This window comes from Cajanus cajan, chromosome 4 (genome assembly GCF_000230855.2).
Source record: "Cajanus cajan strain Asha chromosome 4, NIPB_CcT2T_4, whole genome shotgun sequence".
Taxonomy (NCBI): Eukaryota; Viridiplantae; Streptophyta; class Magnoliopsida; order Fabales; family Fabaceae; genus Cajanus; species Cajanus cajan.
In genome coordinates this window covers 2,872,909-2,936,941 of record NC_138520.1, presented here as the reverse complement: position 1 = coordinate 2,936,941, position 64,033 = coordinate 2,872,909, and the positions used below count along the sequence as shown (strand labels likewise).

Below are 64,033 nucleotides of genomic sequence, written 5' to 3'. Positions count from 1 at the left end.
CTTCAGGTTAGGGAAGCTTCATGCATTGTTTTCCTTGAAATGGTTGAGTTTTTTGGTGCGGATTGAGTTAAAATGTTGGGTTTTGTTATTTGAAAGAAAAAAAAAGATGATTGATTTAAATTAGTGGTTGCATGTAGTTGTTCTTGTGTTTCAGAAGTTGTTTATAACGTGGTTAAGTTGCTAAGTTGCTTGATGAAGATGAGTTGAGTAGTTGTTGGCTTAAGTTGTTTATATGTTGTGTATTTGATGAAACTAAGTTTTTTGGATGTTGTCTATCGTTGAATTATTAATAATTCGAGATGTATAAGTTGAAGTAGATTATTGTTGTAAAGTTGTTTACAGTTGTTAAGTTGCATTAAGTTGATTTAAAGTATCAAGATGACTATTGTTGTCAAGTTGAATGAAGGATGTTTATAGTTGTGAAGTTGTAAAGTTGATATTGTGTTGACTATAGTTGCTCAAGTTGTTTATTCAAGTTGATATAAAAATGTCTATTGTTGTGAAGTTGTATAAAGTTGCCTATTGCTGTAAAGTTGTAAAGTTTCCTATTACTGTAAAGTTATAAAGTTGTCTATTGTTGTAAAGTTATAAAGTTGTTTATTGTTGTAAAGTTGTAAAGTTGCTTAATGTTGTAAAGTTATAAAGCTGCCTATTATTGTAAAGTTGAAAAGTTGGGGACATATGGTGAAGATATATGTCCTATGTTGAGATATATAGTACTAAGGTGATAAGTTGAAAGTTGTTTTAAAGTTGAATCCCTGAGTACTGTATGGATGATGTGGAAGTAGTCGATCCATGTCATGATTGAATGACCAAATTGAGTAAGGTATCTAGTTAGAGATGTAGTCTTTGACTAGGTACTGGAGGGTGCGTGGTACTTGGAGGGCAGTGGGTGGACTAACCCCATATGTCGATTGGTTATGCAGACCAAGGTTGTGGTAGGTTCACACCCAAACCCTTCTGTCCTGATAGTAGTACTGGACCTCCGAGTCTAAGTGGCACACTTAAGCAATCGCCTATTGTTGTATATACCTGGTTCTCTTCGGAGTTCCTAACGATGCCCTATACCTAACTTGGTTGAGATAGGTCAAACGTTGGATTCGGTGGGGTTTATGCCACCTAGACTGCTCAACCTCAATTGTTGGAGATTTCCTAGTTGTATATGCGTGATGACGCATTAGTTGATGTTGCATGGGTTGTTGCATTCAAGTTGTATATAATGTTGTATGAATGAATTGATAGTTGAGCTATTGTGATAAATACTATGTGATTGTGTTGTGATGAGTTGTTGATCACTAGGACTAGAGGAGAAATTTTCAAAGTTGCTCATCCCATTTTATATATAATTTATTATAAATTTTAGTATCATCGGGACTTGTAAAAGTAATACTAGTGCTTCAGTTCAATTAATGATTATAACATACCCTAAAAAGAAATGTTCGATATGGTTCCCTTATCCATTTTTAGGTACAGGGTACCCTTTATTTAATTGAATGGAAGAAATTAAATATAAATATTTTATTTTTTAATTTTAGTTTTGATCAAATAAAAACACTTCATTTTTTTTTCTTTTTCTTTATCCAGACATAGTTATGAGCATTTATCAGGCGAGGCCTTCAAACTCCCATAAGTGAAATGAAACACAACATGAAAAAGGTAATTAAAAAGTAAAAACAAGTAGAAAGATAGAAAAAATTAAGAAAACAGAAGAATCGGATTATACATAATTTTAATTGAAAAACACTAAAATTATTGTTTTAGTTTTACAAAATTTTATCTAATTAATTATCTTAAGATTTTTATACATATTTCAAACTTTTTTTTTTTTCAAAAAATAGCGAAACAAATGCACCCAATGCCACATGCAATTATGCAAAGTGAGGTGTGAGGGGACCAGGGCATTGGATGTATCGGTTTCAACAATCACAAGTGACAAGTGAACTTTAATCAAGTAATAAAAGATCGAATTAGGTTCTGCAGTACATTACTACATTCATCAGCAAAGTAGTAGTCATACTCATAGGATAATGTTTCAGCGGAGATGTAAATTTTTCCCATAACCAATTACTTTTGTGATATTTTTCTTTTTTTATCACCATGCAGTAGTTAAACGAAACCAAGTGCTCTAAACACAATTACGAAGAACATTATCAGATTCATGGAATCAACACCCTATTATGTCTTGCAATTTTGCGTCATCATCAGAAGATTGGTTAGAAGGAAAACATGATTGATAATAACGTGGTGAATGAAAAGGACCATGTCCTGAATCCTGACCGTAGATAGAAGAGTCTCACCAACCTTTCTTCTCTATAATTATCCACTCTTTCTTTTCAGGTGAATCCATCGTATTTTTCTTTTTTTAATTTCTTTTTCCCTTGTATTGTGTATTTTACAACTGATAATAACAAAATATTTTCTTTCACATCAACAAAAAAAAAAAACTTTCAAAATTTAAAGATTATTATTAACATTAATTTTTTTCCCTACATTCCTTTGTAGCAAGTAAAAGATGATGACAGAAATTTACCTAACTAGCAAGTTTCTTGTGTAACATGCATTATACATGCGGATAAATTTAAATAAAACTGTAAATACACGAGAGGTATTTTTATTGAGTAAGTCATCATTTTAATTACTGTACCTGCCTGAGGGTACACTCGTAATCTTCAGGGGAATATGAGGACCGAACGAGAGCTTTAGGTGGATTCTTCGGAGGGGGAGGTACCTGCAAAAGATACTCCGATGCTTAAGTCAGTGTGGGCACGATTTTCTAGGGTAATGAATGAACAGTGACATACCTTGTTACGTGTGACCTATTTATAGCATCTAACATGGGCCTGAGCGTGATGGGCCCTCTCAGATATTTACCAAATTAGGTAATACGGTACTAATTGGTCGTTTAGGCTTTAATCATGTACTTACCTTTCTTGATTGTGATTACTTGTTATGACTTGCTTAACCCTTCGGCAAGAGGCCGAGCCGGCTAATCGATACTAGTCGGAACGGCAAATGACCGAACCGTCTAGTCCGTATACGGCAGCCTGTATACTTCCGGTATGTTCTATGTCGGAACGGTACCTGACCGAGCCGACACGATGAATGATGGTGGTCCATATTTGCATTAACCGGACTGATGTCGGTTCTCGGCCTCATGCCGAGCCGACGTCGATGGTGATGCTTGTACGTGGCTATGCATGGGTGTCTGACGAAATGGCACGTGTTGGCCCACGTGACCGATACGGTCTCTCCGGTACACAAGCCCCCCAGCCTTTGAGGAGCGAAGCGACGCGAAAGGTTAAAGAAATAAAAAGAGGATTGTAACCGTTGGGTATGAGGGGTTGTAACCGTTGGGTATGAAGGGTTGTAACCGTTGGTCAATAATGACGCATGCAAAGTTGCGGCGGGAGGCGAAGGGTTGTGTCCGTTGGGCATTAATGACGCATGCGAAGAGTCGCGTATCCTGAACCGTTGGATCTAGATGATCCAACGGTATGCACGAGGGGGTGTCGTTTCAGGTGCTCATTAGAGACGCCTATAAATAAGGGTGGGGAGGTGAGGGTTCTTTCGTGCGAATTCATTAGCTGCTCCGAGCCGAAGTTGTTTGGAAGCGTTTTGAGTATTATCAACGATAGGTCAAGCTCAACCATCAGGTACGTAATGGCTAATTTGGGTGTTGTTAACATTGACTCTTCTGGGGACGAAGGGGAATCTAGGTTAAGGGCGACGCCGAACCGGGATGCGCCATCGGCTTCGGCATCTAATGGGGACAATGCCGTGGAGTCGGCTTCTGGGTCCGGTCGTTCTCAAAGTGGGAGTGATTCGGCATCAGCTGTAGGTTCCGATGAGCAACCTAGTCGGGGTGGAGAATCATCAAGAGTGTTCCCTCCGATATCAACTCCAGGATATTCATGGGTGCATGGTGAGGTCGGTAGTGTATACTCTCGGTATACAAGTAAAAAATCTTTGGTGGATTTTGTATCGGCCGTGAAGTTTTTGGACTTTCCTGAAGATGAGGAGCCTTCTGCCATCTTCTTTCAACCATGCCGAGGCGACGGGGTGTCAAATCCGGATTTTGTTTATTTGAGTCAGGGGACCTCTAAATACCCCTTTTTCTATGTGTATGACTATATGTTCCGGGATTTGAAGATATCTCTCCCCTTTGACAACTACTTCATGGGTATACTTCGGCTGTTGAATGTGGCGCCGAGTCAACTTCACCCGAACACCTGGGCCGCTATGCAAGGGTTCAGGCATTTGTGTCTGGGTCTCGGTCTTTCTCCTACTCCACATCTATTTTTGCATTTCTATACGTCTCGGCCGACGAGGAAGGCCAAGTGGCTGTCTTTGATTCGCCACAGTGATTGTCTACTACAACCTTTCACCACCTCCTACAAAAAATTTAAAGTGGGATTTATGAAGGTGATGATTCGGCCGGAACCAGGGAACAAGTATTTCTTTGACGCTGAGGGAAATCCGCTATTTCCTTTCTACTGGACCCGGAAGCCGCGCAAGTATGACACGGTTTCCAAGTCACGCATGTCCCCAGAGGAGAGAGGAAGTCTTGATTTTTTAAACAAGTTGCATCGGCCCTTACCATGCCGTCCGCTTGTCCGATTGTTTGATTCGGCCGATGTGGTCGAAGAATTAATTGGTATGGTATTTTTCCTACTCGTTTGAATTCAAGTGTTATCATTGATTTTGACTAATGATGTGCAGGTATAATGGCGGCTCAAGATGATTTGGATATCCGCAACTTGCTTCGGAACCAACTTGCATCGAATACCGCGAATAGGCCTGCGCCCGCCGCGCGCGTGAATCAACCAGCTGGTCAAGGTAGCGGGGTCGGACCCACGTCTCGGCCGAAGAAGACCACCCGGCCCCAACCTGAAAAAAGAAGGCCTGACTCTAGGGCCGAGGAGGAGAGTCGCCGGGCAAAACAGCGCCGAGTGGCCAGCCCCCCTGTTCCCGAAAGCTTGTCGGCACCAAGTTTCTTGGCTGGCAATGTTAACGCTCAGGATTTCCTGAGTCAAGACCTGACCTCCGAGGTAGGCCAGGGGCTGCTGAGTCGAATGAGTTCGGCGCAGAAATGGAGCTTCTTTTGTGAGTTCCAAGTGCGCGCTCTGGCCATGGCACAGAGTATTGTCATGCAGCCGAACGGTGAGGCTGACGAGTTGCGCAAACAGCTAGCTGAGCAGGAGAAGTCTCTTCAAGAGACACTGGCTGCTTTGACCGACGCCCAGACGGCTAGTAGCAAGTACCAGGCCGAGATGGATCGCCGAGGAAGAACCGCTGATGATGGCCTTAAAGGTACAGCGTCTCGAACTTGCTCTGAAGGGCGAGACTGATAAGGTGACAGCTCTGAGCAAGGAGCTGGATGCTGAAAAGGCTGCCTTTGGTGCTTATCAGGAAAAGGCGCGCGCCAAGGTTCTCAGTCAGCATCAGGCCGGTTTTGCTCAAGCTGCTCGGCAGGCTTGCTATTTTGGCGACTTTCCTCCTGACTTCCACCTGGACATGACAAAAGATTTTTTCCAAGGGAAGTTGGTGGATATGACCTCCATTCCACCTGACCAGGAAGCCGACGAGGAGGCTCCGGCTCGGCCAGCTGGGCCGAACGAGGAGGAGACTCTGAACGAGGAGGCTGCGCCTGAGGATGGTCCAGTTCAGGGGGAGGCAGAAGTAGTGTCTTAAATGTGTTTTTTTTTTTTTTTTTGTATCCTGGGGCCGATAGCGCCCATTGATAATGTACCCTTCGATTTTAATGAAATTTCTCTGTTCTTTATGTTATAATTGACGTGATCTTTTGTGGTGATTAACAACTTAACTTGCGTGAGCCGTCTCCTTGGCCGAGAGACATCTCGGGAGGGAAAACTTGAATAATTTAATTAAAGTCACATCCTTGGCCGAGAGACATCTCGGGAGGGAAGACTTGAATAATTTAATTAAAGCCACATCCTTGGCCGAGAGACATCTCGGGAGGGAAGACTTGAATAATTTAATTAAAGCCACATCCTTGGCCGAGAGACATCTCGGGAGGGAAGACTTGAATAATTTAATTGAAGCATGAGTGATTGAATCGTGTTGTTATTGATAAATGGATGCCTCGTTAAAAACCTTGCCGGCCAAAACCTCTTTTCACTATTTTTTAAGAGGGAAAAAGACCGGTCAAGGAAAAGAGTGCACCGCGATACAATTACAGTTCGAGTATTACAAATTCGAATTTAACTGTAGTATGTCTTTAGGTGGGTAGAATTCCAGGTTCTTGGAATAACCTTGCCGGACAGCTCTTCTAGCTTGTACGCCCCATTGTGGAGTGCATGTCGTATCCGGAATGGTCCATCCCAATTGGCAGAGAGCTTTCCTTCAGAAGAGTTACGCCTGGCTACCCCCGTTGCTCGCCACACAAGGTCGCCCTCGTGAAAAGTTCTCGGCTTTAGATTGGAATTAAAGCGCCGAGTCATTCGCTGTTTGCATGCCTCGGCCACCACCTGTGCCTTGTCCCGCACTTACTCGAGGACATCGAGTTCGGCTCGGAGTGCGTCGTCGTTAGATTCCTCCTGAAAGCTTTGTCGCCGGAAAGATGGTTCTCCAACCTCAACCGGGATCATCGCATCAGTGCCGTATGTGAGGCGGAAGGGTGTTTCTCTATTAGTGGATTGTGGTGTACACCGGTACGCCCAGAGAACCTCTGGCAATTCATCGGCCCACACTCCTTTTGCTGAGCCGAGTCTTCTTTTTAATTCGGTCAGGATAACCTTGTTGGCTGCTTCGGCTTGGCCGTTTGACTGAGGGTGCTCCACAGATGTGAATCTATGCCGAATGCCAAGGTTTTCGAGGAATGAGTTGAACTTTTTGTCTGTAAATTGTAAGCCGTTATCCGAGATGATGGCATATGGGATGCCAAAACGGGTGATGATGTTCTTCCATACAAACTTTTGGACGTTAGCCGCAGAGATGCAGGCGAGCGGCTCGGCCTCAATCCACTTTGTGAAGTAATCTACTGCCACGAGGAGGAACTTGACCTGTCCCTTTGCCACGGGGAACGGGCCAAGTACGTCAATGCCCCATAAAGCAAACGACCATGGTGAGCTGATACTGTGCAGCTCGGCGGCGGAGGCATGGATAAGGTTTCCATGTCGCTGACATTGTATGCAACGTTTGACGAACTCAGCGCAATCCCCCTTCAGAGTTGGCCAATAATAACCGGCTCGTGATACTTTTGCAGCTAGGGTACGGCCTCCGGAATGGGACCCACATATACCTTCATGAACTTCCCGCATCACATAATCCGCCTGCGAGTTATCAATGCATTTAAGCAACGGAGTGGAGAATCCTCGCCTGTAGAGGTCGTTAGCCACTATGGAGTACCGAGCGGCCTGAGTGCGAAGCTTTTTTGCCTCCTTCGGATCGGTGGGCAACTCTTGTCGAAGGATGTAGTTCCGAATAGGAGTCATCCAGTTCGGTGTGTCAGTATCGGCCGCCATGCATTCAATCGCCACACTTGGGGCAGGGACTTCCAGGTGAATGGTTGTTCTCAGTTGTCCTGGTTTTCGACTACTAGCAAGCCGAGCCAACTGATCGGCTCGTTCGTTGGTGCTCCTGGGAACGTGTCGGATTTGTAAGTCAGTGAAATCCTCTTTGAGCTTCTGGAAGAGGTGGTAGTACTGCAACAAATTAGCATCCTTAATTTGAAAATTGTCGTTGACTTGTTCGGCCACGATCTTTGAATTGGTACAGCATATGACCTTTGTCACACCCATCTCAGCTGCTAGTCTCATACCGGCCAGCAGTGCTTCGTACTCGGCTTGGTTATTAGATGCCCGAAAACCGAACCGGAGTGACTGTTCGATCGTGATGCCCGATGGGCTGGCTAGAATTATTCCCGCCCCGCTTCCCTGTGCACAGGATGAGCCGTCGACATGCATTGTCCACGGCTCGTCGTGAAAACTACCTGCTGGAGTAAGCTCATTGACGAAATCGGCCAAATGCTGTGATTTGATGGGTCCTCTCGGCTCGAACGATATGTCAAACTCTGATAGTTCGACCGACCAGGCCATCATCCTGCCAGCGACTTCCGGTTTACGAAGAACTTTCGCAATCGGACAGTCGGTTCGGACAACCACCCTATGACTCTAGAAGTATTGCCTGAGCCTGCGAGCCGTGTAGACGAGCGCTAGAGTTACCTTTTCGATTAACTGGTAACGCTTCTCGGCTTCTTGCAGTGTTCGACTGGTGAAGTATATCGGCCTTTGATCCCTCTGTTCCTGTATTAAGACAGCGCTGACCGAATGCCCTGACACGGCAAGGTAAATGACCATGTCGGAGCCGGCAGTAGGTGTGGACAGTATGGGAGGTGAACTAAGACGATGCTTAAACTGTTGGAACGCTTCTTCACATTCAAGAGTCCATGTAAACTGCTTTGCTTTCTTCAGCAGGGCGAGGATAGGTTGAGATATCTCGGCAAGCCGGGGAAGAAACCGTGAAAGCGAAGTCAGCCGCCCTGCCAACTTTTGTACATCTTTGAGAGTGGTGGGACTCTTCATCTCCAGTATGGCTTGGCACTTGTCTGGGTTTGCCTCGATGCCCCGGCTGGACAACATGAATCCCAAAAATTTTCCACCCGATACGCCGAACACACATTTTTCGGGGTTCAGCCTCATTTGGTGTTGTCTGAGTGCTTGGAATACCTCGGCCAGGTGGCGTACATGGGCAGAAACTTCATCAGATTTGACGACCATGTCATCAACATAAACTTCGAGGCACTGACCAATCTGACTATGGAAAATTTAATTCATCAGGCGCTGGTATGTGGCACCGGCGTTCTTCAGACCGAACGGCATTACACGGTAGCAAAAGTTGGCTGTCTCGGTGATGAATGCTGTTTTGTCTTCGTCGTGAGGGTGCATGCGAATTTGGTTATACCCCGAATACGCGTCTAAGAAAGATAGGAACCGGTGGCCAGACGCCCCATCTACGAGACGATCAATATTGGGCAACGGGTAGGCGTCTTTCGGGCAAGCTTTATTCAAGTTCGTGTAATCGGTACACATACGCCATTTCCCGTTCGGCTTTCGGACCATGACCACATTAGCTAGCCACGTCGTGTAGTGGATCTCCCGTATAAACTGTGCTTCTAATAACTTGGCTACCTCAGCATCGATTGCCGCCTTCTTCTCTTCTCCGGTCTTCCGACGCCGCTGGGCGATCGGCCTTGCCTCCCTACTAATTGAGAGCTTATGGCACAAAAACTCTGGATCGATACCCGGCATATCGGAGGGGTGCCATGCAAATAGATCTCGGTTATCAAGTATTATCTGTCCGATGGCTGCTTTCTCTTGTTCCGTCAGAACAGTTCCCAAATAAGTCAGTTGGGTATCAAGGGTTCCAACTTGGAGTGGTTGCCTTTCTTCAATAGGCTCGACCCTTTCGTCATGCCCGATTCGGGGGTCGAGGTCTATGGAGGACTGTTGGGTTACCGAGTGGACTTTCTGTGGCTCTTTGATCGTTTCGTCTTGCACTTTCGGTAGCCGCAAGCTGGCAAAGTAGCATTCGCGTGCAGTTTTTTGGTCGGCGTGCACCGTGATAACCCGTCCTGACTGTGCCGGAAACTTCATAGCTAAATGAGGAGTAGACACGATTGCTCCGAGCCGATTCAAGGATGGCCGACCGAGCAGAATGTTATAGGAGGTGCTCGCATGAACGACCACGTATTTAACCGAGATGTCTCGGTATTCCGCCCCTTCGAACCCAAATCGTGTTGATAACTTGATATATCCTTTTGTTTTGACTCGTTCACCAGAGAATCCCACCAAAGGTTCATCGTAAGGGACCAGTTCGGACTCTGGAATTCCCAACTGCTTGAACGTATTCCAATATAGTATGTCCGCTGAACTTCCTTGATCAACCAATGTCTTACGGACGATGCAATTGTGAATTTCAACGCTGATCACCATCGGATCGTCCTGATCTGGGTCGATTCCCTTGAAGTCGGCCTCTGTGAAGGTAATGGTTGGCAAACGGCAACGGTTTGTTTCCACGGCGTGGACGTGTCGGACAGCTCGCAGGTGTCTTCGTTGTGCCGACGAAGATGAGCCCCCGCCAGCAAATCCGCCAGCAATGGTGTTAATAACTCGCCGTGGCTGTGTTGCTTGTTGTTCTTCATGCCTATCCCGTGACCGACTGCGCTCTCTATACGAGCGCGTTTCTGCTCTGCGGTGTTCGGAATGGTCACGTCTCTGTGATTGTTCGCCATGTCGGGGCCGGTCGGGACGGTTCACAAATCCTTGCAACTGTCCTTGCTTGATCAAATCTTCAATTTTGTCTTTCAAGGCTGAACATTCGTCAGTTGAATGCCCACGATTGCGGTGAAATCTGCAGGATTTGGTTGTGTCGGCCCGGGGAGGGGTCGATGCTCTCTTCGGGATAGTCAGCACTTCTGAAGCCAATGCTTGTTCCAGTACTGCTGACCGGCTGGTGTTCAACGGTGTGTACTGTGTATACTTCGGACCACGGGGTGGCCGCTCGCGGGGTACGAGTTCTTTTGGACGTCCGCGAAAATTGTTTTCTATTGGCTTTTCTGTCTTGCTCACCACTTCTGCTCTGGCCTGGTTGCGAAACTCGGCTAGTTCTTCCATCTGCATATACTTGTCGGCCCTGCGCCGAAGGTTATCCATGTTTGCCGGTGGCTTTTTACAAATACTGTTGGCGAAGGGACCTGGCTTCAACGCGGTGGTTAGATGGTGTAAGGCGACGGCTGGGTTGAGGTCCCTGATCTCTAATGCCGCTTTGTTGAATCGGCTCATGAACGCCCGGAGAGACTCATTTTTCTCCTGGCGGATGCTAACTAGTGATAGAGAAGTCAACTGGTGTGGTCGGCTTGTAGCGAACTGGATGGTAAACTGAGAAGCTAAGGTGCCGAATGAGTCGATCGAGTTGGCCGGGAGCCGAGTGAACCAGCTCAACGCTCGTCCTTTTAGCGACGTCGGGAAAATTCGGCACAGGGTGGCGTCATCGGTGGTGCTTAATGTGACCTGAGTCAAGAACATGTCAACATGTTCATCTGGATCGGTGGTTCCATCGTACTTGTCGAGAGACAAAGACTTCCAATTGTCAAGGAGGGCGGACTGCATGATATTGGGTGTAAAGGGATGTCGGTGTGACCCTGCCGGCATGGGCTGTATTGGTCGGCTGGCCGAGGCGTGGGCAGCAGGGGCAACAGAAGTATAAGGGACCGAGGTGTGCTGGCCATGCGAATGGAACGACCCCTGAGTGTGGTTTGTCTCGGAGGGCTTCCATGTAGGATCGTGGTATTGGTTCTTGAGGGCGGCATTTTCCGCCCGCAGCGCAGCCATTTCGGCCGCATCTCTCTCCCGCTGTTGCTTCATAGCGGCCATCTCCTCCTTCATCTGTCGCATCATACTGTTCAAGTTTGTCTCTTCCGTCGTCTCGGCTCCTGAATGATGCTCGTCCTCGGACTGGTGTTCTTCAACGTTATTCTTTCTCGTCTTCACCATTCTTTCAATAATAATCTCGGAATAGCTCTCGGTTCGGCCCCACGGTGGGCGCCAAAATGTACCTGCCTGAGGGTACACTCGTAATCTTCAGGGGAATATGAGGACCGAACGAGAGCTTTAGGTGGATTCTTCGGAGGGGGAGGTACCTGCAAAAGATACTCCGATGCTTAAGTCAGTGTGGGCACGATTTTCTAGGGTAATGAATGAACAGTGACATACCTTGTTACGTGTGACCTATTTATAGCATCTGACATGGGCCTGAGCGTGATGGGCCCTCTCAGATATTTACCAAATTAGGTAATACGGTACTAATTGGTCGTTTAGGCTTTAATCATGTACTTACCTTTCTTGATTGTGATTACTTGTTATGACTTGCTTAACCCTTCGGCAAGAGGCCGAGCCGGCTAATCGATACTAGTCGGAACGGCAAATGACCGAACCGTCTAGTCCGTATACGGCAGCCTGTATACTTCCGGTATGTTCTATGTCGGAACGGTACCTGACTGAGCCGACACGATGAATGATGGTGGTCCATATTTGCATTAACCGGACTGATGTCGGTTCTCGGCCTCATGCCGAGCCGACGTCGATGGTGATGCTTGTACGTGGCTATGCATGGGTGTCTGACGAAATGGCACGTGTTGGCCCACGTGACCGATACGGTCTCTCCGGTACAATTACTAAATGAAGCTTTCTCGTTTTAAATCTTGAAACTATAAATTTTCAAATAAATTTCTGCAAATACTTCATCAAATATATTAGTTTAAAATTTAAAAATTTGTGTGACTTAAATAATATTAATATATATTTAAAGACTAAAATAATATATAATAAGTGATTAATTTTAAGGATTTAGATAAAATAATTAGAAACTTTAAAAATTTATTTGCAATTTTCTTAATTTTAAGAACTAATAAGAGAACCTGTTAAATTTTCAATTAACTGAATTTAAGAAATAATATTTAAAAAATAAAAATGAAAATACATAAAAAATAAATAAAATAAAATGAGTTATTCAATTTGGGGAGAGAAAATATATCTTAAAAATCCTTCACAATGAAGTTTATTTTCTAACACAAATTATATCGACTTGTCAATGGTCTCTACACTTAACGTCATAATTACTAAAAGTGAAAATAAAATAGACAATCACCTAATGATAATATTTATTAATGAATACTCTACAATTAATACAAAAAGACATATCTACAATTGAATTGAAACAATATATATATATATATATATATATATATATGTGTGTGTGTGTGTGTGTGTGTGTGTGTGTGTGTGTGTGTGTGTGTGTGTGTGTGTGTGTGTGTGTGTGTGTGTGTGTGTGTGTGTGTGTGTGTGTGTGTGTGTGTGTGTGTGTGTGTGTGTGTGTGTGTGTGTGTGTGTGTGTGTGTGTGTGTGTGTGTGTGTGTGTGTGTGTGTGTGTGTGTGTGTGTGTGTGTGTGTGTGTGTGTGTGTGTGTGTGTGTGTGTGTGTGTGTGTGAAAATATATAATAATCCATATAATTGAAAATGCAAGCCTAGATATTTGTCAAACACAGTTATACGAAAGCTACATAGCAATAGCATCAAAGGATAACACTTCATCATCCGCCAAATAGGTCTAGTATGATCATCATAATCTAACTACATGAAAACACATAAGGATAAGCTAAAGTTCAAAGAAATTACTATATACAACAAAAGAAATATGGGCAATAAGATACATCATCACATTTCATATTTAAACAACATCAACACCACAATACATTCAACACTATCATCATAAACAACTCAACCTACTGCAAGACAATGTCAACTAGACAACACAATATCAACAACTCAACTTACAACACAATCTACACATTTCATCTCAAGTGAGTACCACATTTGAACAACTTAATTTAATCCACATCATATGCACTACACTACAACTATATGCATCGTCACACATTTCAACCAAAAGATCTCCTATAACACATGTGAGTAGTTTAAATGACCTGATCATACCGAACCAACAATGCAATGTGATCTTTTTGGGTTTGCTATATCAATAACAAATTTGGATAGATGTCACCACAACACAGTTTGGTTTCTTAGATGTTATACCACTAAATTAGGAAGTATAATATTTCTATCAAGGTAGAACAATTTAGGTATGAATCTACCATGACATTAGCTAGCTTAATTAAGTTTCTTATGAGATTAACTACCAAATACCCTTCAAATACTACACCCCTTAGATACTCAGTTAGGAACTAAGTCTCTGACTTCGTACTTTACTCAAATTGGTCACTTGTAATCAGTAGAACTCAACTTGGGCCCTATCATTATTGCTTTATACATGCATGTCTCGACCTTGCCCACATATAGTACCAACTAAAGTCCTAAAAGAGACTCAACTATCCTTTTTAAAGGTTAACTTTCCGAGAAGAGTTTTTCTAACAAATTGAGCTCTCAAAGCACCACAACATAATATTCCCACAATGAAATATGCAACTTTTAAAACATCTTCTCTAGTCCTAGATTAATCAACATAACTTTCAACGCCTTGCCTAAATGTCTAAAGAATTATCAACATTCATCATCTCAACAACACAGCAACAACATGCATAAAGCATATTAAACACAACTACACAACTATACAACATACACTCATATCAACTTTCAACCATTAATACTCTCTAGATATCATCATATATCAATGTATATAAAATAAACAACACATAACAATTTAAAACATGCAATAGGTTAATCTATTATACTTAGTTTCACAAACTGTGAAATTAAATAGCTAGTTTTCATCAAGCAGCTAGCGCCATCGAGGCAAGAAACTCTTTGTCTCACCCATACTCAGTGTTACATAACTCATGTTTGACGTGGATAAGGTAGAGACCCCTAGGACCTCATGTCTAACATGGCAAAGTCCCACATCATTTCAAGTAAAGAGTTTTTACTTGACTAACATCCAACGTCACCATACTAACGCCCAACGTCGTTTAGGCAGAGAGTTTTGGCTTAGCCACGCAGGACGCCACTTAACTAGGGATCTGGCATCACCAAATCATAGACCTTCTAGTGCTCTTACACACGACACAATTCAAACCATGCTCGGTGACATTTCAACACAAGACAAGTCTTTCTCCTCATGTCCAACACCACTATTTTTATGCCCAACGTGAAACAAGACATAGGCTTTTGGTTGGAATTGCACCTAACACTATAAAGGTGCGCTAAGTGTGACCCAAGTTCTACACTATTGGCTGTTGGTTCTCAACAATATATTAGATATTTGATGTGTAGAATAGTTCCTCTATTCTTAAGTATATAAGGCATTGGTGCAGCCTCTGTTTTGTAATGCTGACAGAGAGAACAAATTTGTTATCAATTTCTTAAGAGAAATTTAATCCCAGTGGCTGCCCCGTGGATTTAGACTGATTGAGTGCATTGCTCTAAGTCGAACCACGTATATTGTTGTGTGTTCTTCTTTCCTAATCTTTCTCTCTTAATTTTTCTTGTTTGTTTCTTGTTTTAAAAGAATTTAACAGGGAGTGAATCTCGTGTGTGTTTATCATCTCATTCTTGGCGTAACAAGTGGTGCGGTGAGCGTGGAACGTCTAGCTATGGGTTCAGCCAAATATGAGGTGGAAAAATTCACTGGTCAAAACGACTTTGGTCTATGGCGATTAAAGATGAGAGCCCTTCTTGTTCATCAAGGGTTGGTTGATGCTCTTGCTGGTGAAGCCAAGGCCGAAAATGCTACGGTTGATGAGGAAAGGAAGAAAATGCAAGAAAAGGCCCACAGTGCTATTATCCTGAGTCTTGGTGATAAAGTCCTTAGGCAAGTCTCTAAGGAAAAGACTGCTGCAGGGATTTGGTCTAAACTCGAAAGTTTGTATATGACCAAATCTTTAGTAAATAGACTTTATTTGAAGCAATCTTTGTATTCTTTTAAGATGAATGAGGATAAACCAGTGGGTGAACAATTAGACCACTTTAATAAGTTGATTTTGGATCTTGAGAATATTGATGTCACCATAGACGATGAGGATCAAGCTTTGTTATTGTTGTGTTCCTTACCTAGGGCCTATTCCCACTTCAAAGAAACCATGTTATTTGGAAGAGACTCGGTATCAATTGATGAGGTTCAAGCTGCCATTAACTCAAAGGAGTTGAATGAAAGGAAGGAGAAAAAGCCCACAGTAAATGGTGAAGGATTGACAGCTAAGGGCAAGACCTCCAAGAAATATAGTAAACTTGATAAGAAGAAACCAAAGTCAGAAAAACAGAAAGATGGTGGAGAATCCACCTTCACAATCAGGTGTTATCATTGCAAGAAAGAGGGTCACACAAGGAAGGTATGTCCTGAAAGGCTTGTTAATGGTGGAAACAAAGAAAGAGGAAAATATTCTGCAAATGCTGTTACTGTACAAGATGAGGGTTATGAATCAGCTGAAGCTCTGGTTGTGTCTAAAGATATTTCAGAATTAGAGTGGATAATGGATTCAGGGTGTTCATGGCATATGACACCACATAGATCATGGTTTGAGAATTTTTCTGATCAAGCAGATGGTCTAGTTCTCTTGGGAAACAATAAGCCCTGCAAAATTAAGGGAATTGGATCCATTAGATTCAGGTTTCATGATGGAATTGAAAGGGTCCTCACTGATGTTCGATATGTTCCTGACCTTAAGAGAAATTTAATCTCTCTTGGTGAATTTGATAAAAAGGGGTATGTGTTCCAAGGCCAAGAGGGGATTCTTAATGTTGTAAAAAATTCTGTTGTTGTTATGAGGGGAATCATGAAGAATGGTTTGTATTCTGTTGATGGTGAAGTTATCACTGGATCAGCTGCTACTGCATCTAGAAAGCTCCTGTCAAAGACGGAATTATGGCATAAGAGATTGGGGCATGTAAGTGAGAAAGGATTAATTGAACTAGCCAAACAGGACCTGCTGTGTGGAGACAAAGTAGAGAAGTTGAAGTTTGTGAACACTGTGTGTATGGGAAATCCTGTAGGACAAAATTCAGTACTGGACAGAAAAATACAAAAGGTATTTTGGATTATGTTCATGCGGATTTATGGGGACCAACAAAAACCGCTTCTCATTCTGGTGCTAGATACTTCTTGAGCATTGTTGATGATTACTCAAGGAAGCTTTGGATAATCATCCAGAAAACCAAGGATGAAGCTCTTGAAAACTTTAAGAGCTGGAAGATTCTGGTTGAAAATCAAACTGGCAGAAAAATCAAATGTCTTAGAACTGACAATGGTCTTGAGTTTTGCTCAAATTCTTTTAATCAATTTTGTAAAGAAAATGGAATTGCGAGGCACAAAACAGTTGCTGGTACGCCGCAACAAAATGGATTGGCAGAAAGATTCAATAGAACCATATTGGAGAGAGTAAGGTGTATGTTGCTTAGTGCAAGCCTGCCAAAGGTGTTCTGGGCAGAGGCAGCCATGACTGCTGCATATCTCATAAATAGGTGCCCCTCAACAGCCCTGAATCTAAAAACACCTGAACAAGTCTGGTCTGGTCACACACCAAGTCTTAAACACTTAAAAGTGTTTGGCTGTGTTGCCTATGCTCACATTAAGCAAGACAAGTTGGAGCCTAGAGCTGTTAAATGCATTTTTATAGGCTATCCTGAAGGAGTTAAAGGCTATAGGCTATGGTGTTTGGAAGCTGGATTTAGAAAATGCATTGTGAGTCGTGATGTCATTTTCAATGAAGAGGAAATGGCTTACAAACTAAATCAAGGCGCTGATATGGAAAATACTAACCTGGATAAAGTCATTGATCATGAAAATCTTGATTTTGAGGTGGAGCCTGAGATGAAAACTCTTAAAGCCCAAGAAATTGCTACGTCATTAGAAGGGGATGAATCTGAATTTGAGCATGGAGAAGATCAAAGCTATCAACTAGCTAGAGATAGAACCAGGAGGCAAATCAAGCCACCCGAAAGGTACGGCTATGCAGATTTGATTGCATTTGCTTTAATAACTGCCAGTGAGGTTTTGGAGGGAGACCCTATGGATCTAGAATCTGTCCTTGTTAGTAAGGAGAAACAGAGTTGGCTGAATGCCATGAAAGAAGAGATGAAATCTCTGCATGACAACCATACATGGAAGCTGATTAAGAAGCCAATTGGTTCTAGAGTGGTCAGTTGTAAGTGGTTGTTCAATAAGAAAGAAGGCATCCAAGGTGTTGAACCAGCCAGATACAAGGCCAGGCTTGTAGCTCGTGGATTCACTCAAAAGGAGGGAGTTGACTTCAATGAAGTGTTCTCACCTGTTGTGAAACATAGGTCCATAAGGATCCTATTGTCTATGGTGGCAACTCTAGACCTTGAGCTAGAACAGATGGATGTTAAAACAGCCTTCCTATATGGGAAACTAGATGAAGAAATCCTAATGCAGCAACCTGAAGGTTTTGTAGAAAAAGGAAAAGAGGATCATGTTTGTAAATTGAATAAATCACTCTATGGATTAAAGCAATCCCCCAGGCAGTGGAATAGGAGGTTTGATGAATTTATGACCAAGATTAGCTTCAATAGAAGTCAATATGATAATTGTGTCTACTTTAAATTCCCTGATAATGCAGTGCTGATTATTCTTTTGCTTTACGTTAATGATATCCTAATAGCAAGCAACAAGAAGGATGAATTAATCAAAGTAAAATTTGACCTGTGCAAGGAATTTGAAATGAAAGATTTGGGGCCTGCTAAGAAGATTCTAGGGATTGAAATCAAAAGAGACAGAAGGAAGAATCTATTGCATCTGTCTCAAGAAACTTATCTCAAAAGGGTTCTAGAGAAGTTTGGAATGTCTAACTCTAAACCTGTAATCACCCCTATGTCACATCAATTCAAACTCAGCTCAAACCAATCACCAAAGACTCATGAAGAGGTTGTTTACATGAAGAACATTCCATATGCAAGTGTGGTAGGATCTCTCATGTATGCTATGGTATGTACTAGGCCTGATATAGCATATGCAATAAGCATTGTGAGTAGATTTATGGCAAATCCAGGCAAGTCTCACTGGCAGGCAGTCAAATGGATATTGAGGTACATAAAGGGTTCAATTGGAAGGGCTCTTGTCTATGGTGGAACTAACAATGACACAAAGGCAGTGGCTATTGAAGGTTTTGTAGACTCTGATTATGCTGGCTGTCTTGATTCCAGAAAGTCCCTCACAGGTTTTGTATTTACAATTTTTGGTACTGCAATAAGCTAGAAAGCTACACTTCAAAAGGTAGTAGCTTTATCAACCACAGAGGCTGAGTACATAGCTCTTGCAGAGGCAGTAAAGGAATCTATATGGCTTGAAGGCATTGCAAGAGAATTGAGGCTACAAGACAAGGTGATCACAGTTCACTGTGACAGTCAGAGTGCCATTCATTTGTCCAAGAATTCTCTGCACCATGAGAGGACAAAACACATTGACATCAAGCTGCACTTTGTCAGAGAAGTCATTGATAGGGGGGCTGTGATAGTGAAGAAGATATCAACAGATCATAATCCTGCTGATATGATTACAAAAACGGTTCCCAGCACAAAGTTTTATCACTGTCTAAACTTGATTAAGCTGCATGGTGATTGAATGTTTGAAGCTGTTCTGCTACTGTTTGTTCTCTGTTGCTGTTTTTGAACCAAGGTGGAGATTGTTGGCTGTTGGTTCTCAACAATATATTAGATATTTGATGTGTAGAATAGTTCCTCTATTCTTAAGTATATAAGGCATTGGTGCAGCCTCTGTTTTGTAATGCTGACAAAGAGAACAAATTTGTTATCAATTTCTTAAGAGAAATTTAATCCCAGTGGCTGCCCCGTGGATGTAGACTGATTGAGTGCATTGCTCTAAGTCGAACCACGTATATTGTTGTGTGTTCTTCTTTCCTAATCTTTCTCTCTTAATTTTTCTTGTTTGTTTCTTGTTTTAAAAGAATTTAACAGGGAGTGAATCTCGTGTGTGTTTATCATCTCATTCTTGGCGTAACATACACTAATGTAGGACACGTATCAACCTCTCCTTCACTTGAAATTCAATAAAACCAATATGCAATGCAATATTCCACATACATTCACTATGAGTCAACACATTTACAACATAATTTTAACATGCAACTCCAATTGATCGATAAGAATCATCAAATTCTCAAACCACACATGCTTCACAAATAACCAACTTGATTTCACTCATTCAATCCCAACCTAAACAACATATTATGATTAAGTGAAAATTAAATCAACATGTAACTCATTTGAATTCAACAAAAGGATTGTTCCAAGCTTCCCTTACCTTATAATCGAAGTGAAACGGGAAAGAAAGGAAGAAGAACTCTAAAACACTTGCATGAATCCACAACAATGCGATTCAAAGGGAAGGATTATCCTTATAAGAGGAGAGTTAGAGATGAAGAAAACTTACGATTTCAGGACTTATCTCTCTAAGTTTCTGAAGCCTCGAACTTATGAAGCTTAATTTTAAACAAAAGTATTAACTTTCTTCAAGGTTAAACTGGACATCTACATAAAAAAAAATTCTAAACTACTAAAACTCATAAAAAGCTTTGAATTCTAGAGTTTTCCAGCACTATACAACAGTTTAACACAATAATATATAATTAATTAAATAATAACAATACTTGAAGATCCACGGTGCTACATAAATACTTTTGTTGATCGTATAAATTGAAGTATTTAATTTATATTTAGATTCACAAAATCACGAAGTGATAAATTATTTTACTTATAATTTAAATCAAAATGTGTTATAAAGTATAAACTTATAACCATTTTTGGTGATAAGTGATTTAATTGATAAATATTTTCTTTCTCGACCGCTTCTTGACTCTTAATTCAATTTTAATCAATATATGATTACACACGCTGGAATAAAGTGTGTGGAGATTTTTTTTTTCCTTCACTTTTGTGGAGTCTTTGGCAGTATAACAATGGTTGTTTAAATTAATTTACATAAACCTTGTGAATTTCTTAAGTTTTATTTTTTTACATGTATCTCTAAATTTTTTTTTCAAACTAACACCACTTTAACCTTGTTGCTAATATATGTTCAGGGTTTAATTCCTAGTTCATATGTACGAAGAAAAACATTTGTTGAAAAATATAAAAATCTTAAATAGATTTTAGTATCTTAAAAAATCAGTCTTTAATTTTTAAGTTATAAATACCTTATTTAAAAAACAACTAGCTCCTCTTTAAACATCAACAACATGTTGTCAAATAAAAATAACACCAACATTATTACTTTTTTTTGTTGGTAAATACATTATTACTTGAAAATAGTCACAATCATATTATAATAATAACACGATTACTTTCAAACTTTGAAAGGGTCAGGGCATCTGCTAGACAACGTAACAAATATAAAATAAAACTTTAAAAATTGACCCACGACTCAGATTGTTAAAAAACCAATCAGAACATTAATCCGATACTTTAATATACCCAATAGTAACTGTCAGAAAAAAAAAACACTAGCTTATATATGATCCAAGTTTTAATGTTTTATGTTTTTTAGTCAACTTCTTCCCATTTCTCTAATTAAATACAAGATTCTATCGGTAGATTAGCCATTGAAAACAATTTATTATTATTTCTATTAAACTGTCGTCTTCATTCTGACTTTTGAGGGACGAAAAAAGAAATCCAGTTCATATTACATATATATGCTGTGATTTATTATTATTTTTCATCAAGTTTGTCAACTTGCACTAATATTTGTTTATTAACTTACTTAATTCGATTAAACATATCATTCATGGTGGTGAACATAAGGTATTTTTGAAAAGGAAACCTCTTACACTAAGCCTATATAGGCTTTATATGTTTGGATATGTGTTCGTTACTTCGTTTAGAACATAGGCACTCCAACGTAATTTCTTTGTAACTTTTGCTATGAATGTACTTTAGAAGTGGCTGGACGGATTCCCAAACAATCTATAAAGGGTTTAGCAAAATTATATATTATGATGTTAAAGTATAATTTGTCTATATCCACAACATGCTCAACCGAGAATTTCAGATACAATGATACACATCACTTAAAGCAACAAGGTAGCTAACCAGCTGCCAAATTTTTCTTTAGCTATTTTTTTTTTTTTAAATGAGAAGCATAATCTAATGATTTTTTTACAACGAAAAAAATATAATTTTACTGAAAATGATAAGTCCAATTTTTTTGATAAAGATTAATTTTCGATAACAAAATTATAGATACTTCATATTAATAATATCATTAAAAAATAATTTTTTAAAATAATATATTGACAAATAAAAATACATTCTTCAATGAAAAATAATAATTTCAAAAGTCATCCATCTTCTTCTACTAATGTGACCACAAGAGCATGGTGCTCAACTACTAAACAAATATTCTTTCAAGTTTTGATATTTCCCCCAACTGCCAAGTACAAACAGCCTATTCCACCTTTGCATCACTTATATCATATGCTTTTCTTGCGTCCAGCTGATCAAAATATTAGAAATAGAAGAATGTTAATTAGTAACATATTTTTAATATATTTTTATTAAAAATTCTAAAATTTTATGTTTTTTATATTTTATTTAATGATTTTTCTTATAAATTTTGCATAATAATGTATTTGAAAGAACTAGAGACAGATTAAATCTGCAATACAAAAGTAAATAGCCAAAAAACATATTTCAATTTTTTTTCTTACTAAGTAAGAACAAAAATGTTCAATTAAACAAATTGGGCGTGTCAAAAAAAAAAAAAAAAGGCGAGAAGCGTAAACCTCAAGATAAGCAAGTAGATTACATTATTTGTTTCTTTCCCAACCTAACATTCCAGAGTTTACCAACCATACTTGAAGTTTACACATAATTATTTTTTTAACTTGATAATTAGGCCAAACACTCATTACGAAGTGACTCGATGTATGAGGGTCCAACGGGATAAGTAACATATGTATTTCATCAGTTATGCTAGCTTGTGATTAATTAGGAATAGAAACAGGAATTTGATGAAGTTAATTTTATAAAGATTGAACTTTACTTAATTCCCCATATTAAAGTTATAAATTGATTTGTTTACATAATGTAAAACACTTTTTAGAATAAGATCTAGATTCGGCGGAACTATTCGTGATAACTGTATGTTAATGGATTTTAGGATATTTTGGCAGTTGTGGTAGACTAACTTCAACGCAAACCTTTATGATATTTATCATGATATAACGTTGGCATGGAAAAAAGTTTCAGACTTATCATTTGAGTCTAACTCCCAAACAAAATTATCTTTGATCTCAAAATGTGTCGAGAAAACTCATCTTTATGCAGCTATCATCGATAAGGTTCATCCTTTCAATACCATGGATTGGAGTATTATCTTTCATCTCATCAATAAAAAAAAATAAGAAATCTAAAATCTAAAAGCGTGTGGTTCAGCGACAAAAGTTAATCCACATTTAAGTAAGGTCAGAGGTTTAAATCCTACCTTGTATATACAGCTGTATTAAATTTTGGGGCCAGCTATTACACCTTTTGAAATATCTCCAACATAACGAAGAGATTAATCACTGCTATCAGCGGTGGATACTACATGGACGAACAAAAAATAATAATAATAATAATAATAATAATAATAATAATAATTTGTCTGGATTTTCTGGTTAAAGAAGGTGCTATAGCAATAGCCTTGACTTTTGGAACACTTTTTGTTTTTTATTTTTATTTTTAAAATCCCATTCGAACCTTGTTTAGCAACTACCGCTACATAGACGTTTTCAGCATTTTTAAATTGATGTTGTTCACGTCAATATTAAAAAGAAATATTTTAACACCATTATTATATAACTAATGTAAAAGTACGTGTTTTTCTTAAAAAAATCTTGTTCTTTTTTAACAATCTCAAACCTGTAAACAAAACTCAAACAAACAATCTCATCGGTAGCAGAAAAATAAAATGAAAGTTAAACAAATTTGTAGAAATAAATGAAAATGAAAATTAAACAATATGAAATAAAAACGAAAAATGAAACCAACAATGGTAGAAATGGGTTAATTGTAAGGGCAAGACAAAATGAAAAATAAAAATAAGGGAAGAATGAAATTGAAAATGACACACTTAGAGTTGTTTATAAGCAACTCCCATTGGAGATGCTCTTAATGATTGTCGTCTGAGATCATAAATATCGTTGAAAGTCTTAAATGATGACAAAATTATAAGAAAAAATTGTCTAACATGCTTATGACACTGTCGACGTTGTTAAAAAAGATTCACACTAAATTTTGAAGAGAAAAATGAGAGGATGAGAGAGCTAAAATGAATTTTGGAAATGATTTTAAAAATTACTTTTTTATTTCGATTATCGATTGAACTGCATCGATTAAACATATATATGATATTCTATATTTGTTCCAAAGGAACTGATGAAAAATGTTTTCAAAAATTTTAATTATGCTATCGTGATTGTTATTATTTCAGTTTTTTTTTGTTCGTTCCTGGAATATTCACGGCCGATAGCAGTAACTAATCTCCTCACTATGTTGGAGGCACCAATCCCAAAAAGTGAGATAACTGGCCCCAAGATTTAACACGGCTGCATACACAAGGCAGAATTCGAACTCCTGACCTTGGCACCATGTATTAGTGTTAGTGATGCTTTGGCACCATGTATTTACAAAAAATGTAGATTTTTTTTATGTACCTTCACGGAAATACAAGAGTAATTTTATTCTTATTCCTAAAGTTTATAACTTGCATCTTTCAAGTCTTCGGTTATAAGTGGTTGGCTTATTCGATATACTTTTTAAATGAAAAATAAATGTTTTTTTAAGGTTAGATTAAACTCTTATTTAAAATTTTATTTTGCAATGATATACATTTTTTAAAAAATGTATATATATTTTTAAATAAACTAACTAACTAAAGTTATATGTAAGTTATTTGATTTGAATTCTCTAAAACTTGTAAGATTGTTAACAAGAAAATCACCAATTTATATTCTAATAAATATATGATTAGTTTAATTATGTTCTTAATTTTTAAATACTGTAATTATGATATTTAATTTCATAAAATTTTAATTAAGCAATTTTAGTTTCTCAAGAATTACAATTGTTTAATTTTAATTTCTTAATTTTTAATTTAGTAATTTTAGTCTTTAAGTATTATAATTATATGTAGAAATGATAGCAAGATGAAGTAAATACTAGCTACTAGCTTCCCATTACCTACCCTCATTAAGCGCGAGTTAGTGGGTATTCATAATTTTTTTTAATATATTTATGGCTATCCACAAATACCAGTAAATATTTGAGAAAATGTAAAATTTTAAATAAAAGAGTAAGAAATAAAATAAAAGTTAAATTAAATAATTTTAAAACATATATTTATATTAAAAAAATTGTAACATATATTTGTACTAAATAAATTAATAATTATGACACATACATTTAGTGTAAAATTAAATTTAACTAAACAACTTTATATATAATTAAGAATATTTATAATTTTTTAAAGTGTAGATACTTGCAAATATAAGTACCTTATAATTCATCCTTGTTCCATTATTAAATGAGTATTTATTTAATTATCCATTTAAAATTTATTTTATCTATAAATATCTAATTAATTTTTTTTTTCATTTCTAATAATATAATTTTAATTCATCAAGTATCACAATTATACAATTTTGGACCAATTTAAATTACGTATACTATTATTTTCATATATATATATATATATATAATCTAATATATATATATAATATTATTACTAAAATCAATAATATATGTAATTTTTACTTGAATAACTAAAATTATACAATTACAATATTAGAAAGATTAAAGTTATTCAATTAGAATTTAAAAGACTAAAATTGATAACTACAATACTTAAAAAAAAATAAAATTAGTTAATTAAAATTTGAGAGATAAAATTTACACAATACTTAAAAAAAATATTTAACCTTGCAAAATTATGTAAACACATATATCAACGGTTAATTCTTTTAAAGTGAATTACTTTAAACTCAGTTTATTCATAACCATAAAACTAAAATATACATAAGTTTATTTATAATTATGTTAACCAATCTATAAATATAACCATTAGGGTGGGTGGGTGGGTGGGTGGGGAAGGGTTGGGGCAGTTAGAAGCATGAAGACCTAGGTTCAATTCTCATTGCGATCATCTTTGTAATCTTTTTTATCTTTACAAAAAAAAAAAAACAATCTATAAATATTATAAAGGAATACATTTTAGTAACCACCCTTTTGGTCTTTACTTTTTAGTAGACCTTTATACCATGTAAATTTTTTTTTTTATATATCTTTTATAATTTCTAATATTTATCTGTATATAATTATAAAATGTACAAAGTGTCTCCATCATGTAGTATTTAATGTAATATTTAATAAGGGAGATTTCAACATGAAGCCAAACACGTGAAAAAACTCCGTCATCCATAATTATTGATATTTTGCATACATAAACGGGGAAGCCCTATTTGAAGGAAGAGGCCGGCAATGCTTGATGGGCTTTGTTAAATAGTGCTCCGCTAAAAACCCATAATAATGCTACAAATGGCCGAGTCTGGCCCAAAACACGGCTACAGAAAAAAAAAAAAAAAACAGGAAGCTGCACTAAAGTCATTTCCGGGTTCAACTGTGCTCTCTCTGTAAAGTGTGTGAGCAACTCTTCATTGAGGTAGCGCACGGTGTAGTAATAGTTTCCGCGTCCAAGAAATAGCAATGCAAGCTGCATCTTCAGGCATCGGATACGGTCTAAAATATCAGGTCCAAGTCCAACCCACAAAACCCTCACAATTTTTCTTCATCGATCTAATTAGTAATTATTCCCTTTCTTATACTCTCTAATGTTATAGGCTAGATGCATATCGGATGTGAAGGCAGACACGGATCACACTAGCTTCCTCGCTGGCACTCTCAGCCTCAAAGAGGAAAATGAGGTACATAACTCGCTTTCTCGCGCTCCAATTATCGTTTGATCCTTATAGAGTGTGAATCGTTCCATCATAGGTGCATCTGATTCGGCTTTCCTCGAGTGGAACCGAATTGTTCTGCGAGGGATTGTTCTCTCACCCAAACGAGATCTGGGACCTTGTCTCTTGTCCGTTTGATCAACGGATCTTTTCAACCGTCTACTCTAACGGTAATCAACCACTTCTTTTAGCTTTTTACATGCCTATGTTCAACCGTATTTGAGAAATTTTCACACTGTATACTGAGATAGTTTGTGCTTCTTGTGCATCATTTTAACACTTCTGATTGCCTTTATGTTCTTAAAGGTGAAACGTATGGGGCAGCAATATGGCAGATCCCCGAGTTATATGGCGAGTTGAATTCACCTCAGCTAGAGAGAATCACCTCGCTTGACACTGATTCTGGGAAGATTAAATGGTGAGTTTGCAATTCCTTATGCAGACTTTTTGCTTTGGACTCTGGAACAATGTTTCGGATGTACTATGTCATTGTCTGGATTTTTAGATGATTATCCGAAGATGTGAAACTATTTATGTGGGGAACATAGTCAAATGCTGATATTAAGCAAGGTGTAATGTTTCTAGTTTAAACTGCTGGACTACCCTTTTGGCTATATCCTGCAAATTTGCTTGTATTATTTAGGCATAATTGTAGTTTTGGTTCCTCTATTATGATCAACGTGTGTGATTGACTGATTGCTCCCCATGATTTTTGGAAGCAATCAATCTCTATTTTCCTAATTAAAGAAATCAGATCCTTGTACTGGCATGTCGTTCAATTACTAATAGAAGTTAATGACGTGACCAATAATTTACATTTGACATATTAATGAACTCATCGGTGATTTTAGCTTAATTAAATCCTCAATGTAAATAAAATATTCAGTGATACATCTATAAGTATAGAAAAACGATATATATTTAAATAGACTAAGGCTACCAGTGGGTCCATTAAGGTGCTTTACTCAGTAAAATGTCAAGTCATGTACGTAAATCGTTGGTCATGTCACTAACTTTTATAAGCAACTGGATACTAGATTGACAAGGAACTTGAAATTTCAATTAGAAAATTTGGGAGATTTGATTGCTGTAAAAATAGTTGGGTCCCAAAATTGGAATATAGAATGTAATTAAGCCTATTCTTTAATCTTTAATAATCTCCCTGTTTACTATATGTTTATTAAACACTTTGAATTTGATACATTGATTTGTATTCCTTGCTAAATATTCACCACAAAACAGTATTCTTTGGTGGCCATCTGGAAGGCATGATAAATTGATCAGCATTAACGAGGAAAACCTGTACTTGTGGAATTTAGATGTTTCAAAGAAAACTGCACAGGTATGAAGTTCATGGCATGGTATACCTTTTGTGACACGAGCACATTGAAAAAAAATGCATATGTACATACTACACACATGAAGCCCATTTCCGTAGAAAATAACATGTAGTCATTATTCAAGTTACCATAATTTGTTATAATAAACAAATAAATGAACCTTAAATAGGAAGAGGAAGAAAACATGACTATATGGGAATGTAAACAAGGAATGATCATTTGGTTTCGTGCGTCCAAGAAGCACATAGTTTCTCTCTGGTCTCTTGGTGTTTATAATTCAAAAGTAATTGCAAAAATATTTTAGAATTTACATTTCTTTATTTGTTATATGTGAACAATTAGTCAGTTCATTTTTGTTATTGAATCTTATAAAGTTACTTGAATGAGAGGCATTATAGAAAATGAATGGTTGATGATGAGTGAAGATATAGGTCAATGGACTTCCCAAAACAAATTTGTGTTGCTCAAGTTGATGATAAAAGTGATTCAGAAGACCATACATATCATCCCTAATGGATCTAATTTTGTCCCCTTATAAGGGTTTGGAAAATCCGATATTAATATTACTTTCCAATTTCATTGCAAGTCAAACACCACAAAATTTTCTGGGAAGTTGGTGTTAAATAATATCATATGTAACTGTGGTTCAGAAATTTAGGACTCAAGATCTAGTTGGGGCTTTAATAATCATCTTAGAATGTGAGTTTGGACCTAACTCAACTCTATAGAATCCGCTTGTGAGGTGAGAGTTGTCCCCCTACTTATAAACTATTTATTTACCTTATCTCTAGTTGATATGGAATTTGGCTTCTTCCCAATAATCATAGACTGGTGTGATTATGGTCTCTACTATTTGTAAATGCCTGGAATTTTCGATGATTTTGACTTAGTTCATCCACTGCCCCAATATATGCAAACAAACCCAGGTACAATCACAAGATTCAGCTGGTATGCTGCACAAGTTATCTGGAGGGGCATGGGATCCACATGATGTGAGTTCCGTTGCTGCAACTTGTGAATCATATCTCCAATTTTGGGATGTCAGAACAATGAAGTATGTAATGTTCATATAACATCATTCAGTTTTTACTGGTTTATTATAGTTGATGCATGATAATATTCCATCACATTGAGCAAAATTGTGATATTATGGTTGCATTTGTTCCTTTCTTCCCCAAATAAAGGAGTTGGTTTAGTTTTGTTTGAACTTCGAATTATGCAGTAATATGATCTTAGGCATCCTGAAAAATTATTCAATAATTTTTAGAAGTTAATGTATTTGCAACTGTTTTCCCTTTTGGTTAAGCAAATACTTGTTTCATGTGGAGTTCAGGATTGGGGGTGCTCGGAGAGGAATATACATCCCCTGAAACCAATAGTTTTTTTGTCTGAATTGGTACTCCCAGGAATTTCATGTCTACTGATAGGATTCTTTGAATCACAGGAAGACTATGTCAGTCGAGTGTTCCCATGTATGCAGTGTTGATTATCATCCCCAAAAGCAGCACATACTTGTAAGAGTTGAACTTTGTTATCCTCATTATAATGATATATGTTTATACCTTCCCTTAATTCTGGTTTTTATAATATCTTTTGGGATAATATGTGTTCTTAAACATTTTTTGAAATTCACCAATTATTTAACTATTTTTGCTTTTGTCTTTGAAATATTAAAATACTTTGATTTGCATTGCATGATTTTTCTCACTTCTATTACTCATCGAGTTTACAGAAACAACTGTCTTTTGAGATGGTAGTATTCTTCCACCTTTTGTTCATGTTGACAAAATTGAATTGCTGTTTCATTGTTTTGTACAGGTTACTGCAGAACATGAGTCTGGGATACACATTTGGGATCTAAGAAAACCTAAAGTTCCCATCCAAGAGCTTCCAGGACATACTCATTGGTACCTACCATGTATAGTTGCAAAGCTGATTTTTGTATTTTAGCCATATTCCTAGTGCCATGTCCCAATTTTCTATCAATATCTAGTGAATAAATGAAAGAAAAGAAAACCAAAAAAAAAAAAAAAGCAGAGAGGGAAACAACTGCTCTATTTTCAAGGATTTCCATATGTACAACCATACCTTTAAAGCACAAGTAAATATTTTTTTTCGTTAAAAACTGTCTAAAATGAAAATATATTACTCCCTTCAAGAAAGAGATGCTTAAATTATTTGGACTGAAATATAAGTAAATTTCAACCTATTCAACTTTATTTAACACTCTTATTCCAAAAATAACCCCAAGAAAATAAATGAGAATACTATTTACAATAAATGTGATTAAGAATATTTTAGAAAATGTAATGTATGTTTTATATGAAAACATGAAAACTAAATGAATTTAACTAACTTCCTTAATTTGGTAAAATTATATTTGTTTTGCTTATCTGATTTAGGGGGAGTATTTGATATTATTCTTTTAGACATCTGATTGGCAGTCTGTATTACTTATATTGCCAGGACATGGACTGTCAAGTGTAACCCAGAGTATGATGGAATGATCTTGGTTCGCCCTCTCCTCTCTCTGTGTCTCTGTCTCTCCTTTTGACACACATATACAGGGATATAGTTCCTTTGACGTAACCTTGTTTCTAAAGTGAAGGACCAAGGGTGTATCTATCCTTGTTTTATTTTAAAAGTGGATGGTGATCTTAAACAATGAAAATTTGACAGTGGATACACCCTTAGTTGCTAGATATAAACTTGCTATAGAGAAGTTTTTTCCTTCACTCGCATGTGCATGCATACAAGCACATGCATTTTTAACGGCTTCTAAATATCTTGCTGGTGTCCATTTGTTGGTGAAAGTTAGTTTGTGTACTAAATTATCATGTTAAGGGGATATTTAGTTATTTGTCGTGGAATGTTGATGTTACAGAGTGCTGGTACAGATTCAACTGTCAACTTGTGGCTCGCCTCAACAAATCATGATGAGTTCACAACTGAAAGGTCGTCTTATTATCTTAAGTTATTCATATTACATTTTATTTTATGACTAGTTTTTTTATTCATCTCTACTTACTCTTTAGCAGACAAACAGATTCAACTGCCCGATGGGTTGATCCATTGCTTAATACGTACAGTGATTATGAAGACAGCATTTATGGTAAGAGGTTCAAATTTTTTAAACCATGATCTTTATAGGGCATGTTTGGAAAATTACATCATGTCAAATTTGATCCACATTCCAGAAAAGCAAATTATTATAGCTTCAGCTTTTGCCTATTTTTGACGTTGTTTTTTTAGCTCTAATGTGTGAACAAAATGTCATTCCAAACATGCAGATAGACTCCTTTATGAAATTTTTTATTCATGTTACAGGGCTCACGTGGAGTTCTCGTGAACCATGGATCTTTGCATCATTATCCTATGATGGAAGGGTAAGTTGACAACTAAATCTTTAGGCAAATTCTCAATGGTAGATGATAATTCTTTTCATGGAAAAATATACATAAAACAATTCTTCTTTGGGTGTCAAATTTGCTCAGTTTCTTATATCTTACTGTTACACACTCCGTTTGGGTAATGAATTTTCCTGCTGGTAGGGTTGCCAATAATCCAATAGCATACATATGGTCATAAGATCATACTACATTGTTAAAAACTTATATTTATTAGCAAAAGTATAGTTGCCTGTTTTATTATCTGCCCGTGATTAGACCTTGGATTGGGTAGAATGACAATCTAAATCAGTGACTTTCTTAAAGCATAGATAACAATTCGATGGATGTTTCGTGCATTTTTCTTCTCTACATTCATCAATAATCATCTCATTAATTTAACATTTCATTTTCAAAACAGGTTGTTGTAGAATCAGTAAAGCCTTTCATTGCCAAAAAATGAAGTTCAACACCAATTTCCATGTTGCTATCATTTATCATCTTCTTGTGTAAGTCGGTAATTTCCTGCCTCTCGGGTCTCGAGATGAACAGACGAGTGAAAGACCCATGTCTTTATTGCATCATGCCACTGTTGGTAGATTTGACGAAGCTGAACAAGTTTGATGTTACATGTGCATTACATCTTTGACGAGAAAGCGTTGATATTTCTTTTTAACCTTTCAACGTTGAATTGATTTAGCCTGGATTGTGTTTGTAGCTTATTCTTTGACTTGACATCCATGTTATGTAATTCATGGCTTCATTGTATAATCTATGAAACTACTAGTTCATACGAGTTCTTTCTGTATCCCGAGTTGTGAAACCTCTTCCCTTATTTTATTTTGCCGCCCCTTGCCAATTAATTTATGGTTCTATTATGAGTTCATATATTCATATATCCAATTTTTCTTACAACTTACTTATATTCCATTTTCTTATCTCTTTATTTTCTATTATCATATTATTTGCTACATTTATTGTTACCAATTTTTTTTTGTTACATTTATCAGTTTTTCTTGCATCTTTTTTTTTTTCTTCTCTTTATCTTTCTTTTCCTTCAATTAGTTGAAATTATAAAAAAAATCAATATCAAAATATTATATATTATTTATTTATTTTTGTATACATCTTAATATCTTAATATATATATATATATCAAAATAAAGGTGATAATTGTTTTTGTTCTATTTTACAGTATTGTTCACAGAATGTTTTCTATTAATTTATAACTAGTTCTTTAATTTATGGTGAGGCTGAGCGCTACACGTTTTGTGTTAGTCAAATTAGTGGATGATGTGACATTGTGGATGTCTGATTTTCATCAATCGTGGTGTAATTAGTTTGATCCACATAACATACAGCTACTGAATCTGAATTGTTATCGAGACCTATCCAAGTGCGAAACTCGAGCATCGAAATGATCATATCATATTGGAAATCATTTGCTGTCCATGTAGTTGGCGTGCGTCTGTGGTGGGGAATATAACATTTGATCATTTGGATTTTACTCTTCAAAGTCTTGGCAACAAGGCATTGGCAAAAGGAAATCTAACAATAGAATTTGACAAACTCACGGCTTCTGTGATTGTTGAAAGTATTAGTTTAAAGAGAGTATTATTCAATCAATTCCATATCAGCTAGTGAAGTGGGTGGCTAGAGTAAATTCTGCTGCTACGCCTTTTTTTGTTCTGGCTCTCAAATGGATCATTTAATATAATAAAACACAGATAGCATCGTTTGGTCTCCTCGTGAAGGAGCAATCAGACTTGTTAGATGATTTTGTTTTGGGTGCCACGTGGAGAGCTTAATCACCACGAATTTTGTGCATCTTTCTCGTACCACGTCAGCGTGCACTCGGGTTGAGTCAGCTTCTTATCCACCATTTCCTATTCTCATGGTCAACGGGTGCTTTGACGTGTGCTCGTGGCAAATTAGAAAGACACGTGCCGAGGCTGCGAGCAACTTTGAGTGACTAGACTAGACTTGTGGCTTGGGGATGGGGTGTGGATAAGGTGGGAAGACTTTTGCTTTCCGACGGGGATGGATTCAATCCACGTTATTTACTTTTCTGTCGTGTCGGTATCTTACTACAGCCACGTTATCTTATTAAGAAATTCTAGGATATCCTTGAAAATTTAAAGGATTTTGAAACTGTATTTACTTTATAAAAAAAAAAAAGAAGAAAAAGAAGTGAATATTTAATATTTTAGAATAATTTGATTATATTTATTAATTTCTTCAAATTTTTAATATATATATATATATGTAAAAATATTTGAATTTATTAAGGATATTTTTTTTTATATATTATGAGTCATAATAAATTAGAAATTTTCACACTTATATGTAAATTTTGAGAGATAAATTAAACAAAAATTTCACAAAATCTTCTTCTACTTCAAATAAAATTTTATGATGTTTTTTTTAAAATTATTTTGATTTTTATAAAATGATTTAAAATATTTAGACTAAAATATAGTGAGAAAAAAGTAAGTTAATTACTTAAATTATTATTTGTCAATAACACATCATTTAATATAGAAGGGGAAAAAGGTAAAGTGAAAAGAAAAAAAATAAATACACTTAATTTAAAAGATACCATAGCAACTCCCTATTTTATTTGTGGGATTATCATGTATGTTGCACATTCCTATATTACATATCATATTGCAGATTCTTAATAATAATTAAAAATAAACATTGTTAACTTTTATTACATAAGTTTTTATTATAAAATTTAATTTTAATTAAAAAAATATAAAATGTCTATAATATATATATATATATATATATAAATTTTGGCCTTAAATTTTAAAAACAACGCCTTATTCTTTAATATAAATTTTTTTAAAAAAAAATTTAATTGAGTCAGATCACTTCTTTAATATTAAAATTTAGTTCCTTATTTGTATTTTTTTTATTGCTTTTACATATACTGATTTAAATTTAGTAACCCCCAATTTTAACTTAATTTTAATTTAAAGTCCTAGACTTACTATATTTTTAATTTATCTAACAAATTCATTTTTGCTCTCTGAATTTTAACCCACTTAATTTAATCACAAGTTAAATAATAAAAATACAATAATAGCGTGAGTTCCTGGTCCTCATCCAACAAAGATACAGAAGGTGGTTGAATACGTGACACGTGGCGGTAGAAAGTGAAATAGCGGTCACAAATGGTGGTGGGGCCCATGTGCTCACGTGTATATGTATATCCGAGTAAATCTCGCGATTCGAACCATGATCGAAGTCCAGCCCGGATCTGATCTCATCGCTCTCTCTCACTTCCCCTCTTTACCACTCCTCCCATCCATCATCCCCTTCTCTCTCTCAGATCAAATGCTTCTAATTCTAAGCAACGAATTTCCTCACTCACATTCCCCATCGCTCCACAAATATTCTTCCATTTCCAATTTCGTCTGCATTGCTATCATCTAAGCACTCACTGAGAGAGAAGTCAAAGCGCACTCACACACTGCACCTGCTTCGTCAATGTCACTTGGCATTCATTAATGGCGGCGTGTTCCAGAGGCTTCTCAACGACGCCGTTTGATTTCAAGCTCAGAATAAGGCGACTCAATGCCGCTCTGCTTCCCAGAAAGCGTAGAAAGCTCTTCTTCCACGCTGATCGAGTTCCACTCGCTAATGGCGTAGTACGCTGTTGCTGTTCCGACTCGGTCACTCCGATTCGCAGAACCAGTGGTTCTGCCAACGGCGGCGATAAGAACGAGGAATGGAGGCTCGATCCCAAAAAACCCCCTCACACTCTCAGAGTGAGGGTTCAAGCCTCCCCTGCCGCAATGCCTTTCGCTTCTCCACCGTACGTTTCTAATTAATGTTTCTTGCTTGAAAATTCGTTTCTACAATTATGTCTCAGAACTTTCCATCTTCTCTAGAATCTATATATTGATGAAAATTGAAAAATAAAAGGAAAGTAATAGTGTAATGTGCAGTTTTAATGATATTGGATCTGTTTTTGGTAAGGTTTCTCATCGCGATTTGTAATGTTAGTGCATTAGTGATAACTGATAAGATAACCTACTTGCTCCATCATTTTGGCTTAATTAGTATCTTGCGATTCCCTGGGGAGTTGAGTTGAGTGTTTAACAGCAATGCATGCGAAATCATTAATATAGTTAATTAATTAAGAAGCCTCTATCATTTTGCTGGTGATGACTATGTTCTGGTGTGTATGAGATGAGAATGTTTTTATACACATGGATCCAGTATGTATGAATTATGATGTATCAATCTTATTAGAGACATGAACTATTAATTAGGTTAAGCCAATTGACCTACGAGGCTAAATAATTTTTGATAATATTGAGTTGAATACAGAAATGGTGAATGTTGATGGCGTCATGTGCACTTAAATAGGTCAATTCGGTTTGAATTGTTATACATGCTTGAAAGGAGTTTATCTTATATGTGAATAATAACATGGTGCTCAAATGTTCTGACCTACATTTAAGAGCAATGAAGGATGAAGCATGCTTTTCATTTTTCCTCTCTGTTTATGGTTTCTAGTTTCACATAGTTTTCTTGAGAAAATAAAAGAAGCTTGGTTTGATGAAGAGATTATATCATTGACTATTAATTGAGTGTTCTTTATACTTTATACAACCTATGGTGGTAGCTGTCTTTTTTTTTTTTTTTTTTATCTCAATGGTTAATGTTGCTTTATGCCATGATGGCAACAGATCATTTCTGAAGCAGGAAAAGTTCTTTCCTCGTTGCACCCCAAGAAACTCTGGCCCACAGTCACGTGATACGCCCCCCAAACGAGGTATCTTCTGATTTTTATCCTTACTGCTTTATACCTGCCTGAAATATTAATGATGGCCATTTGTAGATGTTTTCCATTGGTCAGTCATGGAATGTTAAAATATTATGTTTGTTTGTGTTCACTGGTTCCTACAGATACTGGTATCGCGAATGAGAAGGACTGGGGTATCAGCTTGTTAAATGAAAATGTTAATGAGTCCGGCACTAATGAAGATGGGAGTACCTGGTATCGAGAAAGTGGGGAAGAACTGGGTGAAAATGGATATAGATGTAGATGGACAAGAATGGGTGGTCAATCCCATGATGGTTCCTCAGAATGGAAAGAAACGGTATTTTGTAATCTTAATATTTGAATGTCCAATCTACTTCTTTAAAAATAAAATAAAATAAAAAGTGGGAATAAATTTATGACAGCATTTTATGTTAACTCAATTTGAATGAAAGCTATCTTCCAAATCTTTTTTGCCTAGTTGTCAGATATAATATAGTTTGATACCTGCAAATTATCGTTGTTTGCTTAAAGAAATTATTTGACTATGAAAAGTTGTAATTTTAATTTCCAAAGCGTAGATCATAAAGAGATCTGTGCTTACCGTCTGTTGAAATATGATTTCTGGTAAAAACAGTAATGATGAAAACTTATAGATGAATACTTGTTTTTGCTTTTAATAACAGATGATTAGAGCAATTTCTCTCCAGTTGGATTAAATAGTATTGTAGCTTAGATAAAGGTCTTGGCATAGCAAGTATTCTTGAATGTAACAAGAACATCTTGATGTGTAAGCATTTCACATACCTTGAAAATATTGAGCAGTGTATTTGAATATTTCTAGAAAAAGAAAATTAGTTTTAAGTTTGGGAGTAGCTCTTGTAATTTGAAAGTTATGTTATTCTTAATTTAAATGTATTTTGTGCCATGTAATGTAACCTTGTAAAATTTCTCATCTTCCTGACAAGGGAAATTTCTGTTTATCCTTGGATTATCATCACACAAAAACTTACTTGGAAAAGATCTTAGAACTCTTTTGTATACAATATTTTTATCATTTATAAAATCCGATTATCAACAGTCATAATATGATTTTTTCCTTTGCTTGTAAATTATTACTTGTTCTTATTTTTGAACTATTTGTGGAAAATATGGATGTAATTCTTCTGTAGCTGAATCAGGTACGATATCAAGGTGATTTTTTGGCGATATAGTAGGTTGGTATTTTATTGGTTTTGTTAACATCATTCATTAGGGTTGATTTTAAGCAATTAAAAGCGGAAGGCATTTATTGCACTTTTTGTGTTTCCGATGTAATAAATACTTTCCTTTTTTATAAAAACCTACTTTTAGTTTCTTAAAATCAGGCCCAAGGACTGATATTAACAAAACTCTTTTCTTTTTTTGTAACTCAAGCAAGTGTTTTCCCAAATGGTTTCTTTTTTATGTTAGATCAACAGTATTCATAATGTTATCAGTATTACACCCCAGGTGGATTCATTTAATTGGCTTTATTGATCTAATTGACAGTGGTGGGAGAAGAGTGACTGGACCGGATATAAGGAGCTAGGTATGTTTCTTCCTTTATGTTTGATATATCAGCCTGAAATTACTGTATAGTTTTAAGAATTGTTTGTATGTGTTTGGGGACAGTGCAGAATCACTTCTGCGCTGAGTTACAAACTTCTTAGTGTAGTTGGTGTGTGTTTGGGTACATTATTATCCTGACGGAAATATAGTTTGAGGGGTACAGAGTTCAAACTTTTACCTTTGTACCCTTGCTCAAACATTTGGTTAGTACATCTAGCATAGTTTTAGAAATTTATCAAGTTAACTAATTGTTAATAACATTTGGTTGGTCTATGGTTATATGTACATGTAAAAATGACATTTGGATTATGAAATTGCCCAAAATGGAAAGCCTTTGGTTAAGCACTTGTGGTTCTTGGAATGCATCTTGAAACTCCTCCAATATACATTATATAGCAGTATGAACCTCCTCCATATCCTTGTCTCCCAGCAGACCAGCATAAGTTAGCTAAATCCCATCCTATTATCATGTAGAGCGTTCACTACTGAATGTATTCTACATAAAGATGGATCTCCTTGTAAGATAACTTCTTTCAGAATTTTCAAGTGAGTTCCTTGAAGTTTGCCATGATTTAACTCAAACTAGATAGTTATTCCATGCCACCTCCATCTCCTAAATTAAAAAAAAAAAAAAAAAAAAAGGGGGGGGGGGGGAAGTTTTGTTCTATTTGCCAACCTTGCACTTGTTGATAAAACTTAGAACATTACAATTTGATGAGATTTGGCTAGCTATCTATTCTTATCATAAGATGAATCCAAAATGACCTTGAATCTACAATACATGAATGGATTGGTACATTGTTGTATCATAGATACGGGTCATATGATTTAATGATTCATTACTTTTTCTTTTCTTTCACCAATTCTCATGAAATAAATTGAAAAGTCATATAAGCTTAAATGTATAATTAAAAGGAATTAAAAGAGCCCTTATGAAATTATTGTATTTGATTATTCCACCACTTTATTTGTCATTTAATCATGCAATGCATGCATTCTATTTGCCTGTTTCATTACTTTGTTTCCATTCTTCCAAAATAGGGGCTTCACAAGCTTAGATATAACCGATGATTTTGTTTTATGAGACGTAGGTTAAGGTTTTTTTTTTTTCTATTTCTAGTTTAAAATTATTGCATTGAACATTATATATCATCTATATGATATTTTAAGTTACTTTTCATTGTCTTTGAATCTTACAATTCAATAAAAATTATGATCACAATTCAAGAATTGACTTGATAATTCACAATTTGAATATGGATTTGATAACCTTGATATGAATGATCTTCTTAATAAATGACGGGATAGCTAAGCTGTAATTCGATACATTGTTCTTCCCTTTTCTCACAAGATAAGCAAGCTGTGCTAGCTTGTCAATTTAAGTTCTTCTTTACTTGTGTGTACATTTAAAGGGTGTATTAGATTAGGATTTCAATGAATTTTAAAAGACGTTTTATTATAAAGAAAGTCGTGAATTTCAATCAAGACAATTAGGATTTTTTTAAGAATACATTAAAATTTGGTGGTATTCAATTCAGGCAATCAATATTTTTTTAAGAGTCTACCAAAATCTAGTAATATTCAATTAAGATTTTTTTTTACTTAAAAAAAGTTTGTTGGTATTCAAAAATATAAAGATTTCAATGGATTATTTTGAATACTAGATTTTGTGAGACTTTTTAGTATAATTTATATGTAATTCATTCATCAAATAATCTCATCAAAACCTTTGAGATTTCACATGACTTTTTTTCCCCTTCCATTTCTACTCTTTTATTTTTTTTTCTCTTGCCTTTCTTGCTTCTCTCTCACATTCTTTTTTTTTTTTTCTCTTCTCTCTCACTATTCTTGCTTCTCTTTTTTATTTTCTTCTCTATCTCATTTTCTCCTTTTCTTTTTGTTATAATAGCTTGTTTAGAAAGCTTCTTCTTATTTAAATATTTATTGTATTTTTCTAATTGGTCTTTTCTCCTTGTATAATTGCTTAGGCTTCTAAACTCAGTAGCCTAGTCTGTAGCCTCTTTCTTCTTGTAACCCTAATCACTCTTTATATAAGGAAATATACAGATCAGTAAAACTGATCCTTTTTGGCCATTCTGTTTCAATATTCAAGTTGGTATCAGAGCGGGTCGATCCCGCTCTGTTGTCCGCCACTGTCCGCCGCCGTCCGCCGCTATCCTATTACTTCGGCGAACCTAGGGTTTGGTGTGCCTTGTCAAGCGCGACCTAACCCCATCAACTCCGGCGTCGTCAGAGTCCCCACGCGCTCTCACGCGCCGTTTCTCTCTCCGGTTCTGTCAAGCGCGTACTGTTCATGCGCCGCTCGCTGTTGGTCGGAACTTCCTCACTCTGCCACCGTCTTGTTCGTCGGAGCCTCCTGAGCCTATTTCTGGACTCAGTTTTGTGATTTGACCACTATTTAAGGTGTGGGCCTGCGTTTCTCTTCTTCGGTTCTTCTCTCTTAATACCTGTTGCACGACCCATCTTCTTATGGCATCTCCAGGCCCTATTTTGTCTATTTCTGGCACTCCGACCATAACCACCGAGAAACTCAATGGAAAAAATTATTTATCATGGGCTGCCTCTGTGGAACTATGGTTCCTTGGTCAAGGGTACCACGATCACTTAGAAATGGAAAATGCTGAGGGTTCAGATGAACGTCAGGCTAAATGGAAGAAGCTTGATTTTCAACTATGTGTTGTGTTGTGGCAGTCGGTTGAGCCCAATATTTTAGGGACCCTTAGAGCCTTCAAAACTTGTTGTTCTTTCTGGAAAAAGGCTCAAAATATTTATGCAAACGATATTCAGTGGTTATATGATGCTGCTCAGAAAATAGCATCCTTGAAACAAATTAATCATGAAATGACGTCTCACATTGCTGAAGCCCAAGCTGCTGTAGAAGAACTAAAAATGTTCCTGACAGATGATTCATTAGAGGGAATAAATAAGAAACTTGATAGGCTATATATGGTGCTGATCCTGAGAACATTGCACCCAGACTTAAATCATGTTCGTGACCAGATTCTGACCGGCCACGAGATTCCTTCAATGGACAGCCTAATAACCAGACTTCTTCGTGTTCCTACAGAAATGAAGAATGAAAACTCGGGTGGAATTGTTGAAGTTTCTGCAATGGTTTCAAGTCAGGGTAGAGGTGGTCGTGGAAATCGAGGAGGAAGAGGAGGTAGAAGTGATCGCCCTCAATGCTCATACTGCAAGAGGATGGGTCATATCCAAGAGAATTGTTATTCTCTTCATGGTTTTCCAGAGAAGATAGCAAATCTGTCCAAGTCTGAGAAATTAGGAAAATCTGAGATGAAGGTTTCTGAAGATGACTATCAGGAATATCTTCAATGGAAATCTATGAATCAAGCTCAATCTTCCTCTACCACTACTGTTTCTACAACTTGTATTTCTCATTCAACTGCAAATCCAAGTCCATGGATCATTGATTCAGGAGCCTCTAATCACATAACTGGTAATAATTCTATGTTTTCTTCCATGTCCCCACTTAAATCACCTCACCTTATTACCTTAGCAGATGGATCCAGAATTGCTCCTAAAGGAATCGGTCAAGTCTCTCTATCTTCCTCATTAAATTTAAACTCTGTTTTGTTTATCCCTAATTGTCCTTTCAACTTAATCTCTTTAAGTCAGTTAACCAAATCCTTAAATTGTTCAGTAACCTTTAATGCTGAATCTTTTGTTATTCAGGAACGTGGTACGGGTCGGAAGATTGGCGCAGGACATGAATCTGGAGGTCTATACTATTTTGAAATGCAACCACCTGTATCTTGTGTTGTTGTTTTGTCACCCAAGCTTTTGCATGATCGTTTGGGTCACCCAAATCTATCCAAGTTGAAACTTTTGGTCCCTAGTCTTCAAAAATTAGCAGAGTTAGATTGTGAATCATGTCAATTAGGCAAACATGTTAGGTCGTCTTTTCCCAAGCAAACTGATAAAAGATGTAACTCGATTTTCACCACCATTCATTCTGATATTTGGGGTCCAAGTCGTGTAACATCTTTTGGTTTCAGATATTTTGTAACCTTTATTGATGAATTTTCTCGATGTACTTGGGTATATTTAATGAAAGATCGTTCTGAGCTTTTGTCTATTTTTATGTCCTTCTTCAATGAGATCAAAAACCAATTTGGGAGACTAATTAAAATTTTTCGAAGTGACAATGCAAAAGAATATTTCTCTTCTGAATTATCCTCTTTCCTATCCTCACAGGGTGTCTTGCATCAGTCTACATGTCCACATACACCCCAACAAAATGGAATAGCAGAAAGGAAAAATAGGCACCTTGTAGAGACTGCACGCACCCTAATGCTCAATGCAAATGTTCTTGTACATCATTGGGGTGATGCAATTCTTTCTTCTTGTTTTTTAATAAACAGGATGCCCTCTTCTTCTCTTGAAAATAAAATCCCTTACTCCATTATTTATCCAAAGGAACCCTTGTTTCATGTCTCACCTCGAGTCTTTGGGTGTACATGTTTTGTCCATAATGTCTCTCTTAGTTTGGATAAATTATCTGCTCGAGCAATTAAATGTGTTTTCTTAGGCTATTCTTGTCTTCAAAAAGGGTACAAATGTTATTTCCCAGAGACCAGAAAATTCTACATGTCTGCAGATGTCACCTTCTTTGAACAAACTCCCTTTTTCTCATGTACCACTCATGATTCTCTCTCAATCCAACAAGTGCTACCAGATTGTTCTCATGATTCCTTTCCACCTCAACTTTCAATTCATGACCAAGAGGTTACTCAGTCTGTTATTCCCACCACTACTCCTATTCCAGCTAACCCCCCTCCTCTTGTTACATATCACCGTTGACCACAACAAATTGGCCTGACCTTACCTGCGGAGTCACCAGATTCTTGTCCTTCACCATCAGATGCCCCTACTCGCAATCCTCATCCTATTTATAATTTTCTGAGTTATCATCAATTATCTCCCTTGTATTTCTCCTTTGTCACTTCTATATGTCCTCTTACTATTCCTAAAAATGTTCATGAGGCTCTTGGTCATCCTGGATGGAGACAAGCCATGCTTGCTGAAATGCAAGCTCTGGAGCATAGTGGTACATGGGAGCTCGTTCCCCTCCTTCCTGGGAAACGACCAGTTGGATGCAGATGGGTCTATGCTATTAAAGTTGGCCCTGATGGTACAGTTGATCGGCTCAAAGCCAGATTGGTAGCCAAGGGGTATACTCAAATTTATGGGCTCGACTATAGTGACACTTTCTCTCCTGTGGCCAAGCTTCCTACTATTCGTCTCTTTTTTGCTATGGCAACCATTCGTCATTGGCCTCTCCACCAATTAGACATTAAAAATGCCTTTCTTCATGGTGAGTTGGAGGAGGAGATTTACATGGAGCAACTTCCTGGATTTGTTGCTCAGGGGGAGTCTGGTTTAGTTTGTAAATTGAGAAGATCTCTTTATGGCCTCAAACAATCTCCTCGAACTTGGTTTGAAAAATTTAGTCATGTTGTACAAGACTTTGGGCTTAAAAGAAGCGAAGCAGATCACTCAGTTTTCTAGTGTCATACTTCTCCTGGGAGATGTGTTTATTTGATTGTTTATGTGGATGACATAGTGATTACAGGAAACGATGTAGCTACAATTTCTCAATTGAAGAAACATTTGTTTAGCCATTTTCAGACCAAAGATCTAGGACATCTAAAATATTTTCTTGGTATTGAAGTTGCCCAATAAGGAAGGCATTGTGATCTCTCAAAGGAAGTATGCTTTGGACATTTTGGAGGAAACAAGCATGACAGATTGCAGACCCATTGATAGTCCTATGGATCCTAACCAAAAGTTAATGGTTGATCAAGGTGAATCGTTCATAGAGCCAGAAAGGTATAGGAGATTGGTTGGGAAACTCATTTATCTTACAATCACAAGACCTGATCTCTCTTTTGCAGTAGGGGTTGTTAGTCAGTTCATGCAGGCTCCTCATGTTGATCATTGGAATGTTGTTCTGCGTATTCTTAGATATATCAAAAAGGCTCTAGGACAAGGATTACTATATGAGGACAAAGGAGATAATCGAATTTCTGGATATTGTGATGCTGATTGGGCAGGATGTCCTATAGATAGGCGTTCTACTACTGGATATTGTGTATTCCTTGGTGGAAATCTCATTTCTTGGAAGAGTAAGAAACAAAATGTTGTTGCTCGATCTAGTGCTGAAGCTGAATATCGAGCTATGGCCTTGATTACTTGTGAATTTATATGGATTAAGCAACTCATTCAAGAGTTAAGATTTTGTGAGGATCATCCAATGAAATTGTATTGTGATAATCAAGCCGCTCTTCACATTGCTTCCAATCCAGTATTTCACGAGAGAATCAAGCACATAGAGGTTGATTGTCATTTTGTGAGAGAGAAGTTGCTGTCCAAGGAAATCATTACTGAATTTGTCAATTCCAGTGAACAACTTGCAGATGTTATGACTAAGTCATTAAGGGGGCCTCGAATTCAATTTTATGTTCCAAGCTCGGTTCATACAATCTGTTTGCACCAGCTTGAGGGGGAGTGTTAGAATAGCTTGTTTAGAAAGCTTCTTCTTATTTAAATATTTATTGTATTTTTCTGATTGGTCTTTTCTCCTGGTGTAATTGCTTAGGCTTCTAGACTCAGTGGCCTAGTCTGTAGCCTCTTTCTTCTTGTAACCCTAATCACTCTTTATATAAGGAAATATACAGATCAGTAAAACTGATCCTTTTTGGCCATTCTGTTTCAATATTCAAGTCTTTTTATTCGTCTCTCTCATTTATCTCTTCTTTTTCTTCTTCATCTCATATTTTTTTCACTCTCACCTTCTCTCTTGCCTTTCTTGTTTCTATTTCTCTTTCTCTCTCTTTCTTTTCTATCTCTTTTCTCTTTCTCTTTTTACTCATCTCTCTCATTTATCTCTTCTTCTTCTTCTTTTTTTTTTTTTTCATATCTATCAATTGATGTATAATTTATCAATATTTGTTTTTTTAATTATTAAATATTTAAAATGACTTTTGTATTATTAAATATTATCTGTTGTAAAAATTTTTAAATATTAAAATTTAACCATTTATTTTTAATAAAATCTAATATTGAAATATAAAGTTTTGAAACATATATTAAAAAGACTTTGCAGGTCATAGTATTGACCCGCAAAATGAAAATGAAGTTTTCAATTTATGTCATGCATTATTAAAAAATGTGATTGAGAGGATATTTAGTATTTTTAAATTACGGTTCACAATTTTTAAGTCTGGGCCACTAATTTTATTAAAGACACAAATTGAACTTGTATTAGCATATAGCACTAAATAACTTTCTTCGCAAAGAATGTTGTTTTAATGAATTTTCAATTGAATTAGTGTATGAATCTTCATCCTTAATACTACTAGTTAATGTAGACCATAATTTTAAACGTATTGTTTAGACTCAAGTGCATGAAAGAGAATATGATAATGCATGGAGGGCTATTATAATTTTAGATATGTAAAGAAATGTTAGTTAAGAGGATATTAAAGTAAATTATGTCAAAAGATAAAGACAATTATTTGTCACAAGATAAAAAATTTGTGTTGATTTTACTTTTTTTTATTATTTATTATATAAATCCATTGAAATCTAAATTACAAAGTCTTGATTAAAATTTAAGTTTTAAAAGTTTTCTAAAAAAAATAATATAAGTCACCTACAAAGTTTATTAAAATCAATTAAAATTCACAAGACTTTTTCATGCTAAAATTGTCCTTTGAAATCCCCCCCCCCCTCATTATATAGCATGAACTTCATTAAACTTTGTCTGAATAAACTATCATTATCATATAACGGGATTGAGTAAATGTTGAGTAACAAGGTTGTTGCATCATTATTGTTAGACTCTTGAATAATATTCTTAGAATTTGGGTTTGGACATAACTCAACCCTAAAATATAGCTCAAAAAGTGAAGGTTGCCCCCTACTTATATACACTATTTTGGTCAAATCACTAGACAATGTGGAATCTCCAATAAATCTAAAGGTTGTGACTTGTTAGTGCATTTGATTCATTTTATAAGCTCTTGCAGGTGTAGAGAAGTCTGGTAGAAATTCTGAGGGGGATTCTTGGTGGGAAACGTGGCAGGAAAATCTTCATCAAGATGAATGGAGGTTATTACTTTATTTCTCTGCTTGTTGTGAATAGATAAAGCCTGTAAATTCTTTACACAATGTGTTGCATGTTTAAATTTGCAGTAACATAGCAAGAATAGAAAGGAGTGCACAAAAACAAGCAAAATCAGGGACTGAAAATGCTGGATGGTATGAGAAATGGTAAGTTCGGGAGGGGGATTGGTTTTCAGTATGCATTATTAATGTGTATAATGCATCTAAAATTTCTGTCTCTGTTCAATTTGGTTAGGTGGGAAAAATATGATGCTAAAGGCTGGACTGAGAAAGGGGCACATAAGTATGGTAGACTGAATGAACAATCATGGTGGGAAAAGTGGGGAGAAAATTATGATGGGAGAGGGTCTGTCCTCAAATGGTACATATTCTGATTTTCCCATCTACTGGATTTCCTCAACTGTCATTTACAATTTCATGTTGCTGTGTACTAGGTATTTTTATTTTTTCAAAATAGCTTATTCATTTCTCGGAGAACAATTGTGTGATTTGTTGAGTGAGAACTGATTTTCATCGGTGTAAAAATTGGCACAATTATATCATCTAATCTTAAATAACATTATAGAATGATTTAATGTATCTAACCATTGAATTATTATATTTTGATTGTTTGCTCTAAATTTTAAAATATTAAATAACTACAAATATATTATCAATGGTGGATATCTTCATTATTTGTGAGATCATAGTATAAGTTAGTTTTAGTATATTGGTGAATGTGAATTAACTTGAAATTAATGAGCATGACATGCATGATGTACTTCAGACTTTTAGCCCTACAGTGGATTTTGTGAAATTTTATCCTATAAAATGTTATTCACTGGTATAAGATTGATTTTGATTTATGATAATATCAATGGATACTACGAAGTCATTAATGTTATTTTGAACTTTGAAAACGACAAATAAATATAAATAAAATTTTATTAAAAACTGATAATTAAATAGAAATGAAGGGAATATACATTTTTCAAGACCACAACAATGTTTTAATTTTTAGTTTGCCATAATTGTTCTTTTTTCCTTTCTTGCTTCCTATATAATTGTAATTTGTTTATTTCTTTGGATATGAGGGGGATTATTTATGAGTTATCATAATTTTAGCCTGAGTTTTCATTTCTCATTCTGATTTTTTTCCCCTTGTGCTTACACTTCCTCAGGACAGATAAATGGGCTGAAACTGAGCTTGGAACAAAATGGGGAGACAAGTGGGAGGAGAGGTTCTTTAAAGGCATAGGTTCAAGACATGGAGAAACATGGCACGTATCTCCAAGCAGTGAACGTATGTTATAATTTCTATAATTTTAGTGAAAAGTCTACTTTCACATTTGATATTTTTGTTCTTCCTATTCAGTTACCAAACACCATGTCTTTTCATTCCATTTGATGGTTTTCATTGTGCTCCCAAAGATGTAATTTCGGATGTTGCATTCCATTTGAATTAATATATAAAAAAAAAATGAAATATAGCATTTTGTCTCAAGGTATTAATCTGGTATGCTATGGCTCTTACGAGTTAGACTGCCTTTTCTTCCAAGGTTCGAAAATTTGGGCTTCTCTTATTGATTCAGCTTTGCAGAGATGCGGTTTTTTTTTTTTCCAATAAGTTCATATTCCAAGGGAAAGCAGCTGCATTGAGCTGTTTGCTGGGTCTCTCTCTCTCTTATTTTTTTTCCCCTCTCCTGCTTTTAAGTGCTTGCTAACAAGGTTTATGAACATAGCTTTGTTTAGTTTGTTAGGATTTCTGTAATGTTTGAAAGCAATAGTGATTTATTCGTTCTAGATTTTATTGATTTTCAGAAAGAAAAAAAAAAAAAAAAAAGACAAGTACACAAAGGAAAATATTTGGATCACACTGGAATTTATCCAGTTTGTATCTAACAAAAAAATGAATCCCTGCCTCTTCCTAAATAGATGCCCTATTTAAAGAGTGTTGGTGTAAGCGCCTTCTGTTACAAACTAACAATCCACCCTTATCTCTTACAATAGAAAACTAGCTCCCTTCTACAGAAATCCTAACTAATAGGCCAAAGGATAAAATATGTTTAATTCCTATTTTTACCCCTTTACCTATAACACACTTTCAAAGTCCTATTTGAATCTTGTGGTTCATGAGGTCTAACAATACCTCCCTCCTATGAAACAACCTTGTCCTCAAGGTTGAAGTCTGGAAATTGAGTCTTGATGATGGTTGAGTCTTCCCATGTCGCATCTTTGGGTTGTTGTCCCTGCCAGAGAATGAGAGCTTACGGTACTGCAGTCCTGTCTTGTGTGATCACCCGGCGGTTCAAAACCTGCATAGGTTGGTAGTGCTCCTGTGAAGTTTGCAACTCTGTTGGTAGACTTGCTTCCACCGTGTGGTTTCCCAATGCCTTTTTAATTTGAGATATGAGGAATATCAGATGTATTCGGGCTTCTGCTAGTAATTGTAATTTATATGCCACAACTCCAATCTTGAGGATTTTATAAGGACCATAATAACTAGTTGATAGCTTGGGGTGCAGTTTGGTTGGCATGGAGGTTTGTCTATGCGATCTGATCTTCAAATAGACATAGTCCCCTGGTTGAAACTCCATCAGTTTCCTATGTGGAGTTCATGACACATTGGAAAGTTGCTGGGGCATTGGTCAAGATTCGTAGTGTCCTTGGTGGGTGCAAAAGGCTGTCTTTGGAATGTCAGGTTCATACATTTTGATTTGGTGATATCTGGCACGTAAATCGATCTTAGAAAAATAGGTGGCTCCTTTGAGTTCGTCCAACAGTTCCTCTACCATTGGGATGGGAAATTTGTCCGGACTTGTGGCTTTGTTCAGGGCACGGTAGTCCACGCAAAATCTCCCGCTTCCATCCTTCTTTTTCGCTAAAATGACAAGACTCAAATATTGGTTGTTGCTTGGCCTGATTATTCCAGCCGCCTACATTTCATTCACTTGCGTCCCTATTTCATTATTTTGCAGGTAAGGGTATCTATAAGGTCTCACATTGATTAGGCCCATCCTGGCTTTGATGGGGACCTATGATCAGTGTCCATGTGTGGTGGTAGTGTCCATGTGTGGTGGTAGTCCTTGCGGTTTGGAAAAAACCTGAGTGAATTTTGTTAGGACTTGCTGCAACTGTTCTTCTTGGTTAGGAGTTAGTTGTTGGGGCATGTCATGGTTTTCCTCCCCTATCCATAACATGGCCATGGACTCCACGACTCGTTGGTCCAATTTCCTCAAGGCTTTGGTGATGATCATCTCTTTGGATGAGCTTGGGTCGCCTTGAATGGTTACAGGTCGGCCTTGGTGCACAAAGTTCATTTGCAGGTTCCTCCAATTTACTTTAACCTTCCCTAAAGTCATCAACCAGGCCACCCCTAGAATGATATCAACTCCTCCGAGATCAAAGATAAAAAATTATCATGTCATGGTGTAATCACCCATTCTGATTTGCACATTGTTGCAACTACCGTGAGTTTGCTTGCGGTTCCCATCCCCTAGCCTCACAAAAGGATGGTTTTGTTTGATCCATTTTGAGGCCTAATTCTTCAACAAGCCTCTGCAATATGAAATTATGGTTGGCGCCACTGTCTATTAATAGAAAAATGTCTTGATTGTGCAATTGGCCTTTGAGTTTCGTGGTTTGTGGGGTGGTTAGTCCTCCTGCTGAGCAAATGGACAAGTCCAGCCAATTGCAATCCATGTCAACAGTGTCCTCGTCTTCGACACTAGGACTTTCTGAATCAACACTCTCGTCATTTGCCAAGATAATGACCCGCAGATTCTTCTTCGGGCAATGGTGCCCCGGAGCAAATGCTAGCCCGCAATGAAAGCATTTATTCTCTTCTCGTCATCTGATATATTCATGGTAAGGCAGACTCCTAGTTCCACGGTTTCTGGTAGGTTAGGAGGTGTTTCCCCCTTGTCTTGGTCCTGTTAGGGCATAATTGGGACGATTTCCGCCCTTTGGTTCGCGATTGTTACGGTGTTGTTGCTTGTGGTTTCTATCCGCGAAATGATCCTATTGTTTCCTTGATAACTGGATCCCAAATTGGAATTTCTGCCTTCTGAATTACCATAATTGTGAACCTCTGGATCCCAAATTGGAATTTCTGCCTTCTGAATTACCATAATTGTGAACCTCTTTCATGGCTTCTTCTATGACGCATCCAATCTCCATAGCGCGGTTTAGCTCTTTTAGATCATGGGGGCGCACCTGGCCTCTAATGTCATTATGTAATCCAGCCAAGAAATACCCCAAGACCTGTTCCTCAGAACTAGGTTTGGCCTGGGCAACCAATAATTCGAATTCTTGGACATTATCGTTGACACTGTCAACTATCGCAAGGTTGCCAAGTCTTTCGTACACAGTACCTCCCTCATTCTCACCATATTGCTTCATCAAAAATCTTCCCAAGATGGGTTCTTGGCCTTGTCACGCCAATATTGGAACCAATGGCACGCGTTACCTTCCATATTGATGAAGGTGACGTGCAGTCGCTCCAACGATTTAGCATGGTACACCACAAAGAATTTCTCCACCACTATCTTTAACCAAGAACGTGTTGTCACGTCCTCATCTTCTCCCTTGTCTTCACTGGAACCCCATTTTGCTGGTGCTGGAGTTGGGTCAGATAAGGCATGTTTGCTTTGATGTACGCGACATCTTTTTGTAGTTTTGCTAGTTTGATTCCATGATTGGTAGTTGTATTTTCCACTTCCAGGCGTTGCTACATCGCGATAAGGAGGAAAACAGCAGGTCGGACCAATTGTTAGGGTTTCTGTAATGTTCAAAAGTAATAGTGTTTTATTCATTCTAGATTTTATTGATTTTTAGGAAGAAAAAAAAAAAAAAGACAAGTACACAAAGGAGATTACTCCTTTCACACTGGAATCTATCCGGTTTGTATCTAACAAAAAACTGAATCCCTGCCTCTTCCTAAACAGAGGCCCTATTTAAAGAATGTTGGTGTAAGTCCCTTCCGGTACAAACTAACAATCCACCGGTATCTCTTACAACAGAAAACTAACTCCCTTCTACAGAAATCCTAAATAATAGGCCAAATGATAAAATGTGCTTAATTCCTATTTTTACCCCTTTTCCTATAATACACTTTCAAAGTCCTATTTGAATCCTGTGGCTCCTGAGGTCTAACAGTTTACTGTATTTCTTTTTATAAATTTTGATGCCTCGTTGTTAATCCTGTGGTTCCTGAGGTCTAACAGTTTACTGTATTTCTTTCTATAAATTTTGATGCCTCATTGTTCTTACCTTTTACCAGGTTGGTCAAGAACTTGGGGAGAAGAACACTTTGGAAATGGGTATGGTATCAAAATCTTACTTACAGCTGATTAGTTGAATTATTTGTTCACGTTTAACGGTTTAAAAATGACTTCAACTGTTAAATAGGATCTATATTCAATGTCTCAGTTTTTTATTCAATTCCTGAAAATGCTTTTTTGAAATGTTGCTTTTCTATTCTATATTATGCCATATTGCTAATTGGTTTTGCTTTCGTCTGTAACAGGAAAGTCCATAAGTATGGAAATAGCACTACTGGTGAGAGCTGGGATATAGTTGTAGACGAGGAAACTTATTATGAGTAAGAACATTCTTTTCAACTACTAACAAATCCACCGCATTTCTATATATAGCTATCTATATAGACCATAAGGAGTTCCTACACTCTAAAGCGTTGTTGGTTTAGCTTAACTTACATGGGCCAAATATTAGTTTAGACTAAGTTGGCTTAACCTATATTCTTTTTGGATTGTCATTTTTTTGGCTCAACTTAGTTCATGTTGGGCCAAATTGGCCTAATTAAAATAATGCATAAAAAAATTAATCTATTTTTTTACAATGAAAAAAATATATATAATATGATTAATCAATACTATATATTAGTTACAAATAAGCACTGCAGATGTTGATACATCAGAAGTCAAAGATATTCTACTTGAAATAGTAATTAACACATTTTTTAGCTTTTCCTGTTCAGTTAAAAACACATTTAAGATCAAGATTTAACATTTTATTCATTGCTTAAATCCCTTCAAATTTAGTAAAAATGTATGGAAGATCATGCTTGATAATACATCTAACAAATGCATCTTTATAAGTCTTAGGACCAAATTTTCATTGTCTCAATAAATTAACTTTCTTATCTAATATGATCATAATATCTTGGTACTTAGAAGATTCAATACATTTAATAATGTAACGTCTTAAATGATTAGTACCTGAAATAGGAGTGGAAAAAATTACAATGGTTAATCCTTACTCTAAGTTTGTAATCACAACTTTGTAAACAAACACAAAAAAAAAGTGAAATATTATTATTGTTATTATATTATATTTTATTCTATTATTTTATGACAATAATGATAGTTTAAATTATTTTATTTATTAGTTTAACAGGTCAATCCGTAAGTTTGTAGGCTAGTTCGACGGGATTTATTTAGCCTGTTAGATTTAGTGGGTTGGGCTAGAATAACCTGATTTTATTAAGTTCATTCTTAAAATTTTGGCCTTAGTTGCAAGCTAGTCAAACCCAAATTGATAGCTGTATTGAAACCATTGTGTCGTCATAAATAACCACAACGTCGGCAAGATGCTTGTAGTTATATTTAAAATGTGAGCATCAGCATGTAAAGGGTATATCTTTTCTTTGTTTAATCAAAGCCTACTATGCATGTGTACTCCTAGATGGTCGTTGTCCATACTACTTAAAACATTTCTGGTGCTTGTTGGGTACACCGTACACGTAACGACAGAGATGCCTTTTTTTATATAAAAAATTGCTACCAAATACTTTTGATACATTTTGGTCAAGGATTGCAATATAAGTGGATGTCTCACTTAAATATAAGCTTGTCTTTGTAATACAGTGATAGACGTGTTGATGAAGCATAGCATTGGTTCATTGACTTCATTCTATGTTGTGTATTTTATAAGTATAATGAGCATGACATAAGAGTTAGAAGTTGTATTTTTTAATATATCAAATTAATCCTTAAAATTATGAGTATCCGAATTAAGCCTTGTGTGAATAAACTTCTCCCCGCGAAAAAAGAGAGAAGAAAATGGTAAAATTGGTGGTTTGAATTTGGATTTGAATTTGATAGGGCGGAACCTCATTATGGATGGGCGGATGTGGTGGGTGATTCAACACAATTACTTTCAATAGAGCCTCGGGAGAGGCCTCCTGGTGTCTTCCCTAATTTGGACTTTGTCTCGCCTCCATCGCCTCAACCTGATGCTGATGCTGATGATGACTTGCCTCAAGATTTGCAATGAACATCTCACAAGCATTATTTATTTTCTCCAATTTTAGCCATCGTAACTCATTTTGTAACATTATGGATCCATCATTTTATTCATTCTTTCCATTTTAATGTTCTTTCTCCTACCTTTTTTTTATTCCTTTGGCTTCCTACTTAAATTATTTATAATTTATGACATCCACGTTAATTTTTTGTCATATTATTGGATACTGTTTCTAATTTAGTGGTACTTGTGTGCTCTTTAATTAGATCATGCCGAGTAATCGATGATGCATAAGCACGGCTTGCTCTTATACAATATTCAGTTCGAATCTGGCAAATTTAGCGGCAGTCACGGATAAGATATAGCAAGTGCAGCAAACTACTTCCTCCATTCGAAATTGTCTGTAGTTTTAATATTTGAGAAATTATTTCAACATGATTGATGTTCTTATTCTCTAATATAATATTAATATTTTTTAACATTTGTTCATTCATTAATTATTCAACTATCTTAATTAAAAATAAATATTTATTAAGCAAAATTATTTTAATAAAATCGTATTTAAAAGTGATACATTTATTATTTATATCTCTGTAAATGAAAATCTTTAACTGCAGCCATTTTACGACCTATAAAATTCCAAACTGCCTGACATAAGTTTTCGCTGTTCACAATCACAGACAGGGACTAGAGTTGAATATATAGACAAATATCTTCAATATACTGTTTTCTCTAATTCCTCCAAACGAAGAGAGTACATTGACAATGTCAACATATTCCACCAAGCACAAATTTGTGAAATAAAATCTACTTTTCATTGTGACTACTCGTATGGAAGAATTTATCCATGTTCATAAAACAGGCTAAGTAACCCATCAGGCCATCACTTTTACTATGTTCCCTTTAGGCGCAAAAAATATAGTTGGCACCTAATTGCTTCTAATAGTGAGGTGGTCTGCATCAATGTAAAAGGGAGACAAGAACGACGGTGCAAGTATCAACTGCGACGGTTTTCCTCAAGATATACAGATTTTCATACTACTTCCTAGCAAACTCAATTTTGTGTGCAGTTATATGTCGGATGGTTGTCCTCCAACTCTATTCCCATTGCTCACTTCTCGTTACCTCTTTACTGATTCAAGTACAAGCCCGAACACCCCCAAATTCAGCATCAAACTGAGGCCATTATGTCCTTAGAAATGCAGAAGATGATCGTATGATTATATTTTTTAGATGTCTTTTTACTATAGTTCGTCCAGTATTGAGAAAGGAGTGCCTTTTCTGTTTCCTGTTTTTGGGGCTTTTATAACAGTCAAATCTAGCAGCATCTGCTCAAGGGAACGTGATGAAGGCAAAGAACCATAATGAGTCAGCAGGTACATCAGCACTTAATAATGCGGCTTTCACTAATCTGATATAAATTCCTCCAAATCAGGATCCTCAAAGTTCAGAGCTTCGTAGTCTGCAGTTGTTTCATTGAACGCACCCTTCTCTGTCAAATCATTCTGTTCATCATCCTCATCCATGTCTGGCCATTCAGACTCATTGTCAACAACCGGTTCATCATTTGCCACATTTTTCTTCGTTGAATTATCCTTCCCATATTTTCTAGGTCCTGAATTTTTGTCGACTTTGGCTGCAGAATCTTCACATATGCAGGTCGATGGATTCTCATGAAACCCGCCTCTACCTGGTCTAACCTCCTTTGGCTCCCCCATGAAACCTCTCTGGAAATTACGGACACTAGAAGCAAAAACTTCCCAAGTTGAATTACTTCTATTCAAGAATAATCGATAGAGTTTTTTAGCATTTGGACGAATGGTTGGTTTATGCCCAAAGTATCTCCTACAAAATAATTCCCAGAAAGCTTATTAGTAAGTATAGATTTCATCAACAAAAAAATAAAAAATAAGATGTAAATAGAGTATAACATACCTTCGCCCGGCTAATATTTTTGCCATATTTCCATTATTATTCGTTACAAATACATCACTTTCATCACAGACAATGAAGTCAAGTGCAGCCATGCGAGAAGAAAATGAAGAAAATGGTTCCAACTCTTCCTTAGTAGTAATGGTCTCTTTTGAATGGAAATTAGGGAATAATGCTTTTAGAGGTGCCAATGTTCTTTCCCCTCCATATACTTCCCCTGATGCAACATAAATATGAACATCAGAACCATATCCCAATGCTCTTAGCATGAGACCAACTTCTTCGGGGGTTAATGGGCATCTTCCCTGCCTCCTTGCCCTATCAGGATTGCTTCTCTGCATATCAACATTCGCATATTATTCACCAGTACGTAAATCAGTTTTCACATATGAAAACATAGTTCAACAAAGCATTTTATTCAGAATAACACCTATTTACTTAGCATCTTGCATCTTGCCCCTAACAGGGTGAAAGAATGCTCAATGTAAAAAGTCATTGCTGATATTCATTCTATGAAAATATCATGTTAGTTTCACATGCCCTATGGTTTTACATGTGCAATCAAACATATAAAAACACTTCCTAAAAGTGAATAAGATGTGATTACATTTTCAGTATCTCCTATTAAATTATGGTTGGTAATAAGATTTAACATGCGAATCTTACATGTAATGTCTTCCACCTCCTCCTTATTGCACTCAATTCCTTCTGCTCCTTCTCCCCTCCACCGTAATCACATCCAGAAAACGCAAGCATATCAGGTTCAAATCTGTAGCAAAAAAGGCAATAAGTTTCAGAAGTTTTTCAATTGTCATCTGTTATTCTACCCAGTTAACTGCATCTTAAATGTAAGTGTAAAAGCCATTGCTTTTTGTGCAAGTAGAATCAACAAAAGCTTCAACAAGCACAATCTTCCAAATTAATCTCGTGATATGGAATTCAGTCTAAATTATGAGCATGTGCAAGTGTGCTTGGGAGTTTCTCAAACAAACTGCTACCTGTTTGGACAGTGGGGAAGCAAAAAAGTCAATTAGCAGTAGTTAGTTAGAATGGACCAGTTAGATAAATAGGGGAGAATCAGGATGGCCAAGGCATTGAGATTTGAGAGAATTCGAAGAATTAGAAGAACAGAGAAATCCTTTGGGAAGGGAACTCCCTTGGAGGACAATCAAGTCTTCTAGTTCCATTCAGTTTCAAACTTTTCTCTATTTCCATCTTGGGTTCCTAATAAGAATGGAGAGATTATCCAAGCTTGAGAGGGAGATGCAATATTATGGGGAGATGACAGGAGAAACTCATGCAAGGGGAATCCTCAGTTTCCAACATGAGGACAAGGTGAATTTTAGGTTCGGTGGTATTATTAGAACAGAGGGGGAGGAAAAAAGGCAGTTAGCAGTAGTAATTTAGAGGGGACTAGTTAGTCAGTTAGAGGGGATTAGATACATAAAGAGGAGACAGAAGCATCGAAAGGGCATTCACAGAAATAAAGTAGAGATGGCAAAGTGGGCCATGGCCCGCGGGCCGGCCCGTTGGCCCGCCAAAAATTGGCGAGCCGGGCCAAGCATTTCAACCCGCCAACCCGCCAAGCCCGCCCCGCCAAGCCCGCCAACCCGCCGGGCCAAATAGCGGGCCGGCCCGCCACAACCCACCGGCCCGCATATATATATATTTTTTAATTTAATTATTTTTATGTTTATTTTATTTTGATGTAGAAGATGAGGATGAAGATGATTAAGAAAAAAAGTAGAGACATCTTCTTTAAAGAGAGCTTCTAATATTCTTAGAATAAAAATTTAAAGTTAATTAATTGTATTTAAACTTGTTTGTGGACTATCAAAAAATTTAGTGTATAAATAATTTGTAAGTTTATAATTTAGTTTTGATTTTGGTGTAAATGGACTAATTTCTATTTGATTTTGTTTTAAGTTTGTAATTTGTTTTTGTTGAACATATATTAAGTACAATATGTATGCATTTTTAATTTCATATGATTATATTTATTTATTTGTAGCAAAAAAAAATTTATTTAACCATAAAATAAATTTTTTTTTCCATTTTTTTTTTATTTTTTATTTTTGTAAGCGGGCTGGCCCGCCAGCCCGCCAGCCCACCCTTAGGCGGGGCGGGCCAGCATCTCCAGCCCGTTTTACATTGGCGGGCCGGGCCGGCCCGCCCCGTTTTTGGCGGGTCAATGGCGGGCCGGGCCAAAACGGGCCGGGCTGGCCCGTTTTGCCATCCCTAAAATAAAGCATTCTGAGAAAGGAGTTCTTTGTGAAGGGGTAAGTAACCCTTGGAGGAGCAGTAATTCTCCTTGTTCTGTTTCAGCTTCAATCTTTTCTATTTCCATCTCGGGTTCCTATTCCAAACACTAACAGTCTTGGAACAGAGAAAAACATAACTTAAAAGTAGACCAGAGGGCTTTGTGTGGTCTTGAACCAGCAACAAATAATTGATATTGATTTTATAAAAGTTCAGTTTTTAGGATTTTACAGAAAAAACACACTGCTATATGAGACACCAGTATCAAAGCTTATCATGATAATTCTGAAATAAAATGGTTCAATTAACTGAACTGTTTTTATAAAGTGGTTAGGATCAGTTTTTTCTCAAAACAGATTGGTTTTTATTTCTGGATAAGATCATTTTTTATCAGTTCGGATTTTTTGTGCACTCCTTGTCCTAGATATAATGGAAAATATGTTAGGACCCCAGTAATAAATAGTGAGGCAGTAAATGGTAGGGGTGACAAAACAATCCATTTATCCATCACCTATTCAATTCATCCATTATACAAATATAATATGATGGATTACATTCAATCCATTCATTAATTTTATGCATGGATAATGCTCCATCCATTATTTTTTTTAAATCTATTGGATTACAGTAAGGGAAATGTATTAAGATTGAAATTTTAAAAGACTATTTTGGTTTTAAAAAAAAGTCTTCTGAATTTACTCAGCAGTGAGTTACAACTAACAGATACAAGAGAATATACTCATATCTCAAAAATAAGGGATAACAGCAGGGATGTACGTAAGTTTATATGCATGTATTACAGCAGCATAAAAATTATCCAGTTTTGACACGCATTTGTACACTAGTTATTGTTAACTGAAAACATGGATCCCAACATAGGTATGACACTGTATAATTGTATATTCTAGAGATGTAATGGTTGTCATATTGAAGAATCTAATTGATACCAGATCATGTGAATTGAATGGGATAGATACAGAGAATAAAAGGACCAAAAATCAATCAGGATACCTTAGGTGCAGTGCAATATAATGATTGCTTCTCATCCTCATACGATGGACCAATTTCTCACCCATTGCAAGTATTGGGTTGGTAAATCTTAAGGCATGGTAATTAACTCTACATCTCAACTTCTGATAATCCGTATCCAACCTGTTTGCAAGCCTGTAGTCAAATTTGCTCAGCTGAACAGCCTGCCATAAAAATGAAGCAAATAAATACATTTCCTGGATAATCAAACATTCAAATAGCAATCCATTTATAATTTTATATCGTGATCAGAAAAAGCTATCAGAATTTAAGGCATTAATTACTTGATTATTAAACCTTAAAAAAAAAAAAAAAAAAGGCAACAGTTGGAACTGAATAACTAGAGCTTTCATGTCTTCCTGAAAATATCTTGCAATTTCAAGAACACAAAATGTCCCATTCTGAACAATTTTTTTTAAAATAAAAATAGTGAAATTTTTAGAAACATGGATTTTAAGTCCTCTAAAATTTGGGGACTTCAATGTTTGAAATTTGAATAATAAGGCACGCTTCCTCAGCAATGGAATATGGCTAACACGGATCAAACCTATGGCTCCTAAAGGTACTGTGAATGCTATCTTTATTGTCTAATTTTTCTTTTAGGCGTATTATTGGGAAGGAGGGGGGGGGATATGAATCTTGCAAATAAGATTGCTTGGCATGTAGAATTTTTTTAGATAAGATATCAAATTGAAGAAAAGGAGGAGAGATAACCTAGCTTGACTCATAAGATACATTAGGCATTATACACATGGGGTTAAAATTTATCAGACTCCGCATTCAAGTGATTGGTTACCCAATGCTGAAAAGTTCATTTCATTAAAATGAAAGTATTTCATCAATCTAAATAGACTTACTATAATATCTACCTCATAAAGATTTGGATTCTAGCCCTTAATCTAAAAGCATTTATAAACTTCCTACAACTACTTAACGGAGAGAATCTAATGAGTTGTACAATACATTAGCACCAGTAGTAATTTCAGGAAATAAAAACCTTACATGCTTTTTAACGAGTACAGGTAATATGCGATTTATATAACACCTTTCATTACACTTCCTTGGAACTCGCATATTATATGCAGATAATGCTTTCCTACCCTTACTGGGGAGTTGCTTGATAATTTTGACATCTTTTGACAGATATGATATAAACCAATCAGTATCAAAGATCTCTGAAAAGTTGCTGCAAAAGGCAAAGTATGTCATCATTTTACAATACTTGAATCAAAATCAAATGACAATTGTAAAAGTGCAGACATAGCTCATGCAATCCGTGCTCCTTATGTAACTGACCTAGAATCTTTCCAGAAAGATCGTTGATCCAATTTTGGAACAACAAGAGTAGCATTCAAAATTCGTGCAGCAACAACAGCATCTGTAATCTGCCAGTTGCAGAAACAGAAGGATTGGCATTAATAGCAGAGTATGCAGATAGTTAGCAATCCAACAACAGTTATCAGTGTACTATCTTGATTTGCTTTGTAACTAAAATAAATTTACAGGTTTCCATACTCCAGGCTTTGCAGCAAACAATTTACGGAGACTTTTTTGTATTCCAAAGCCAAGCAGCTACAATCTAAAAACGTAAGGGACATAATTCTTCCATGGATACAAACAATAGGAATTTCCAAAAAGATATTAGTAGATAGAGACGCAAGATAGTCCCTTTATTCATTAAATGTCTCATTACTTACAACTGCAAGAACAAGTTTATTTTATTTGACAAATTCAATCTACAGCAGAGTCCAATAGAGGCAGCAGATGCACCCCCTCCCCCACCCCCCTTCCCTGCACTATTTTGAGTTCATTTCACATTTTATTTACTATAAGTTTAAAGAAAAGACTACGAAACACAAATTTTGTAACAGTAGAAACGAAAAACCGATATCGTATTCTTGCTTGTCTATAATAATCTCCAGAGTCCAGAGAATTACCCCAGTTCTTTGTTGATTCAAGCCTCCACTTGTTGCAATCAACAAGTATCGATTCGATTGTGTAATCGCTTGAGCGTCTGCCACACAAAGCAGTTATCCGTCATTATCATACATTTATACATCGCATCACTCCACAATAATGAACAAACAATTATACGCACTTTGAAACTTGCTGCTGGAATTGCTACAGCCGAAGAAGTGCTCTGAATTTCGAGAGCTCCAGATATCACGTCCCAACTTTCCTCCGTCACTCTAGTCATTATCATCATTAAATTAAAACAAAAAACACACGTCTACGGAATCAAGATCCAATAAGAGAAAGGCGGAACCAACACCAAATTCAAATAAAAGCCCTAACCGGAACGCGAAACACAGGATGATGATTTCCAATCGCCTCATCCGCGTGAATGTTAATCTGCACACAACAATTTCAGACACAAAAGAAAACAAAAACGAAGAAAAATTTACGATCAATTATTCGAATTATCAGATACTGAGATTAAATAGCGCGCGCGAGAGAGAGAGTACCGAAGTTGGCTGGCGTCTCCGGTGCATACGATCGGTTTCGACGGGAGAAGGAGCTAAAAACGAAAGGAGAGCGAAGAGAAAAAGCAGCGCGGCGCCGACGGCGGAAATGACCGGAATCATCAGACGGAAGCGTTGGTAATAATGGTGGCGCCGCCGCTGATGTGCCATTTCTCTTTCTGGCGACGAATCGGATGAAACGATTAGAAATCCATGTTGGTTAAAGTTATATATAGAAATAATCGGGCGTGGTGTGTGATAGATCTGCGAAGCAGAGGAATGGATTGATATGTTAATAGGAAAGAGTAGAGAGTAGGAATGGGAGTAGTTTCCTTCTTCTCTGGCTCAGTCACTAACTGGTACCTATCTATCTGTTTTTGTTATTTTTGCATCATTTCCCTCGCACGTGTACTGTCTTTAACAAACACTGTCTTCTTCCCACGCTGCTTCGCTTTCGCCTAATTAACAACTTTGCCTCCATTACTGCTCAAAACCCTTCTTTTACACCTTTTTATTTAACTGAATAATTATCTTACTCTATTAATAGTTTTTAATAATAAACCATTCAATAATGGGCGTTATAAATTTATTGTATTTTTCATATATATATATATATATATATATAAAGTTAATCACTTATACATTGTTAGTATAAAAAAATTTTACATTGACAACTAATTATGTTCTTTAATTGTATCATATCACTGTAAACACATTTATTTTTAACAATGACATGATATAATTAAAAGATAATTAATTTTCAGTGTAAAAAATTTTATACTGATTGTATATAAGTTATTAACTCATATAAATAACTCTTTTAAAAGTTTATAGTATATTTATTTATACTTCTGAAAAAATCTGTTAGAAATATAAAATACATCTTTAATTGTTTTAATTTAAAGAAATGAAGATTTTTTTTAACACCGAGAAAGAAATGGAGTTATTATTTGAATATTTTATGGAAAAAAAAGTTGGTTCAGTACTATATTCCTAACTTGGAGAAAAAGGAATGCTGAAGAAAAAATAGAATATTAATTATTTAAAAAAAAACTGTTTTGAGCAATTTTTGAAAACCTGCAGTTATAGTTTGTTTTTAAATAAACGTATTTTTATAACTATAACCTGATAATAATAATTTTTGATTTTATAAAATTTAAGAAAATAAATAAAGTACTTTTATATATTTTAAAAATCACTTGAAGAAATTTTAAAATAGTGATTGGAATACAATGAAATGGGGAAAAGAATGTTCTAATATTTGAATATTTTATGATTTAAAAAAAAAAGTTGATTCAAAATCCAATATTATATTCCTAACTTGGAGGACAAGAATGTAAATCATTTTAAACAAATTACAAAATAAAGCATCCTATCCTTTTACTAGTTCATTAATTTTTGTTATTCTAAATATAGCGTTTGTTTTCCACTAAATCTACCTTGTAATGACAACTTTGAAAAATAACTTGTTTCTGACTATTAATTTTTTAATTATTTTTTATCAAAATAATCAATTAAATATATAAAATACAAATTAAACTCATCTTTTTAGTGTGACAACCTATCATAATCGTTATACTTTGTATAATATCAATTAGCAACAAAAAAATATACTACTTAAAGTTATATATTCAATAATAACTATATATGTAATGGACATATGTGTGTGTATATATATATATATATATATATATATATATATATATAAACACACATATATAACATGTTATGCATGTTGTCATATGCATATCTCTTAACTACTGCATCATCACGTATTTGTTTGCAGAGATCTTTTAAGACGACTAAACAGTTTAAGTAACTTAATTCTATTAAATCGACCTGATCACTTTCAAGCCCAATGCGCTCACTGGATCGATAACTAAAATGGGATATCAATCCATGACTTTTCCTATAAGCATACCATGACCTTGACATACATTACCAAGTCACATACAGAATTAGCAAACTAATTATCGGTAACAAACCACACAACTTTTCCAATAACTAGTTAAGGGTTACGGTCCTCAACTCATATTTTGCTCCATATTGACTAATGACCTAAAGGAGACTCAACAAAATTCACTACAAGAGTTTCACACCTACTCAATTAGGATTTTCAACAATTGGCCTCCCAGAACACCAAAACAAGATTTCCTATATAGGATCTTCAACTTTCAAGCAACTCTTTTTCCTCTAACTCTAGGCTAATCAACATATTTTAATGTTTATAACATTCTTAACATCAACGTCTCAACATACATCATCTATATACATTACTTTAAATCAATGCATATAAAGATAAAATCACACCAATCATAATTAGCATACCAATGTTATACACCTCATCCAAAACTAGCATACAAATTCTCAACAACTTATCCAATAATAGTATATCAATACTTATTTAACACTCCAACCATGCAATTTATAGCATAAAATCATTAATGACATATCAATGCTTGACACCATAACACATCCTATCACACACACACACACACATATATATATATATATATATATATATATATATATAATCACAAATCAATATATGTAGACTCAACATCCATCATATATCATGCAACATGTAATATACCCAAATACTTTATTTGTGTTCACCAATTCACCCATCAAACAACATATATCATCAAGTCAGAGAACTCTGTCTTGCTTATGTTCGACATCACTCAACTCGCGCTCGATGTGACTAAGGTAGGAAATTCTTGGGACCTTACACCTGGTGTCGTCTAGACAAAGAGTCTCTGTCATTATCACACTTGATGCCACCCAATTTGATACCACCCAAATTGGGAGTCAACGTCACCAAGTCAAAGACTTTCCAATGCTCTCACTCTCGGTACCATTCAAACCACACCTGACGTCATCCCAATCTGAGATAAGTCTCTCTCTTCATGCTTAATGGCATTTATTATACATTCGATGTGGACGAGATTAAGACCCCTAGTTGGAACTACGCCTAATGTCACGAAGGTAAGTCCAACACGACATTAGAAGTTTGCAATTGTAGACTTCAAAAATTTCCTTAATCCACTTGAAATCCATAAAATCCAACATGCAAATTATCCACTCATACATACACATTCTCAACAACTCATTTCGCACTAAAATAACAACATGCAACTGCAAAAGAGACCAAATTGTTGAAAAATTTATACCAATGAACCAAAACCCCAAAACTCAAACATTCCCCATACTATCTATAATATAATCAAACCATACACATTTTATTTCTAATAAAAAAAAACATACAATATGAGCTACACAACAAATCCAACATGAATTTTTCCTAACTTCTCTTACCTTGACTCTAAGCTAAACTGAGAAAAGAG

At 36.2% G+C, this 64,033-nt stretch overlaps 6 protein-coding genes across 8 annotated transcripts; 3 read left to right on the top strand and 3 right to left on the bottom strand.

The window, feature by feature from the left end:
* Nucleotides 1–6,506: 6,506 nt before the first annotated feature.
* On the bottom strand, nt 6,507–8,057 carry LOC145957005 (uncharacterized). The gene has a single exon (XM_083073238.1). The coding sequence runs from the start codon at nt 8,055–8,057 to the stop codon at nt 6,507–6,509; it is 1,551 nt and encodes a 516-aa protein (XP_082929364.1).
* A 729-nt stretch (nt 8,058–8,786) lies between these two features.
* On the bottom strand, nt 8,787–11,513 carry LOC145957004 (uncharacterized). Its single transcript, XM_083073237.1, has one exon. The coding sequence runs from the start codon at nt 11,511–11,513 to the stop codon at nt 8,787–8,789; it is 2,727 nt and encodes a 908-aa protein (XP_082929363.1).
* Nucleotides 11,514–26,132: 14,619 nt separating this feature from the next.
* DWA2 (DWD (DDB1-binding WD40 protein) hypersensitive to ABA 2) lies at nt 26,133–32,031 on the top strand. The gene is made up of 13 exons (XM_020363786.3): nt 26,133–26,291; nt 26,381–26,464; nt 26,535–26,667; nt 26,804–26,915; nt 27,740–27,839; nt 28,764–28,891; nt 29,282–29,351; nt 29,656–29,744; nt 30,304–30,349; nt 30,722–30,792; nt 30,876–30,949; nt 31,165–31,223; nt 31,645–32,031. The coding sequence occupies exons 1-13, from the start codon at nt 26,247–26,249 to the stop codon at nt 31,684–31,686; spliced, it is 1,053 nt and encodes a 350-aa protein (XP_020219375.1). The 5' UTR covers nt 26,133–26,246; the 3' UTR covers nt 31,687–32,031.
* A 2,424-nt stretch (nt 32,032–34,455) lies between these two features.
* On the top strand, nt 34,456–53,485 carry LOC109801965 (inactive purple acid phosphatase-like protein). Of its 2 annotated transcripts, none has more exons than XM_083073921.1 (11): nt 34,456–35,046; nt 35,927–36,012; nt 36,147–36,340; nt 37,531–37,570; nt 45,663–45,744; nt 45,829–45,906; nt 45,995–46,120; nt 46,920–47,041; nt 51,020–51,059; nt 51,266–51,340; nt 53,271–53,485. In XM_083073921.1, exons 1-11 carry the CDS (start codon nt 34,739–34,741, stop codon nt 53,296–53,298), a joined length of 1,179 nt encoding a protein of 392 aa, XP_082930047.1. In that variant the 5' UTR covers nt 34,456–34,738; the 3' UTR covers nt 53,299–53,485. The 2 variants fall into 2 exon arrangements, with proteins under 2 accessions (XP_082930047.1, XP_020218733.1); XM_020363144.3 differs by lacking the exon at nt 53,271–53,485 and adding an exon at nt 52,863–53,132.
* LOC109801966 (retrovirus-related Pol polyprotein from transposon TNT 1-94) lies at nt 39,785–44,336 on the top strand. 2 transcript variants are annotated; one of them, XM_083073922.1, is made up of 2 exons: nt 39,785–41,068; nt 41,305–44,336. In XM_083073922.1, the coding sequence occupies exon 2, from the start codon at nt 41,368–41,370 to the stop codon at nt 42,430–42,432; it is 1,065 nt and encodes a 354-aa protein (XP_082930048.1). In that variant the 5' UTR covers nt 39,785–41,068; nt 41,305–41,367; the 3' UTR covers nt 42,433–44,336. Both variants share the same exon structure in this region, with proteins under 2 accessions (XP_082930048.1, XP_020218734.1).
* Nucleotides 53,486–53,716: 231 nt separating the features above from the next.
* On the bottom strand, nt 53,717–61,133 carry LOC109802165 (O-fucosyltransferase family protein). Its single transcript, XM_020363400.3, has 10 exons — nt 60,690–61,133; nt 60,520–60,576; nt 60,323–60,413; nt 60,162–60,238; nt 59,521–59,609; nt 59,227–59,410; nt 58,207–58,388; nt 55,603–55,705; nt 54,940–55,271; nt 53,717–54,849 (listed from the first exon to the last, which is right to left on the bottom strand). The coding sequence occupies exons 1-10, from the start codon at nt 60,855–60,857 to the stop codon at nt 54,411–54,413; spliced, it is 1,722 nt and encodes a 573-aa protein (XP_020218989.1). The 5' UTR covers nt 60,858–61,133; the 3' UTR covers nt 53,717–54,410.
* Between the last annotated feature and the right edge of the window lie 2,900 nt (nt 61,134–64,033).

What these genes read in the sequence shown, in the direction of transcription:
- LOC145957005 (XM_083073238.1), bottom strand. Translation starts at nt 8,057, where the DNA reads ATGGCCTGGTCGGTCGAACTATCAGAGTTTGACATATCGTTCGAGCCG.
- LOC145957004 (XM_083073237.1), bottom strand. Translation starts at nt 11,513, where the DNA reads ATGGTGAAGACGAGAAAGAATAACGTTGAAGAACACCAGTCCGAGGAC.
- DWA2 (XM_020363786.3), top strand. Translation starts at nt 26,247, where the DNA reads ATGCAAGCTGCATCTTCAGGCATCGGATACGGTCTAAAATATCAG. An exon ending in TTTCAAAGAAAACTGCACAG is followed by an intron (nt 27,840 to 28,763) that starts GTATGAAGTTCA and finishes AAACAAACCCAG; the next exon opens with GTACAATCACAAGATTCAGC. An exon ending in CTTCCAGGACATACTCATTG is followed by an intron (nt 29,745 to 30,303) that starts GTACCTACCATG and finishes TTATATTGCCAG; the next exon opens with GACATGGACTGTCAAGTGTA.
- LOC109801965 (XM_020363144.3), top strand. Translation starts at nt 34,739, where the DNA reads ATGGCGGCGTGTTCCAGAGGCTTCTCAACGACGCCGTTTGATTTCAAG. An exon ending in TGATACGCCCCCCAAACGAG is followed by an intron (nt 36,013 to 36,146) that starts GTATCTTCTGAT and finishes TGGTTCCTACAG; the next exon opens with ATACTGGTATCGCGAATGAG. An exon ending in AGAGGGTCTGTCCTCAAATG is followed by an intron (nt 46,121 to 46,919) that starts GTACATATTCTG and finishes ACACTTCCTCAG; the next exon opens with GACAGATAAATGGGCTGAAA.
- LOC109801966 (XM_083073922.1), top strand. Translation starts at nt 41,368, where the DNA reads ATGCAACCACCTGTATCTTGTGTTGTTGTTTTGTCACCCAAGCTTTTG.
- LOC109802165 (XM_020363400.3), bottom strand. Translation starts at nt 60,857, where the DNA reads ATGGCACATCAGCGGCGGCGCCACCATTATTACCAACGCTTCCGTCTG. An exon ending in ATCCTGTGTTTCGCGTTCCG is followed by an intron (nt 60,414 to 60,519) that starts GTTAGGGCTTTT and finishes GATAATGACTAG; the next exon opens with AGTGACGGAGGAAAGTTGGG. An exon ending in TGAATCAACAAAGAACTGGG is followed by an intron (nt 59,610 to 60,161) that starts GTAATTCTCTGG and finishes TGCAACTGGCAG; the next exon opens with ATTACAGATGCTGTTGTTGC.